Below are 72,089 nucleotides of genomic sequence, written 5' to 3' on the forward strand. Positions count from 1 at the left end.
TATGTACAAATATCATTGTTTCAATAAAATTCTGGCAATGCAGTGTTTCACAAGAAGCTCTTTGAACAGTTGAATTATAAAGTGTTACACAATGGGCATTGTTTCCCATTCAAATGGTATAACAGCAAAATCAATCCCAGGAGGAAAAGTGCATCGCAAACACCAGCTTTTAAAGTGGGATTAATATTTGAATGTCCACTTGACATCTGATCTCTTGTGAACTAAGTGAAAATGCTAGTTCTTTAGTACAGATTCTTTTTTCCTTGGCTGTCTCTTTCCTTTTTATGTCATGATAGACTGTTGCCAAATAATGATGATTACACATGTAGTCATAATCATTACATACACCATAGTGCTTAAAATCTGAAAAAAATCATGACAACATTCTCAGAAATTGTTCAAATAAGATAAACAGATAAATCCAAAACATTGGAAGACACCCCAAATCATTTTAGTGGAGCTTTCCTTCCTGAAAGCTTTCCAAGATCATATCATCTGTGTGTGTGTGTGTGACTTTTGCAAAGCCACCATCTAACTTTGGCCCCTCTACCCTAAATATGGAGATGTCAATATTCTGTACTGTCAGAAACATTTCTCTCACAGTAAAATTATTGTAATACACTAGCTTCACAGTCTGAGTCTTCAAAACTGTCATACACAGGTGTTTATATGACTCAGCTCATGCTGCTTACCCAGTAGACAAATATACCATCTGAATGAGACTATTATACCAGAGATCACAATCTAAGCAAGGCACTATAGTTTCAGATATTCTTTTGGCTTCCTGTATGATAGAGCAGTTGGCACTACCTGGAGTTTTGGCAACTGATACAGTTTTCAATTTATTTCATCCTGAACTTATGTGGTAATGGACAGTCATCCCATAAGCTTAGGAAGAAGGAAAGGAGTTTGTTTGCTTAGTCTGAATCTCTTGGGTATGCTCACTGCTGTTCTAATGTAAATGTTTATGAGAGATGCAATAAAATATTAAACTAAATGAATAATTGATGTTTACTTTATAGTAATTCAGATCCTTGCTTGTTTGAATAAAATCCATTATTTACAATATTCTACTTAACTAGGAGTGATTTCTCTTTGTTCATGGCACTTACTAATTACTTGTTCCATCTGACACGTTTTCCAGGGACATATTGAGATGGTTATTGCAAGTCAGTGTTTAAGGGTTTACTATTCATTTTCCAGATACTCTATAACGCCAAAAGATATTTGCAAATTTATTTCTTCCTTGGTATGTTATGTTTACCTCTCAAATATTTTTTACATGAACAATCATTATCAACATATAGATATATTAATTAAAGAAGAATGATGGGAGAAATCCACAAAACACTTTAAAATAACATACAGCTTGAACTCAGTACATTGGTTTTGTACTTATAATACGCATTATGCATGAATATTGAAATGATAATTTAAAAAACAAATCTACAAATCTTTAAATTTTTATACACAATGTGCATGATACAGGATATATATATATATATATATATATATATATATATATATCTTTAAATTATATATATTTATATAATATATATATAATATATATATAATATATTATATATATATATAATTATTTATATATATAAATCTTTAAATTTTTATACACAATGTGCATGATACAGGATGTATATATATATATATATATATATATATATTCATTTGTTGAATGGCTTCAGTCATCCAAATAGAATGTGAAAATTATATCTTATGATTAATGTTCAAACCTTGAAAGTGAGTAGTTAAACTGACAGTCTACAAGCAGCACATAGGTTGAAAATTATCCATCACAAATATCCAGAGTGAATTCACAAATTCCAAATACAGGTAGTACAAACGATTCACTTCTGTTCTAATAAATTATGCAATCAGTTCAATTAGTACAGTCCAATCTCACACAACAATTCACGTTATATAACAACTCCTAACTTATCACTAAGCACAATGTGCGCTGATGTTTTGTACACACTTAGGCAATTAAGCAAAGAAGGAATTCCATTTCCCTGCTCAGCACAGGCGCGCCCCATGGATCAACTCCCATAGGCTATCTCTTAAAACCAGGGTGTGAGAAACACAAGGAAAAAATAAAAAGAGTGAGAGAAAAAAAACAATGAATGTACTCACATTCATATCCGATAGATATTCCACCATTAAATTATGTTTTGAATCTACCATACAAAATAGAGCATGATGTTATATACCGTCATAATAAACATGACACAAATCAGGCAAATTTTTTGCAAATAAAGTGCCAAATGTCTTTTCCTTAATATGTAGTAAATGTGAAGTAGATTAAAGGCAAGCTGCATATATTTATTCTCTTCAAGAACTTACAAGAAGAGTTCCCAGCTATCATGAGGGCAACCTGCTTGCTAATTCTTAATGTGAATAATTGGATTTACATTGGCAAAATATCAGCCAACTTCTCTGGCTGATGCTTTGCAGTTAAGCAAGTGGAACTTGTATGATTTTGTAATGTTATGCCAGTAAAATCAGTCTGGAAGTCTAAAGTGCCAGATTGCAATTTATAAAGTGACTTCACCTCTCTATGACCTCTGAAATTTTGCATGAAGTTACTGGAGTGTTGGTATGCATGAGAAACACTGGACTGAGTTTAAGGAAAAAGTCACTGACTATTTCCGAAATAACCTACAAGAAGACCTCAGAACTGAATCCAGTTTCCCTTGATGTTGGTCTGAATACAAAAATAGTTAGAAATATATTGCCACTGAGGAAATTTTTGGTTTCACTATTTACTATTTCACTATTGTTTTCAGCTTTCAAACTACTGCATTTGAGATTTGGTCCAGGCCAAACTTGGATGCATGTGTTTTGGTTTTTTTAACCATGTTCAGTGTCTTTTTATATACTGGATTTTAATATATATGTTAAATAAAACTGTATTTATTTTCTGTCTAATGTTTTGCCAAAGAAAAGAGTTACTGATAACAACTACATCCTTTCTGCCTCTAGAGGACCTAACACATAATGCCCTTATCTAACGCACTTCAGGATAGAATATCAGCACTCTATGATATGAGAGCAAATAATGCTTTAGTTAGTTAAAGCGTGATCACATTACTAGGTTTATAAAATCATCACCATGAAAATGAGGCCTATCTTATTTAGAGAGATACTGTATATATTGTACAGTGACAAAAAACTGAACAGTGAAAACTTTTCTGTGTAAAAATGTAATCAGATAAGCAAAATGATACTGGTGTTAAGAAACTCATTATTTCCAGCCCATCATTCCGGTCTTATATATTTTCCATACAGAGAAAAACATTAAGATAGGATTAATGGGACTTAAAACATCTATGACCTAGAAGTATGAAGTTTTAGTTTAAGCTTGTCATCTAGAATCTTTTCCTATCCATTGAGGGAAACTAGAAATTTTGAAACATTAACCACCTCAAAGGTAAGTATCCATGTCAGCTAGACAAATTGCCCTCCGGAAATATCTATTTCTCTCCACTGATTCCAAGATAGTCTCTGTCTACACTGCAAAAATCTGTCTGGAATGAATAATATTCACTGGATTACACTTTTAATTAAAAAGAAAACAAACGTTTTCAAGGAAAAAAGGTGTATCTACATATTATTATCCCCTGCCTAGTGGGTTAAGCTAAATATTAGATCAATATGGCAAAACTAAAACATGTAAAGAAATAATGCAAGTAAACTGATATAAGAGCAGTCAAAGGATGGGGTTGTTCCATTTTATTTTGCACTGTGGTGATCTCACATCACTGCCAGATTTGGCTGTCAAAATATAAGAACATAAAACTATTAGCAAGAGTCTAAAGGAAGACTACAAAGGTGGTGAAGGGTCTGGAGAGCAAGACATGTGAGGAGCATCTGAGGTCCCTTGGTTAGTCCAGCCCAGAGAAGAGGAGCTGTGGGGACACATCATGGCATCCTACAGATCCTCACAGGGAGAGTGGAGGGGCAGTGCTGATCTCTGCTGAAGACAACAGGACGCAAGGGAATTACATGGAGCTATGTCAGAGGAAGTTTAAGATGGGTGTCAGAAAAAGGTTACTCATCTGTGGTAGGCATCAGACAGGCTCTCCAGGGCACCAGTCATGGCTCTAAGCTGCCAAAGTTCAAGGAGCATTTAGACAAAGCTCTCAGACATAGGGTTTGGATTTTGGGTGGATCCTGTGTGGATCCCAAGGTTGGACTAAATGATCCTTGTGGGTCCCTTCTAACTTAGGATACTCTGTGATTCTGTGAAAGAGGTACGGTGTTGTGAATATTTCAGCACCAGCACAAAATAATGTTGCTTCTTCAGAGAGAACATTTAAACCAGATAGCATCACATATATCAGTGTTTTAAGTTCAGTAAACTAAAAGTGCGGTATATCAGACTGAAAACAACCATATCAAAGTCTTTCACACAAAATTCAGACAAACGGAAACTCCATTAATTGTTCATATTTCAGAATTTCCTATTCTGGAATGATGCCAAGATCAAATGTGTCAGATGTCCCAAGAAGATTTTTCTCATGATATTTACATCCTCCGTGGAGCCAGGAAGTAACAAAGATTTGAATAAGCTTGACACTAAGTCAAGTTAATTTCTTTATACGTTTTCCTAGAGCCAAAGGATTCTAATTCTGTAAATGTCCTAATTCATGATGTGAAATTAGAGTAATTAGTTCAAGTAAACTACTCCAGCCAGTAGCTTTCACGTACCTATACAGGACCAGAAATAATGAAAGAGATTATTCATCCCTCTTTTCCAAGCTGCACATCTACTTCCAGGCAACAGTGTGAAAGGAGACCATGAGCCTGGAAACACATGCCAGCACTACTTTCTAGAGATATATAAGGCTTCTTGCCTTTCAAATGTAAAAAACCCCAGCTACACTATACAGTGTACCTTTCCAGTCAAACTACCTGAAGCTTTCAGATCCATTAGGCTAAGACTGGATTGATTTTGGTTGCTTCTTTAAATCTCTGATTTTGTAAGTGTACAAGCAATATCTTTTTATTGCTGCATTTTGCAGTCTACTATCCTTTGGGGTGGCTTGACAGAGTGCTTAAGACTGTAGTTAAAAGGGGCAGCAGCACCATAGATTGCATGGCTGGGCTATCTTCACAAGCCGGCTTTCCTCTAACTGTAAACAAAAGCTTACTGAGGATTTATTAGTGGATGTTCAGACTAAACGAAGTCACGCAAGGGTTGTGTCAAGTTACACTACCTGTGAACAGTGGTTTGCAAGACAATTTGAAGGGAACTGATGAATTTCTGAATCACTGCAAATATGGAAAATCATGCAATGATGGAGCTTAAGAGGATCCTGGATAAAACTCAACAAATTGTACACCCTGCACAGATATAATGTGCTTAGTGATATCTGATTTTTTCACATATACCACTTTAAAATGGATAGTTGTAAACAAAACTAAAACTAAAAGGATTAACATTCCTTAGATATTTTACCTACATCAGCTACTCCAAAGGAGACATTTAGCCCAAACATTCATCATGTCTTCAGCCTTCCTCTGTGACACAACACTGAGGGAAACAGAGAAGTACTTTAAAAAAAATTTGACTCTAACTTGAAAAACCGCCTTTCCATACTACTTTCTCAAACAAGTATGATTTGCTAATGAAATGTGAAAATAGTGCTCCCACTCATGGCTTGCTCTTAGTGAATGCAATGATGAAGGAACTTCATTTCTGCATTTCTCTTTAAAGATTTCTTCTGAATTAAGGTGTGCACCGCAGATCACCTTTCACAGGCAAAAGTATTTGTTTATCTGGTTTCTCAAGGAGGAAGTTCCAAAAATTAAATCCATGATAGGGAATAAGTAGAGGGCTTGCCCTGAAAATACCAAGAAATCTATCTCATGCCTCCCCAGCACTAGATCTGACCTAAATAGAATGACTTCAGATTATTTTCTGGGAATTGCCCTAAACTGTGACCCATGGCACATTATTTACATAACCTATATCTGCTCTATGGGATCCAGGAGCATTTCCCAGTTTGGGTAGCTGTCATTCCAACACATGCTCACATATCCCAGTTCCCATGTAGAAATACCATGCTGAAAAAAGCATGCCAAAATATGTGTTATTGACTTTAACTGGGAAAAGAGGATGAAAGATACTGGTAGATTGGGAAATAGGGACTGTTGAATCAAATATTATTTGTTTATGGATCAAATTATGACAAGACCAGCACAAAAAATTTCATGTATTAGTACTGTGTTTCTTTGAGCTTCAGATACCCATAAATCTAAGAAAATAGTTAAAAATTTGGTTCACTTCTGCAGCTGCTAACAGAGAGTCCACTCAGAAAGCCTTGTTAATTTTAGAAAGAACATAATCAGAGAGAGTTTAAAATTAAAAATAAATAAATAAATAAATAAATAAATAAATGAATCCTTAAATTCTTTTTTTCCTCATTTTCTTTTCCTTGGATAATGAGCATGCTGTCCAAACACCTACTATACAAAACTGCCAATGCTGTGATCCAGACATAATAGCCATGGACAGTTAATCAGAAACCACCCTAAAATAAATCCTGTGCAGTATTCTTTAGCCTTAAGAATCAGTCTTTCCACAAGTTTCCACCTCTAAAATGTCTGTGTCAAACTTTACTAGGAACTTCTCTCATGCAAGGTACTAAAGTGTCTAAAGTAAATAAAACATAAGAAGCAGTAACATCTCTCATTTCTTTGAAAACTGTTGCAGTCTTTCCTACTACTGCCCTCCAAAAACTGCCATGGATGTTTTTTGTGCTATGAGTAACCCCAGGAACCAGACTAGGTACCCCTCTGGAGACAAAAATTGGCATGACAATAGGGAACAGGAAAAAGGATGAAGAAAAACTGGGGTAAGGTGGGGTAAGGAGAAGGAGGGTGCCTCTGAATAGAGATGAGGAGTGATTTGACAGCCTTTCCACCAGCAATGAGCATGCCTAACAGCCCTAGGAAGAAATGTTTAGCCATATATTTCACTCTCTTCAGTGCAGCATCTCAGAGAGAAAGCAGGAGTCTCTGGCTAAAATTCAGTGCTGGTGAGATGCCTTCAGTCTCAGTCATTACCCTGGCCTCACTGTGCACACCTGGACTTTACTCCATGATCCCTTCCAAGTGGGACACCAAATCCATCACAAGCCAGGTGAAAATGTGTTGTCTCCAGCCATTTGCTCTGAATTTCACTACATTAATTTGTCTGTACTTGGCTACTCTGCTAAGTTAACGCTTTTGGACTGTGATGCACCACTGACTTGTCACCTAAATAAGCTATGATTGTCACTCAAATAGGAGACCACTGCATCCCTGCTCTAGGACAATCTGCTGAGACTAACATGTTTTTGTTGGTAAGAGAGAGCATCTAAGTATCAGCTGTAAATTGATTTTGAAATAATAAAGCATTTACTTATATTCACATCTTTCAAATGAAAGACAACCTCACCCTTTCCATATAAGACATGGACAGGTTCATTTTATTATTATTATTTTTTTAATTCACTTCATTTAAGACTAACATAACAGCTAAACTTTATGCTGTTAACTTCCCAGAAATCATTTTTATGTGGCCAAAGAAAGGCATGGACACTAGAGATTTTAAGAAAACACAGTGGTGTTTATTTGATTTTCTTGTTACATAAATGGATTTTATGTACTGGAAAAGTATCTAATCTTGATAGATGTGCATGTAGTAGTACAGCTGATGGTTACTGAAGCCAGGCAATGTGAACTTTCTCTTTCCAAGCCTCTTACTGAAGAATTGTGCTGATGCTTCAATAAATAAAATGGCAAAAGGAAAAAGGATAGAAATACAAAGATGATTAAGATAAAATTAAAAATAACTCAACAGCAAGTTCTACTGAAATGCACTCCAGAACCTGCAGTAGGATCACAGCATAACACAAATGAAGAAAAATACACTGATCTCCAGAAACAAACATGACAATCATTAATTTCTGCATTTACATTATTTAGGAATTTTAAATTATGCTTGTTTGGAATGCCTGAATCAGCTCATGAGATCATCATACGGCAGTCTCCAAAAACTTGTGAAGCTTATTAAAGTAGCTGACAGATTACTCTGCTCATCATACAATAGGCCACTGTGAAATATCTTCTACTTTGTCACCCTACACATTAAATTTAATCACTTTGTGTATGTAACATTTGGATGTCTATGCAGACTATATCACCTCTTTCCCAACATTTTTATACCTGCTTTTTTTCCACAAACATCTAATCTGTTTTAACTCTTAAGTATGCAGAACGCTACAACACCAAGGCAAGACTACCAGTTGTGAAACCAAATTCCAAGAGCAACTCACCCTACAATGAAGAAAAAATGAGACAAAAAACTTTTATACTGGTTGCTCTATGTTCAAGGCAGAAATAGAAGACCATATAATCAGTGCATTACATGTTTTTCTTTGCACTTTATCTGATATCAAGTACACCATTAAAAGCAATAAGACAGAGCAATCTAGTCGTATCTCTGATCCTTTTTGTTATTATCAGGACTGGAAAGGATAGCAATTTCCATAGAATAAGAAGAGCAAATGTTGCGTGTGGATGTGGTAAGAGTAGAGTAGTCTGGAACTCAATCTGGGCATGAATGGCAGATCTCTAACAAAAGCATATACCTAAATGAAAGTTACATCGGTGCTGTTCTTGATCATAAAGCCTTTCATTCAAGAGAAATTTAAAAGAATCTATACTCTGACAATTTAAAATCTCTTTGCTTTTCAAGAGTTGTTTTTAAAAATGCATTTAAGAAAAAGTTAAAAAACATGTAGCAATTCTTTTGAGAAAAAATCAAAAGATATCAATTATTTGTTGCATTGATGGTACAAAAAAAAAAAAAAAAAAAAAACCTCTTAGTAGTAACAGAATTAATGAATCATAGAATCATAGGATCACCAAGATTGGAAAAGATCTCTAAGTTCATGTAGTCCAAATGCCCACCTATAACCAATACCATGTCTCTCAGTATAACATCAAAACGTTTTTTGAACATGGCCAGGGACAATGACTCCACCACCTCCCTAGTCATCCTGTTCCAATGCCTGACCAGTCTCTCAGAAAAGAGTTATTTCCTGACATTCTACTTGAATCTGCACTGGTGCCACATAGTAGGTCTCCAATAGTTTCCACCTGTTATACTGCTCCCCATCCAAGACTTCCAGATCAGAGAGTAGAATACTGGTCTTACAGTTAAAGATAGATGTAAAGAAGGCACTGAGAATTTCAGCCTTTTCCTTATGGAAAAGGTGTGGTCACATTCCCTGCTGCATCCAGTAAAAGACAGAGAATCTTCTTAGCCCTCCTCTTACTGCTAATATATTTGTTAAAAAGATTTTTGATCTCTTTCACTGAATGGCCAAGTTGAGTTCAAGCTGGGTAAAATCACCAGGTGACCAGACCATAAATGTCTGGTATCCCAAATACCCATTCTATATTAATGTTACTGTAAGAAGTGATAATACCATTTATGTTTAATGACAAACTAGGATTCTAAATTTTAGGTGTATGCTTCACTTAAAGAGTCTCATTAGTTCCATTAAAGTCACTGAAGATATTCTTTTAAATCTACTCTCTTAAACATCAGCCCACAAGAGAACTGAGGTAACTTGCTTGGACAGTGGCAGCTGCCACTCCAACCTAGTGTTGGCTCACTTTCAGTAATGGTGCTATGCCTGTAATGTTGCTTAAGACATTCAAGTTATCTCCTATTCCTTTAGAAAAATGCAGCAGGAACTTAACTCCTATTTCAGTGTTACTAGAGATGTTCATTAACTTTCAGAAATTAGAAACTGAAATAGACTCTTAGGTCACCCTATCCTGGAGAACGTTTTTTCAACAGCCTAGGCCTCTAAAAGAGCATTGCAAATGCCAGTAACAAGTATAACTGCAAGCACTTTCCTTGAACATTTGACCATCACCTCTTAAATTTTTTATAGGCAACAAGGACTGATACAGCACAGTAGCTAAACTAAATTTCATACAAACAGTGCACTTAATAGTACTGAAAACTGATGACGTGCATGGACACAAAAGTAAATGACAGATTTGTTGCTTCTTCTGTGTTGATTTTGAAAAACATAAAAAGCAAGGCTGGGAGCAGAAAAAATAGGTAAGAAGCTTAGATTCAGATCAACCAACTGAAATGTGGAGAAAGTACATAGTAAAACCAATAGAAGAACAGCAATAACTATGCCAATAACACAACTTGTGTTGGACGGGTTTAACAAAGATAGGCCACCTGACTGGAACATGATTCTTTTGGCACAACTGAGTTCATCCTAAAAAAAGTGTCTATGTTCTGTTTCATACAGTTGCAGGATGGATTTCAAAGGTTATTGTAGATTTGGAAACAGACAATGCAGTTAACCAGCTAACAAGCAAGAGCTGTGAGCAGGACAGCAGGAAGGCACAAGTTCCTGAATTCTCTGTGGAGATGTATTCAACTCACAGTCACCATCCTCCTCTATTCCTGCGTCTAAGAGTCACAGGAGTCTGGCAGCTGCAAGACCCTGCTTCTGGTCTCCACATTCACTGAGGAAAACCACAATACTTCCACCATGTGAGGGAGCCACATATAGCCTTGGGACCATGAAGTAGGCATGGGAAATAAACACACTTCTGAGAAAGATGTGGACAACTGCTACATGAAAAACTATCATCCATACCACAGCCCTGTTCAAGAACAAGAAATATCTAGGGCAGAAAATAGTATTCAGATCAGGTATTAAGTTTTATGAGAACTACCACTAACTCCCACTACTCTTACTGCTATGGATGACTAGGAACAGGGTTCAGTAAGAAGTACTCCCCTGGTACAGAAACAAAATATGTAGCCTTTGTGACCACAGAGTTGGGTATCACTTTTACACATCACATATTCTTCCTTCTACATGTCAGTGTATCTATGTCAGTCAAGTAATTATATTTATTTTTAATGTAGAATAATGCAGAGGAATTTATCATAGAATCATAGAATCATTAAATTTGGAAAAAAACATTAAGATCATCTAGTCCAACCCCTGACTCATCACCACCTTGCCCACAGTGCAATAACACAAATTTGGAAGGTAAATCCCACTCTCATACAACCTCAAAAGATAACTGTATCAGAGACATACTCAAACAACTTGTCAACTAGGGCTTCCTCAAGTACTCTTAAAACTATAAGTATGAGATCTCAAACAGAACCAAAAATTTAAAAGTTTCAATTTTTCATAAACAGCAGGGTGCTTTGATCAGATCTTCTTTGTGATTGTGATAATTATATTGGAAAATATGTCAGTACAAATATTTGAAAAACAAAGGACATCAAAGCAACTAAGAAGTCCTGTTTGTTTATTTGCTTTAGAAGTGTCCTTGAAAATACTCCTGTTGGTAACAGCCTCTCTCTCAAGTGGCTAACTAAATGTCTGAAATAGTTAGAACTATGGCAAAAGCTATGGCATAAATATTAAAGACATAAAATTCAAAGCAAATAGCCTTACAGGAAACAAACAAAAACCCTACTGTTTTCTTACACACAACTTGATTAACCACTGGCTCAAATCATGATACATGTGACTAGTTATTTTCTCATAAATTGCCAAAAGACCCTAATAAAAGCATTAAAGGAAACAGTTACACAAACAGAAAGTTAGCATGAAACATTTAGTCTGCTCATCAGGAAGCAATTTTAAAATATTAATGATCTAAATCTTTCAAATATTTCATAAGATTGCATGCTGTATCCATAGCACTCTGAAAAAGATAATTTTCATAATAAAATCATCAAATTTGTCAAGTTGAGGCAATCTCAGATATGTGTAAAGACTGGGCGAAGAACTCATTGAGATCAGACCTGTGAAGAAGAACGTGGGGTTACTGGTGAATGAAAAGCTTGAAATGAGCCAGGAGTGTGCACTTGCAGCCCAGGAGGACGACTGTATTCTGGGCATCATCAAAAGAGTAGTGAGCATCAGGGCAAGGGTGGTGATTGACCCCTCTACTCTGCTTCATTGAAGCCTCATCTGGAGTCCAGGCCTCCAGGACGGAAGGGATACGGAGCTGTTGGAGCAGGTCTGGAGGAGAACTGTGATGATAATCAGAGCACTGGAGCACCACTCCTACAATGAAAGGTGAGAAAGTTGGGCTAGGTTGACTTGGAAAAGAGAAGGGTCTGGGGAGAACTCACTGCAACTTTCCAGTACTTGAGGGAAGCTTATAAATAGGAGGGAGAACTGAAATTTTGTCATCTGATAGTGACAAGTAGGGATGTTTTAAAACTAAAAGAGGGGAAATTTAGGGTAGAAATTCTTTACTCAGGGTGATGTAGTGCTGGCACAGCTGCCTGGATAAGCTGTGGGTGTCCCATCCCTGGAGATATTCAGGGCCGGGTTGGATGGGGCCCTGGCAGCCTGAGCTGGCTGTTGGCAGTCCTGCATATGATTTTTAAGGTCCCTTCTAACCTATGCTTTTCTATAATTCTCTGATTCTAGAGGACAAAAACTTATTCTGTCTAATAAGTATATGAATCAGTAGAGAGGAAGAGAAAAAGACCAAGCTGATAAGTGGTTTGTTTGAAACAGCTTTTTCCCATAAGAGGACTTCTGAACATGAGCTTTACAAGGGGGTAACAATTGCTGAGTTCCTTCAGTGCACAAACATTGAAGAAATGAGACCAATTATACAATTCCTCTAATATTTTGCAACTTATAAAAGGTCAAAATATAATTAAAACAAGAGTGATACCTTATCTTCTTTGACGTTTAAATACAGGATTTGCCATTTAAATATCATATATTTGTTGTGCAGCAATATAAACTAGTGATTTTAGAAGCCTCTTCTTACCCTAAATGATCTGTTTCCATCACTGACTCCCTGCATTGCCATTATACTGCTGAGAATATAGTGTTAACTTTGGCTTAAGGTCTGTGACACTTTGGGAAATGTAGTTTGGCAAAAGAGTGATGTTTTGCTTGAAGGGATTATTTGTTTCGGGTTTTTGGATTTTCTTTTTATTTTTTTCCTGTGTGTCTGGTCAAATTAAGTTAAGTTGTTTTGCTGGAGGAAAGGGAATTATTTATTACTATTCTTTGCCCTTAAATTTAGTTAGCTGTGCAGAGTATACATATCAAATACGGTAAATAGAAAAGAATGACTTTAATTCTTTTGGGCGTTTGATTACGAGGAATTTCCGCCTTTAGAGACTCCTCAGTGAACCACCCATGGGTGGTTCCCTCTAGTATATGTTAGGTATGAGAGAAAATATCAGAAAAAGCGTAGATTTAGCATGACAATTTAAGTCAGGAATTTTGTGTTTGGTTTTGGGTTGTTTTTTTTTTTGGGGGGGGGGGGGGGGAGGGGGTTGGTTTGTGGGTTTTTTTTAGCAAATAAACTTGTTTGTACATGGAAATCTTCACTCCCAGTTTAGCTTTTTTTTTTTTTTTTTTTTTTTCATTTAAGAACAACAGTGCTGGGTGTAACCTTTCCTTCCATCCATTTATATCCGAAGATAAACTCTTGCTCAACATGATACAGTAAACTAAAAGCTAGAAAGAGATCCCCCAAATCAAATACAAATCAGACAAATTGAAACAATACAGAACATGTAAGGGACCCTTACAGAAAGGGGTTGCCTGGATAGGACTGAGTTAGGCACTGGCATTTCCTCTCTAGCCATAGTCCCAGGCCATTCTCCTCTATGATCTGAGAAAGAGATGTGCTCCAGAAAATTAAGCAGATGCTGCCTACCATCTTGTCCCAACTTCATGACACATCTCAAGCATCAGATTTACCTGTTACCCACAGCAAAAGTAAGCTTCTTCTTCTTGAAGAAGGTGTCACAATTTTCTTTTGGAGAAGAATAATAGTTTGACCACTGGCAAACAACTACAAAGGCCCCTGCTAGCTTGTGAATGCTGTCGTAAGTCAACATTCCTTTAAAAAGTCGCACATGAGCTTATAGAACTGAAATCTAGTGTGTTTGCATAGCTATGGAGACCTTCAGTTACTTTCTGAGGCGTATCAGTTATTATGATTAAACTCATAAGCTTAAATGTTCCCTTTAAAAAAACGGCCTTAGCATAAGTATGTTTTGGTCCAAGTATAGGCTTGATTTTAGCTCCAAGTCTTCCAGCGCTTTCTGAATGATGACATTGGTTCAGATATATCAGATAAGAGCAAAATTAACAAAAAAAGAACAACACTTGGGGTGCCAAATATTCAGCTGTCAGGCAACAGGACTGTTAGTTAATAATTAATCATCCATTTGCTAGCCATACTCAAACAAAACTTATTTTGGTTGAAATCGGGAATATGAAGATTAGGCACTCAGCTGTAAAATAGAATAGCAACAACAAGAAAAATGGTGAGTTCTCATATCTCTGTTACTAAATTCTATTTAAGGAGTAGCTGCAAATCCTTCATGAGCAGTCTAAGACATCACAACTTAGCAAAGAAGAAATGTCATAGAATATGTGCATATGTGAAGTATAAATGCTTGAATAGATGACTGCTCAGAACATAATGAGTGTCAGAAATCCCACCACAAATTTGGATTTCAGGAAAATAGTCGAAGTAGAACTATTTTACCTTTTCTGTAGGAAAAAAAAAAAAAAAGCTGTTTTATCAGGAAGTCAAAAAATAATAAAAATAAAAATAAAAATAAAAATAAAAATAAAAATAAAAATAAAAATAAAAATAAAAATAAAAATAAAAATAAAAATAAAAATAATAAAATAAATTCACAAAAACAATTGTAACAAAAGTCTTTCAAAGAAAAGTTTTCAAACCCTGTAAGAACAACAGTCTTAGTGCATGCCAAAATATTTTGGAAAACATTTTTTCAGCACATGAAACTGGAAAAACAAAACAAAAAAGAAATGAAAATGTAATTTTTAAGAGTATTTTAAATTTTGCAGCAAGTAAAACAGATCTATTTTTTGAGAACTGCTTCCTCTTATCTGATTTTACTTAGAACATCAATAAGGGCTGTCTGCTCTGTCGATCTCTCCTCATTGAAGAGAATGTACTTTCATGTCTGTATTTTTGATTTTTGAATATTTTCTCTCTACTCCTACTCACAAATAAAGGGTTTCCTCAAGTGACAGCTAAATGAAACCCATATTCATTCTTACTGAGGATTTTAACTGTGAGCAGAATATGTGGAGATTTTTGGTGTCAGCTGGGGAAAGGAACTGTTGCTCATTGTATTTCTTTGCTTCAGCACAGCTCTTACTTCTGTTGCGCAACTGTAAGTGAAATCCAATTACTCAATGGAGTGCTGAATGGTTACATTTTATTTATGTGAAACATTATTTTCAGTGCTTTGTATCTTATTTTTATTTGATGGCAGAGCCCTGCCTTGTTTTTCAGACATCATAGTAGGGCATGAACTTCTCCACACAAAAGATGTTTGGGTAGAGGTTGAGATCAAACTTGAAAAATACATATTGTTTTAAGCAAATGCACTATTATAAGAAACGTATATTACATTTACATCACATGTATTTCAGAACAGACTTTGCCAGTACATTCAGGCTTATTCTACCTCTGCCCAGTCTGAAATCTGATATGAACCTGAAGAGAGATCATATTAAAAAATTAATAAGATATTATATTAAAAAATAAGAAGAAGAGTATCTAAGTCTTATAAACGGGCAACGAAAAATAGAGTTCCTCAAAGAGGCACAAGAGGGCAAGAGCTTTCAAATTCTAGTCACATTAGATGGGAGAAGAGAAAGTGTCCTGGTTCAGCTCTGTCTGTTCTGTATCATGCATCATCATAAGAAACTATCAATCATGAGGGCCAGAGTCATATTAGCAAATTAGAACTTTTTTCACCCAGGTATTGTTTATATCTAAATTTCTCTATAATGACAAGATAAGCATGTAACATACCTAGAAGTGAGTGATATATGGTACATGGAAATGAAACTTACATTTCTTTATTTTAGTAACCTCATTATTCTAAGGCTCATAGAAGAAGACACTCAGAGGAATAATATTTTAGTAATATTTGCCTTCCAAGGACAGACTATTCAGTAAGGAATACAATGACAAGAATTACTATGAGAAGTATAGCAATTTGAAATACTAATATGACTAACCATTTTTAATAGTGTATTCTAATTGCAGTAGTGTCCTTCTTTGTCTCAGGCTCTACTAAGAGATAATTGACCTCTATGTCCGTTGAGCTCTCTCACTTTTGGTTTGGGTAGCATAATTCATATCACAGCCAATTTCTTGATGATAGCCTACCAAAAACTCAACTATTAGAACAACTCTGCTGTTTCCTTCCTTCCTTCCTTCCTTCCTTCCTTCCTTCCTTCCTTCCTTCCTTCCTTCCTTCCTTCCTTCCTTCCTTCCTTCCTTCCTTCCTTCCTTCCTTCCTTCCTTCCTTCCTTCCTTCCTTCCTTCCTTCCTTCCTTCCTTCCTTCCTTCCTTCCTTCCTTCCTTCCTTCCTTCCTTCCTTCCTTCCTTCCTTCCTATATATATTATATATATATATATAAAATATTTTGGCTATTCTATTTCTCAGATGGCCTCTTTGTTGTCTTCCATCTACTCTTTGCCATATGAATCCAAAGAGCAGAAAATAACCAACTCAAAACAACTCCACTGTTCCACTGTTTTACTGCTTCAACGCATAAAGCTAAACAATGATTTACCATGATATAGAAAATAACTCTCTCTTAAATACTGGTTTTAGTTAGTCTTGCTTAAAAAGCGTTTCAAACTACATGCTGAACTGTGTATGATAAGCAATTTTGATAAGCAAGTCTGTGCTGCTTATTGCTATAGAATTATCTATTGTTGTGTCAGGTATCTTTTTATCATGATTTAACCAAACAATTACTTTTGCTTCATTAATTGGTTCTTTCAGATCTGTCATATTGCCTATCATGTTGGCACACAGGCAGTTTACATAAATTCAAGCTGTATATGAAAAAAAATACAACTCCTTTGAGAATAGGAATCCCAGTAACTAAATCTCTGCCTCTATTATTAAAAATGGCCTAGAGGTCAACTGAAAACCAGGATGATTAATAAACATAGTAGAAACTTAAAGATTGCAAGAGTCTAGTTTCCTACTGAAAACCTTAACTTTTGGACTACAGAAACCATACACTAAGGAACAGCAAGTCTCATCTTTGGTCAGGATAACCTAAGTGATTATCTGACTGATTAATATGTCACAGCCTTACCATGATAAGTCATAATCAAAACCTTAAGTTGCTTTCATAAATGAAGATGTTGTACATGACCATTACAAAAAATGCTTACAACATATTAACTGGAATACTGATGATAATATCTTCTCTAAGTCAACTAGTTGCTCCTGAGCTTACCACTGAGCTTGTAACTGAGGAGCTACAGAAATGGCATCACCAGGTAACTCTGGTTGTTGGATTTCCTGGACACTGAAATATTTGTGACTCATGACTTCAACACAGAAGAATCAATGTGACACATCAGAGACCTCCCAGCAACCAGTTTGAAACTCCAGAAGACAAAACCTGTTCTATTTCTAGAAAATAGTATCTTTCTGTGATGCAGATCTTTCTGTAACTTTACACATCCTTGAAACTAGTAATTTAATGAATAATTTAGTGATGATAAGTTTATGGAGCAATTTAAGTAGAGCAGAATTTCAGCTCTTTCCAAGAATGTATTGATAATATCCTGTGAGTGAATATGTTTGCTAAGTCTTTAATTTTTTTAATATCTGTGACAAGATAGTTAATAAAGGTTTGATTTTACAAGGTTGTGTAAAATATATTTCATATACTGTATTTATATTATACTAATCCATGCTTCAGGGCTCTCCATGATTATTTTTGAGGGCTAGGAAGATTTTTTTTTTTCACTGATCCATAATAAGAGGTTTTTTTTCATGTTACTGTGAGTAATAGAGACAGCTAGAAGATAGAGATGTGTATTCAGTATTTTTAGTGGTATTAGAGTCTGATTAGCCAGACTCAATATTAAACCAGTGATATTAACTGGGGTCAGGAATGGATTTTCCTTTGGATAAGACTGACCACTGAGGTGGTATTTTTAATGGTTTTATATACATTACTTTCATTATTTTCTTCCTAGCATCTTGCAGAAAATTTTCTTGAAAAATCCCTTTCTGATGGATATTGCTGAGTACCTTGATCTCTCCTCCCTCTCCTTATTGCACATTAAATTTATATGTGATATTTTTTAATGAAAAGACTCAGGTCTGTTGCAAGGTGCAGCAAAGTTTTGGTAGCTGGCTGCATGCATCATGGTAAAAGTATTCTACAAAACAGTCTAGATAGAAAAAGAAAAGAAATCTGCTGTGTAGTAGCCCAGAGCTGCAGTTCTAGACACTGGTGCATGTTGCCCTTTCACTTCCTGTTTTCTTGTGGTACAAACCACAAGAATTGGTATGCAATTGAACTTTGGTATCTAGTACCAGGCTTCCAGATCCAATCTTTCTTTTAGTTCTGTAGAGAGAAAATAAGGGAAAGAGGAGGACAAGGGTAAAGGGAACAAAAATCTAATTGTATGCAGGAGTGATCAAAACTGAGACCAAATGCAGCCTGTTGTACAGAAAGCAAACTGGCTATAGAGGTAGGGAAGGTTTTGTTTGTTTCCATTTCTATTTTGCTTTTGGAAAAAAAAAAAAAAAAAAAAACCATGATCATGGCTGATTCTAGGTTACATGCTGTGTTGCAGTCCTAAGTCTAATGCCTCATCTGTTTTTTCCTTTCTTCACCTAAAGCTAATAGTAGTGTAAGTGTGGGAAATTGTAGATATGTTTCTGATTTAAACAGTGAGTACAGTGTGAATCTATTAGATTAATAGTTATGATGAAACTTGCATGTATTTTTCATGGCAGTCATTTCAATCACTTCATTGTAAGCAATTCAGCTTTCCTTTTCCTCAGTGAAGTATATTTCCAGAGAATTCAGTCTTTCCTAGTGCATTGTCAAGTGCTGATAAATTTTTATGAGCTTCAGCTAGCGGGTGACAGCCACCATGGATATCAGAAATTATAGGAGAGCACTTAATGTGTGCTGCTCCTCCTTTAGAGTACATCTGCTTCAAGTGTCAAATCATGACTGGTATAAACTTAACTGTTTTTCCTTCTACTGTTGGAGTAATAACTAAAACTCTCCTTGAAATACTCAAACAAGGTTTTATTAGAATAGCTGACACTGCATCAAAGTTCATGCTAATATCATTAATTCCAACAAAAGCTAGAATGGTCTGGGATGCTAGAATGCTGTTGTCTTTGTTTATCCTTTCCTGACTCAGGGAACAAGGAATAGCTAAGAGGAGGTTTTAGATGACCTAAACTGTTCCTAATTCAATCTCTTGTGCTCATTTGAGACACATTAGAAAGATCAAGCTTACCATGACCAGATGATGCCTAAATTAACTTTACCTCATTTTAGGCAACTAAGATTCTTAGGACAGAATCCACTATACTCAGCCATGAAAGAAAAATGGGATTTCCACACCAGTGATAATAATAACTATTCTAATATGCATTGACAGAAGGAGAAAAATATTTACATATGTTTTAGTTGATAAGTAACAAAAACTTGGGATGCAAGAAAAGCAGAATCTGACTATATAAATAGTTTAAATTCTTCTGTTACATTCTTAGCCACAAGTTGTTAAGAGCCCAGAATGAACTTAGCTATGCTATAAAGTTTTCAAACCTGATACAGGTGTTTTTTCAACATTGTAGAAAGAAAGCAGAAAAAATGATAACATGGCTTGCCCAGGTATCACAGGATGAGAAACAAATGTCCTAACTTCCAGTCTAGTGAGCCATCTAATAGAGCATGTCATTTTCAAAGAAGTCCCAGGAATACACTGTAATAACATTTGGAGAAGTAATTTCAAGTTATTGGCATGAGTATGTTTTAAATACTCAGCAGCAATGAGCTCACAAAACAAAAGTAAGGAGTTGTTTCAATAAAGCCTAAACAAGAGCTATTGAGCAGGAAAGAAGGAAGAGATTTTTGTGCAACATGGCAAGAAGAGTTAGAACAGGGGTGATAAAACGGAAAGATGGTGAACTGGAGCATGCAGCCAAGAACTGTAGGGGAAGAGGTGGTAATTAGGTAGTAGTAGCATAAGAAACTTCTGCATATAAATATATTGCTCATTTCTATGCTGTAATTCATAGGACAGTTTAAATGGCTACTGACATACTTAAGTATTTTAACAAAGTTAATTCCACATCAAGTAAAGATTGTATCATATTCTCTGATATAATCTTTGCAGATCTGAAAGCTGTTCACCTATTTTTTGACATGTTTAAAGTACAATGAACTTTTAAATAAAATAAAACACTACTGTATGTAACACAGATGTACCACATTTTAGTTTTCATTCCTTTGATTTATAACACTTACACTACTGTATGATCTGCAGTCCCTGGCAGAATTGAGGCATTCTACCAAAGATGAGACATGACAGGTACCCTATTACAAATAGCTCACAGTATGGTGAGCGAGAAAAGGAAGGTATAGTAGATGAGCAAATAGACTGAGTTGAGTGAGTGAGGGAGGTAACAAAAAATAGAAAGTTAAATTTTCATAAGTATGCAAGTTATCTAGGAATCTACCTCAGAAGTAGATTTCAAATGTAGACTGTACATCATTGTTTTCCAGCACACCTGAGTTTCGTGAACACTACTCTCTCTTCAAAGTGAGACATTAGTATTTATACAGGTCTTCATTTTTTTCTGTGGTCTGTGGGGTGCACCCAAGAGGGAAGACATGAGAAAGAACAAATTCAGCTTAGTGTCCATGGATTGCAGTTTATCAAAAGCTGTTGCCTGCTCAGAGAATGTGTCACCTCATACCTTCAATGTCTCAAATACATTTACTGATGTCATAAGTTTAGTTCATGACACATAGAATCAGACATCTGTGAACATGACAGAAGAAAAATAAAGGCAGTGATCATAGAAACAATTCTAGTCAAATAATACTGTCAGTTATATTAAGTACTGACATTTCTTTCCTTGATTCATTTGTACCAGTAACAAACGCTCCCTAAGTCTACCTTAATTATTTCTCTTGAGGACATCAAAAAGCAAGGAAATGTTTGATCAGACTTATGTACAGTCAGATAGAAGTGCTGGTTCTAGAAGTATGATTTGCTTCTGATAGAAAACATAAAAGATTGATGTGTTTTGTTTTTGTTTTTGTTTGGTTTTTTTTGTTGTTTTTTTTTTTTGCATTGATCCCACTGCCCTTTATTCAGTGATTCATTATTTTAGGTGATGAGCTCTTCCCAAAATTCTCAAGCTCAAATAACTAGAACTAGGTACCCAGGTTCTAGGTTATTAAATTCTTCGTACATTGTGTAAGGATTCTATGATATTCTTGACAACAAGTGAGATAAATTAAGGAGTACTGTACATGTGAAGCAACTTCAAAATTAATTTTATTAGGTCATTTAGATGTTAAAACATAGCTCCTTCAGTTTGAAAATAATGCCAACAATTTTCATCCACCAAAGCAAAAACTGGAAAAAATACAGAAGGGAGGAGAAGTGAACACTTACTTAAATGTTTGGATAAGCTGTAGAGAGATATAGCTGAGGAAAAGGAAAAAAAAAAAAAAAAAGGAGGTAAACGGTAAGTGATTCACCATTTTCAAGGAAGCTCGTATTTTTTATATTTTATTTCCTCCCCAATGTAAAATCTACAAAAGGACTTTTCAAGGAGGTTGTACAGGAGAGTGGGGTTTCATTAACAGCTTAGAATTACCCTACAGGCATTCCTTGCTGTTAATAAAAACACCACGGCAACTTCTAAAAATAAAAAACACAAAAGCATAACTAATATAAAATGATCATTTTCCCCCTCTCCACACACAAAATGCAAGTTTAAGAAAACAACTCAGACTGTTCATTATATGTAAGCTTTTTTTATATCTACCCTGTGTTCTTCTCACTTCAATAGCCTCAGAATTTGTAACTGAATGGCACTGCTTTATGCAGCCCATTGCCTAGCTGGAGATGTCAGAAGCAATTACTTTCAAAGATCTAAGATTTTATCATACAAATCCTCCTTTTAGCTTTCTCAATGGACAGTACAAGTGAGGTCATTTGTTAAGCATTTCATCATATCTTATCAATTGGCCATACCTTATATTTCACCACAGATTATATCTCACTGTGCACATGAACAAGTGAGAAAGAACTAGAGCTAAATGAAGTTGCCTCTGCTTGATAGTAAAGTAGCTTTTTTGAAATCTGACTGCTTGCCTGAGGCAGGGAAGGCAAGGAGACAGGAGGTGCAACATGATATTAAATGGTATTTAAGACCTACACATAACTTCTTCAATCAGATAGACTTCGGACCTATATCTGAGGTAGTTTGCCATCCTTTTTATGCTGGTTTGAATCGTAGAACGTTCTTAGGTTAGAGGGAACATTAAAGATCATCTAGTTCCAAACATCATGACATGAGCAGGTCTACCATCCACTAAATCAAGCTGCTACAGGCTCTTTCCAACCTGGCCTTGAACACCTCTAGAGATGGTGTATCCACAGTCTCTCTGGGCAAACTGTTTCAGCAGTTTACCACCATCTAATCAAAAATTTTCTTCCTAATACCTTTCCTTAGTCTCCCCTCTTTTAGGTTAATGCCATTCCCCCTTGTCCTATCACTATCGAAAGATGTAAGAATTCTGTCTCCCTCCTGCTTGTAAGCTCCCCTCGAGCACTGGAAGACTGCAATGAATTCCCCCTGGAGCCTTCTTTTTTCCAAATCAAATCTCAACCTTTCTTCATAGCAGAGGTACTCCAGTGCTCTGATCATCTTCGTAGCTCTCCTCTGGACCACATGACAGTTCACATCATGTGTAGATGTTTTCACATGTTTAGGTAATGAGTTTAGAAGAACAACTAACAAAGGAGAGCTGTTCTATTGGTCTTGTGTATGCTTGCAATAGAAGGTGTTGTTAAAGTTATAGTTTTTCTCCTGAAATATAGCAAAGAGGTTAAAAGGGTCCCAGCATTTTTTTTCCAGCACAGCTCAATGACTGTTCAGGACAAATATATTAATAAATCTTATATCTGGGAACAATGAAAAACCTCTAATCTTCTTCATTTTTTATTTGCATTACAAATCAGGTCTGAAAATTAACCAAGAAGTGAAGATTTTTGTCCCCTCCTACAGAGTCTGTGCTTATTCCACTAACAGAGTATATGCTAATATCTTATTTATAATTTCCTCCCTCAGTTTCAAAAAGTGGTTAAATTCATCAGTGTATAGCATGACTCACAGCAATCTAAGGTAAGTGCCAGTGTGTGCTTGCAAGAACTTAAATAAAAACAGAAAATTAACAAAGATGCCTCCTGAAGGGGCAATTCATTAACTTCAGGAGGACTTTTGAAGATCTTGATGGCACTGTATCACACCTTTACAAGAAGAATACACTGGATATAGATAGGCATTTTGTAAGAATAAGGAGGTACGTAAAGTTTAGAGATCCAACAGTTAGTCTATCTAAAACTTTTCCTCTAACCACAATTGGCAGTACAATTCAAACTTCCATGACAGCTCGTCTTCTTATTGTAATTCTTCATATTATCTTCCTCTACCAAAAAGCTATATGCAATTCAGAAAAAAGCAGACCAGCTGCTTGCTGTCACAGACGGTAGAGAATACAGTTACTTTCTTCTCCTGTTCTCTCTTCTGAAAAGTCAAATCCAACAGTTCAGAAACTTTTGCAGAATGATCTGGCTCATCCTACTTGATTCTTAATATTCACAGCACTGCCCTTATTACCCTGGAGCAAAGAAACTATCAGTGTCAAGAGTGAAATGCATTTCTTGTAGACAGAGAACTAGTACATGAAGATGAGATTCATGCCCCGAAGACATTGATAAAACCTCATTTGATTCACTGCAAACAGCAAAACTTACTTTTTAAGCAAAACTTTCTTTTTACTTACCTTTCTACCTGCATACACAAGGTCTATGTCCCACTGATTTTGTAAGCATCAGCAAAAAAGACAAAGAGAAAACATATTTTTAGACATGCTTGGTAGGCCTGGAAGTTATTTGGATGCTCCCTAAGAGCCTCAGAGCAAGAAGGTGGAAATTTAGTAACACCAAATACTCTCAGTGTACTAACTGTCCTCAAGAGATTTTTCTTACAGCTTTGGTTGTATCATGTTTTCAGTTACATGGTTTGTCTGTTTTGGGAGAGTAAGGGAGTTGCTTTTTTTGAAGTGTTAGATGACCATGCAGTGTACAATGAAAGCAGTAGAGTTTGTTAATTTAAAATGAGTCCTAAAGACTTTAATATTCCTTGCACTATAGCAACACAGAAAGTCATTCCTATTTAATTAGTTAGGCCAAAGTATTTGCAAAACAATTAAGAATGTAATTTAATTTTGGTGTTTGGTAAACATCCAGGGATTCATTCACTCTGAACTTACGACCTACATGTTGAGTTTACTTTGCAAAGTATCATTAAACCAGTCAGTTAGAACTTACAATTAAAATGCATGACATGGAAAGTCTAATAAGTATATATTACACATTAAAAATATGCATTAGAAATTTATTTTTAAAAACAACTTGACAGCTTATAAATGAACTGCTTGGTCAAATAGAAATGGTATCAGCAAAGAATTTATTTTGAAATGTCTCCAGGAATCTTGAGGGATTTAGATTTTTAAGATATTTCCCATGTTGCCTCCTCATTCCTGTGTAAAGACTAATTCAGTGCATAGGTTCCAGGAGTGCACTACTCCAGTACAATCAGCTCCCACTGGTAATGCCCATCAGGAAGACACAGGCAGGAGTAGAATTAATGTATTCTTCAGGCAGTCTGTTTTTGTGAAGAAAGAATAAGAAAATTCATACAGTAATTCGCAATTGATGGTTCAGCCCAGACACAGGCACAATAGTAGTTCTCTAGTCATGTCAGAATTGTTATCTGTCATGAATACATTACTACATGTGCAAAAGTTATGTAAAAGAATATATTCATTCATGAGTTAGGAAATACCAGAAATAATGCTGCTTGTGCAACACTTATTCTCCTCTCATGTGTCTTTACTTACATGTTCACATTCTTTCCTCCCCATGTGATTTCAGTCTCTAAATGGGTGATTATTCAAACTTCAGTTTCATCTTTGTTATTGGTTAAGTGAACACATTTAATACATATCAAAATCTGCACTGATTAAAAAATTATCCATCCCTACCAACTCCTTATCAGGTTATTCAAATCATCATGTCTGAATGCTTCTCAAGCACAAATCTTTACAATGCCCATGAAAGCCACGAGTCCATCTTACAGTCAAGGAAAAGAGAAAGTAAAGTGAAAACTGTCAAAACTGTCCAGTAGTTTTCCACACCCAACACAAAACACCAATGCTGCTGTTTCAGCTTGAAACAGAATTGGTGTTTCACCATATATTTCACAGTACTTTATATAATCAGACTGTAGCTCCAATCAATTCTAGGTGCAACTGTGTATGCTGAGCAAGAGGTGCTCCTGCTATCAGTGGGCCAAATAACTAAAAGAAAGGGAGTGCTCCAAAGCATTCTGCACCATCAGTGGTGAGGACAGATACATTATAGACAGGAAGTCTCAGATCACTGTAAGGGCATAGCATGCAGAGCTCAAGTAGGACATAAATCATGAGAGATGCTGAGTGTGTTTAGTTCAGCTGGAGTCCTCAGAGACTTTAGCTGCCACAATCAACAGCAGCCGCTGAGGATCCACAGGTACACATTACAGAGACTGATAACTTAAATGGATGTGAGAAAGCTAGGAGCAGATTGTCAAGGTTAAACTGGTCTTAATTCTAACATTCATGTAGTGGTTGAATAAGACCTCAGCATTAGGGTAGCTACAGACGATCTGGAGCTGCTAAGAAAACAGCTGCAATAGTTTTTTCAAAGTTGCTAAAACTGTATTATTTTCCCAGTTTATAAACAGATAAAACACTTTAACTGAGGTTCTCATAATAACCCTTTCTGAAGCACACACTGAAAGCAGCTCTCTGGATGATTAATTTTAATTAAAAGCTACATAAAACCATGACTTTATAAAGGCAAGTCCTGAAAAGGTGTACCTGTAAGCCTCCAACACAGACGGGCAGACAGAGATCAAGTCTCTAATGATATTTAAGCACCCATCTCCAATGGGAGTCATGCCTCTAAACTTGAGGGTCACATCCCCTGTGGTCGTGCAAACCATGATGCTTTGCTGCATCTAGTTTCTTCTTGCTGATGTCAGCATGTGCCCATCTTGCCCACACTTGGATCTCCACAGTTCAAGCCCTGATTTTTCCCTAGGTAGAAACTGCCAAACATCTAACATGTATCAAATTCAAGCTTGTTTTCTGTGATGTAGCCATGCATCAACAAGGGACAGGGCTGAAACCACCATACCCGTTTTACATATGACCTGAGACAGAATCCATGTCTCCAGAGGCAAAGGGCTAGTAAATTAACCTACTGTGTCACCTAACCCTTCACTATTGATTAGTAATTATTCTTTTCAAATGAAACAAGGACATGGGACATAAGGTCATCTACAGTATATCCCATGAAAAGCCAGTGTTTCCCTGCATCCTTCCATCAATCACTGTTGAGCACTGACTTGAAAGAAGTTCTCATTGAAATACAATTAAAAAAGTAATTTCACTCGGCCTTCATAAACAAGGAAGGACTCATGGATGTGAGCTAGTTCTGAGGCAGGCATAGCAAGCACAGCTAGTCAATATCTCTTCAGTCTGGTGAGGCAGTTGGACAATTTGATAAAGGAATTGATCAATGAATAAATGAAACAGACAGGGACCAGTGGATATCAACGATACTAATTTTCAGCTTGAAATTCTTCCATACCGGCTCCCTGTGTCTACAATTACCTTCCCTCTCTCTTTGATATCTCACCGTTTCTGTACCCATTTTATCTTTTTCTACATCTGATTAGTCATTAATTCACATACTGCTCAATTCATTCAGTTCCTAAAAAAAAAAAAAAAAATACACTGCCTTCTTCTGAACTATAAATGAAACTGTAAAAGAACCATTGAGAAAATAATTGCATCTGTGTTCTTTAAGGACAATGACACTACAATATTAGAATGTTTCAGTGAACGTCTTTCCTGTTCCCTGTGATCACCAGAGATATATTTACAGGAAGACTGACCAATGTTGTGCAATGAGCAAACAGGTAGAACCATGCTCTCAGGTCTGAATTTACAGAAATTCATACGGAATCTAATTTTAAACTATGTTCCACATCTTGAAAATAGGATATTCAACTGACTATTTTTAATCCTAGATTCCAGGTCACTGCTTCACTTTCAGATACTAGAAATTCATTCTCATTCCACCTTTCATTAAACCAAGCTTTTGTGCAGTAGCATAAAGGAATCCCAGGTATAAATTCTGACCAGACAGAAATATCTAAGCATTTAGAACAGTCTTTTTGCAACACAGGTCATTGGTGGTTTCTGTGATATATTAGTATTATCATTTTATTTCAACAAAACAATAATGGGAATCAGTTGTAAATCATCACGTACTTTTCCTAACATATTGAAGGGTACTGCTACAATGCACACTAAAATCTATGATTGATTTTCAGTTTCTTCTTTGACTTCAGAGTACATGATAATTTTACACCCAAATTACATTAATATGGAACATGGGAAAAGCAATACACTGTGTTCTCTATCCATTAATGCCATTAGTCTACAGTAGCAAATGCTGCATAGTGAGTCAAATATGTGTTTGGATTATATCCTGCCAACCAGTATAAGGCAGTGAAACACTTTCACTATTAAATTTTATTTTTATGATTTTAATATCTTAAATATATGTTAAATCTATGTTATCTGAATTCATGTTTGACATGTAAAAAACATTTTGCATAATGCCACAACATCAATGTATTTTAGAGTAACAGTTTTAGTACCACTCAGTTTGGTGGGATTTCCGGTGCTTTTTTGTGTGTGTGTGTGTGTTTGTTTCTTTTTACTTTTTTGTGCAGCAGAAATCTCAAAACAGGTATTGAACTTATAAACTATGTATGTTACACCAAATTCTCTGATCCTCCTTGGTCTGCTGCTAGCAGAAGAATATAAAATCTTTCCTTTCTTTTACTTCTTTTACTTCATCATTCTGGATAAGCCTGTTATCCCGATTTGTATTTGTATTCTGTACTGCCTAGTGAACCTGGCTGAGATGTGTGGTTCCTGTGGTACACATCAACACATATAAAAAGTAATGATACTGACATTTCCAACCAGTCACTGAGGGTGATTCAAAAGTATGAAAAAGATTGCCTTTATTTTCTCTGCTTATTTCCACAGCTGGCTGTTAATGTATCAAGTACTTCACAATCTGACTAAGATAACATAAAATTAAACTATCCTTCCCTCACAATCCTCCTGTTTTCAATATTTAATAGCTTGTCTGCTTTCTTTCAATAATGTTTTTTGAGCAACATAAACTTTTCTTATGAGAAGTATTTAGGCCAAGAGTTCTGATGCCTCAAAGATAGACATTCAAATGCTTTCCCGGCTTGGTGTGTGACCTCCTTCCTCTGGCGTTTGTTCAACATATGTTGGAAAGATACTTTCAGTTTCTCTGCTCATTGAACTTGGAGCAATCCTGAAAGTCTCTTCAGTCCATAACCTTTGTGGAATTTTGTCATTATCATGACAGCCCCCTCAAAGGTACAGTGTTCATTCATGCTTAACCAGTTAAAGTGTAAAGGTTTCTGTTTTCCTTGATGGTTGCATTTTGAGCCTCATATTTCCTTTTTTTATTATTGTATTTTTTTATTTTTTAAATTACTGTCATATCAGGGATGGATGTAAGAGACTGAGAATTAATTTCTTCAAATAATCTTCCTATCACTTTAGATATTCCTCCTAACATTATTACATTACTTGAAAACTTATATTAGAAGTTTACATTTCATCATAAAGATCAGTAAACTTTGATAATAAACACGTGACACAGTGTGAAAGAGATTAATAGTGAGGTATGTGTTAATAGGCAGGAAATCTCTTGGCTGTGGATGAAACAGGATTGTTCTTTGTTGCACTAAAAAAATGACCAAAAAACTCAAATTCAATTGTGTCTCCTTACGATTACTAATGAACAAATATAATGATCACCAATAATGAACAACTGATATAATCTGAGAGTTTAAGCAGAAAATGGACATGAAGAGCAAACTGAAACTGGACAGATCCTCCAAAGCGAGAGCTCAATATTAGCACAGCTTTGTGAAGTCCTTTTTATATGTTCACAAGCTTCTTGCTTTCTTTGAGCAAACAGATGTTCTAGAATTGTAAATTGTAGCATTTCATGAATGCTAACATCCTCTGGAAAAATAAATATTTTGTTAGAGTTGGATAACAAAGAAGTTTACTTTTTAAAAAAGGAATTTTGAAGACAGCAAATTTACTAAATCTAATAGTTCCCTGTGGTGCCACATTTCTAAATGTTTTTAAGTTAAAGCCAGCGTTATTAACATAAAAATGCTAGTGGCTGAGTATACAAAATGACATTTCCTTAGAATTCTTTTTCTAAATATATGTTTCTGTACCGAAACTGTAATGGCTCCAACCCTATGGATTGACAGCATACAAGAGACCACAGTTATGACAGAACAGCATTTTCAGGGTAGGGAAAAGTAGATATTTTGAATGTACAAGTTGAGTGCACAGGCTGTCGTTCCTATCTTCATGTGTTTCAATGGCAGGTTTTTTCCCCTCTGGCAGTTTTTTTTCAGTGTATCAGCCGCCAAAATAGGACATTGTTCTGGAAGGTTTATCACAAAAGTATTAAAATGCAGCCACAAAGATTTCAAGTAGCATTCAGAATGTGATATTAAACCACAAAAGCAACAGAATTTAAGAATAAGCCAATTCTGACTGACACGTGTACCCTTACATATGCAAGATACTGCTTGCTGCACATGCAGGAAGTTATTAAAACCATTTAACAGTATATTTTGCATGATGACAGACAGCTCAAGGAGCACAGTCAATTAAAAAAGGGGGGGGATAGATAAATTCAAAACTGATGGAAGCTAATTCAGTTAAGAATTGTAATTAGAAGTTCAAGTGATTACATATACCTTTGTGGTTCATTTGTCGGACTGTCACTCTTGAAGTAACAAGATGAATGGATCCCTTGAAGAACTACAATTCTCCTACTTGGCTCTCTACACTGAGTCCTCTTAACTCAAATGCAGGAAGAGAGGTAATTTTCTGGATAGGAATGGTAGTTGCTATTTGCCCTGCAAAAGTCATTGGGAGCTGCAGGAGGTATTTTGTCAAAGTACTGTGTCTGTAGCAGTTTGACTTGGGAAAAATCTGTTTGTGGATATAGCATTTGGTCTTGGTGACAAGCCATATTTGGTATTGCCACAGGTTACCATGAGAGATGCACGTGATTCTTATAGAACATAATGGGTAGAGACAACCTTGGAATTTGGAGTAAAATATTTGGAAATCTCTTCAACAGCAAAATGAGAATCTCTTCAAGAATCTCCAAAAGAGAAAGGGAAGGGAAAGGTGGAAGGAGAGAGTGAGGGAAGCAAAGAGAAAGAAATATGTTCTTGGTACTCTCCTTGTTTTGTACTAGAAATAGCTCATTAGAACTGATTTAAAATTATGTTGTAAGGAAAGTGGATCTGGGGTGAATTTCTGTGGGATCAACAAATCCAAAAATGGAACTCTGCAGCTTACTATTTCCAACAGTTAGATGGGATGTAGCATCATAAACATGTTATGCTGTGAGGCACAGAGTTGTTTATCCAGTAGGCAAACAGGGGCCAAGGCTACTCTCATAGTTCTTTGACTAGAAACCATCCAGCCACATTAACATAGCATCAGATGTCAGCTAATGCACTGGTCTCTCATTTAATGTCTCAGGCACACTAGAGCACAAGAAAACTCTGTTATAATCTGCCCATGTAGACTCACCAACCAAGTCAATAAATAGAATTATTTTCCATATTTTGATAACATAACATTCTGTAGTGTTGAGAAAAGATTATATCCTCTCATCATCCCTGTCTTTCCTGCCTCTATTTTCTTGATATTTTTTTTTTATTGAAGTGGCATTTTTTTCCGCTAATCTTTTATTTTGTATTTACAGTACCTAACACAGCAGACCAAGGATGCTCATTTAGGCACACCACAAAGAGAAATACAATTCTGGTACAGATTATGAGAATATATTCTCAGTCATTTCCTGGCAGGTTTCACCCAGTGTATGGAACACCTTTACACAAAAATAATACTTAGCCTGATATAAGTATCATCTCCTCTTTTTGTTGGAGCAAGAGACAGAGTAGTTACAGAACTTCCCTCAAGGTCATTTGTGGAGTCTCTGCCAAAGTAAGAATACAGCATACAATTGCCAGTTTCTACTTTAGCTGTATAATGATAATTTCCCTGAGACACAATATATCTTTATGCATATGTCCTTAGTAATAAAAAGTAGGAAAAAGAAATACTTCAGATGTCTATGATGCAGTCTATATGCAGAACTCTCTCTAAACAATATGCCTTTCAAATTTTTCCATGAGGCATCAACATCTCTTTAAGGATTTTATCATCATTACTGACATATAATCATTCCTTGCAGGTGGAAAATATTGTGCTGAGAGATAATTGGGATAGTTATTGGATATGACTCCTCAATGGTTTTAAGGCAGTGTTAAGGCATGATTGCATTCTGCTCAAAGAAAAGAATGAGTAGTCTTTGAATTTATGTCAGATTGAGTGATTTATAGGTACTTTAAGTACTACATTAAATGATAAGGGCTAACATTATCTGATAGGATACAAGGCAAAGTTAAAATACGGACATTTCTCCCCCTTTAGAAAGGGAAAGACTTTTTGGCTGAAGCACACTTGCTATTGCTTTTTCTGGGTGGGATAATTTGACTTCAACTTATATGGAGAAAAATGTCATATCAGGTACCTTTTGAAAAGGAACAAATATTTTGAAAACCCCTACTTACAAATAAGGTGAGTGAATGAGATGGATGACCTGGTAATGGAGGACACTGAGATAGTAGAATTACTGGATATTTTCTTTGCTTCAGTCTTCACTACTAAGACTGCCCCTGGGGAATCCTATGCCCTGAATACTGGAGAGAGAAACTGGGGAAAAGAAAACTTTTATCTTGGTCAAAATGGATCTGGTCAGAGATTGTGTAGGTAAATTAGACAGACACACATCCCCTACCCTGGTGAGGCTACTTCTGGAATGCTGAGTCGTGCAAGACAGGGAACTTCTAGAGGACCATGAAAATTGTTAGGAGCCTGGAGCATCCCCTTATGAGGAAAGGCTGAGAGACCTGGGACTGTTCAGCCTGGAGAAGAAAAGACTAATGGGAAAACTCATCAATGCTTATCAATATCTAAAGGACAAGAGTTGGGTGGATAGAGCAAGGATCTTTTCAGTGCTGCCCAGTGGCAGAACAAGGGGCAGTGGGCACAAACTGAAACAAGTTAAGTTCCACATAAACATGAGGAAAGAATTATTTACTTTGAGGGTGACACAGATCTGGAACAAGCTGCCCAGAAAGGCTGCAGATTCTCTTCCAGAGATATTCAAAACCCACCTGGATGCTTTCCTTTGGAATTTACTCTGTGGAACCTACTTTAGCAGTGCCATTGGACTAAATGATCTCTAGAAATCATTTTATGTTCTGTGGTTCTCTGATTCTGTCTGATTCTGTGACTCTGTGATTCTGTGGTCTTATTAATGAACAAATTCTGGTGGCTGCACATAAGGATTTGTGAGAAATGAAGCAGTGACACTATATCCCATTAAAGCAACAACAGAACAATATCTGAAGTCCTCACCAGGCAATAACATTACATCTAGCTTCTTTTCTTTCTTTGCTTTTTTTTCTCCTGGTAGGCTTCCATGTCATAAGGTACACATTTTGGGGTCATTAATTTCTGACGTCCACTTTCACTGAATAATATCCTAAAAATGGACTACAACTTACCTGTTCTATTGACAAAGTATCAAGTGTAGAAGTTTTAATGCAAAAATAGATACAACTGACGTTTGGACTCATAGAATTTCTTCTTCTACCAAAGAAATAAAAGTTTTGTTGTACTAAAATTAAATAATGATCCCTTACATCAGAAAAGGCAGTAGGCTTGATCCAAACTCCTTTGAAGTTAATGCAGAGATGTGCATTGACTTTGGTGGGCTTTGGATCATACCAGTTTTGAATTGGGCAGATCTTATGATTCACTACAGAACTGTCCTTGTCCTGGTTTTTTGTGGGTTTTTTTGGTATCAAACACCTGCTGTTCATGATATGCACATATTTTTTACCTATTTATTCTTTGTAAGTTGTGGTACTATTAAAATATAAAAACAGTAATAAGTATAAAAACATCCACACCCAAATGTTCACATGCAGATTAACTATGTGACTACCTATTTTGACTTTGGGGGTGTACAAATAAGTGCATGCATATGTAATTTACAAAAATTAAATTAAAATATTAGTAATATTTTAAAAAAGTGCAGGGACTGAATGCCTTTTCAGAAGGCATGAAGAAGGAAAAGGTAGCTGCACCACTCCAAGTGAAGAAGCTTGCCTGATGACAAAATTCCAGTTTCCTCAGACTAAACCAAGGCTAGCTGCAAAGAGGTCTTGAAATAAGCTAGGTCATGCTGTACATACTGCATTTGGCAGGTTTCCGTCAAAGCAAACCACAGGCTTTTGGAATATATAACAATTACAGAGGGGGGGGGAGGGGGGGGGTTTAACTTTTTTTTAAATTTTGATTAGTATTTTAATTGCTGAATCACCATTATCTCCAAAAATAAGATTTAATAGTAGCAGTTACTGTCTATTCTACAGTGATTTGCCACCTGTCTTACTGAAAATAAAGCAGGGCCCACCTTTGTATTCTGGGTTCTTAGTTCACTTCAACCATTAACTATGAGGTGAGGGGCAGCAAGCAAGAAATAAATCCAGGAGAAGCATTTTGTTGTAGAGGAAAATCTGTCAGCTGCACCAGAGGAGTGTGTTCTGCTGTAAATAACTGAAGGGTGCCACAGTCAAAGCTTGTGGTCATACATAAGGCTGCTTTCCTTAGTGGCCTCCAAAACCAAATGACATGTTGCTTTTAAGATACCATAGCTGCACAGATATTATTTCTACAAACATTCAACCTTAGGGCTATTTTCAATTTTTCATTATCAGACAGTGCCTGAGGTGATTTGTAAAAGCAAATTCTGATGGAAATGTTTTCATCAGTTTTATGAGATATAGAAGAATGAAGGATCTACTTTCACTGTTTTTGTTGGGGTTTGTTTGTTTGTTTGTTTGTTTTAAAGTGGTAACACACCTCTTGCTAACATGTCTGGTTCTGACGTGAAATTTATCATTGGTCTCATGTGCTTAGTTCCAGGGAAAAAAAGAAAAAATGAAAAAAAAAAAAAAAAAAAAAAAAAAAAGAAAAAAGAAAAAAGATTGAATGATAAAGAACAAGAGAGAAATAATTCTCGTGTGTGTTTTGTAGACAAGTAGCCTGAGGAAGAGTGTCTGTGATATCATCTCATGGTGGGAAAGAATACCTCTTAGTCTCTGGAAATTTGATAGAATATTACATTGGTTCTCAGCAAATCTGGATTTTGTCCCTGTTTCTGCCACTGGTCTTATGAGTGACAGTGAGAAAAGCATTTTTCTCCACTTTGTCTCTGCTTCCACAGCTTTGAAATCAGGAAAATATGTACTGTTTTCTTCTTCATTTATTTGTTTTTAACATATCTCAGTTAAAGATTTAGAACATAGCACTATTCATATGAATAGCCTGGGATAATGTGGCGCTGAAATAAAAATGATAACTCCACCACATTAAAAAAAAAATCTCCAATGTTCTCTCTGGCACAATATTATTATGTATAACAGGACAGAGAAATAACACAGCATTAAAGCAATTTTTCACAAAACTGCCAATAATTAGGGTACCTCATATTTATGAAGCTCAATTTAGATGTCTCATTTTTCATGTTTTCTTCAGTGAATATACCTAACACCAACTTGAGAAACACAGATGCTTGGAAACCCTGATAAATTATGTCCATGGCACAGCTCAACTTTTCCAAAAGATTCATTGTTTAATTTTAGTAAAATAATAATTGTTATTATAGTTATATGCTTTAATTGTCATTTTAGTAGATTAAACGCTATTACATTTCAGACTACATCAGTGTGTTTGTGAATGTACGTGTGCATGTACATACTTTAATAAACTTTTGCCTTGGGAAAGTATCTAGAAGAAATAAATTTTAAAAGAACAAAATATCATCTCTCAACCACTTTAACTGTCATTATCTCATTAAGTTTGGGGATTAATTTTTTTCCAAGTGCATGGCAAGAGAGAAGTCAAAAATTTTGACTTCTTGAGCCCAAGGCATCAAGAGAATTGCCTTTTTCAAGAAACATGGCTGTACAACAGTTGCAAAGTTCATGGAATCTCTCTAGTTTGTATTGCTTTACAAGATCTGACAAAAGAGTATTGCTTCCAGAAGTGTAACTTCTTAATGTGTTTCCCAGAATACTTAAAATATTGTATGCTGGCAGTAGGAGTCTAAGGGTCACCTGTATCCTGCTGGAATAGCTTTATATATACATGGATAGAAGTCGGTAGTCACGTATATAGATGTATTTGTTCATTTATTTTTTCATGGACTTTTAAAACAAAGACAAAACTGTTGAAATATTAAGAATGCTTTAGAGAACAAGAGGAGTACACTTTAAATTTTTTAAGTGAACAAAGCTTTCTGCTTTGTTTATTAGAAACCAGCACAAAGCACAACACCTTCCTTTCCTTGTCTCTTCACTGTAGACCTCACAGGTAACCTTTCAAGGAGGTCTGAAATTCTAAAAAAGACTAACCTGACCCAGGAACTTCTTTTCAAGAAAATTCACTCATGCTTTTTCATATGCTATTTACATGGAAATAAAGTTCAACTATTTTAAACTGCTATTACCCAGTTCTGACCATACAAAACAAACTGGTTGTAGACTATGCGTAATTATTTTATTTTTTTTTTTTGTAATCTCTGAGCTATAAAGAACCTATCACGGCTGCCACCCAGTCATTTCAATAATGTTAAAACAAAACAAAACAAAAGAGCCCTCAAATATTGACTCAGTAATCAATCTCCCTCCCTCAAGGAAAACTCGCCTGCCATAAAATTCCAATCAGTTGCACACACACAATTATGAAAATATGGGCCTCAAAATTTCCTTCAAAGCCTGATTACACTAATTATAGATCAATATGTAATTTCTCCTTCCTTTCTATTTTTAAATCATGTTTTTGACAAATGCTGAAATGATAATGAGTGGTTTAGATTGTTTTCTTCCTTTTTGCATGGAAGAGTTTGTGGAGGGTTTCATGTTTTTAATAGCTATATATTCTTTATTGCTGTTTTAAAACACTAACAGAAGTGATGAAAAGGCATGAAAAATCATCACTGATTGCATAGGAATTCATTTAAAATATGATCTTTCCTTTGCTCAGTTATCATCTGTGGTGGTGTTTCCTTACAGAAATGGTAAAGGGCTAAAAGTTCTTAATAAGAAACACATGCTTTTCTTTACTCCGTCACCACACTTGGATGTATTCCCTTGTGGAAAGCTACATCAGGTTAACCACTGCAAGGCAGAGTTATGGTAGATCAGATCTGTTTTTAAAAATGCATTCCCAGAAGACTCAGTTTAATACACTGTTACCAAGAATACTTCTGTGAGTGTCTTTTCTCTCTTATAGTCTTGCTCTTCATATAAGAAATGAATTTCTTCTGGTGAAGGGTAGGAACAGAAAATACTATTTTAAGAGAACAGAGAATCAAAGACACAAATTACTCCAGAAATTGAAGAGATGGAGTGCACATATGCTGCATTCGTGTTTTGTTGTTTTTTTTTTCCTATCTCTGGACAAGTAAAGTAGTTCTTCCCACTCAGCAGAGGAGAAAATGAATGTTTTTCCTTGAAGTATGTAAGCAACAGAGTTTTGCTGATGCAAACCTTGTTACTGCTGACCCGCAATAACAACAAGAGGCTATTATCCATGTTTCTGGACAGTTCTGGAATAAAATGCGTCTGCTAATTACAAATGCAAAATGCATTTTTAAGTTGATGGGTTTTTTAAGATAATATATAAAAAAAAAAAAATCTCTACACTTACAATGGAAATCAGTGGGTACCTGGGCAGAAAAAAAGTATAAGCAAGCTCTTCCCATTCACACACTGTCTGTTGGTCTCTACCAGGAACAACTGATTCCTTCACTTACTCAGGAGTGGTGACATAGCCTTGTGCATTAACTGAGGGGAGGGAAAGAATATTAATTCAGAGACAGAAAGACAGGCCTAAAATAAGCATTTGACCTTGCTCTGATGGGAAAAAAAAAAAAAAAAAAAAAAAGGAAAAAAAAAAGGAACTAAATGAAATATATATTAAATATATACATATGTTTTTGTGAAATAGCATTGTCTGATGAGCTGACTTTCTGGTAAAGTTGCTTTCCAGAAACATGAACATAGTACCTGACAGTACACTCCCCCACTGAACACCATGTGAGTGGATACAAAAGCACATCAGGAAGAGGCTTTTGTTCATGAAGGTGGTATGTACAAGGTGGGTTATTGGCTTAAGAAGAGGTTCGTTTTCTTTGTAATTTCTTTCTCAGACTGTGGGAGGTTAAAGTGGTGAAGCAGTTTTCCTTCACTTCATATTACTGCTTCTTCCTACAAGCAATAAAATGAAGGAATTACTTGTAAGGGCAGAAAAGTCATTATTTTTGCACTCATCCTGACCCCAGGATCTAAAAATACAAAATGCAGGAATTTGTAGAGCAGGTGACATTTTAAAAAAGGGCTGAGGGAAGTCTAATAGTGTAAAGGCTAAATGTACTTAAGAGGTGGAGGGACAGAAATAAAGAGAAATCTGACCTAGACCTAACAAGATTGGCCATAAGAAGTCATTTCAATGACTTCTTATCCATGCAGTTTACCTCTGGGTTTAGACAGAAACATTTCTCTTTAGCATAATGGATCACAGAGTCAAGTTGGCTATCTTCTGCTTCAGAATGGGGTTAATTTTAGTCGGTTCTACATGTTGAACACACAGGGAATATACATTACTCATCAACCCTTGCCAATGCAATAGGAACCGTTCCTGAAAACCAAAAGCTATCTCCTATATGAAAAGATTCAAGTGCCTCACATTAATGGAGCTGAACTTCCAACTAGGTCTCTGAAACTACACAATAAGGTATATAAAACTTCTAAACCACTGATATTCCAGTATTTTAGTCTTATTTTCGGCCTTTTTTTTTTTCTTATTCTTTTTTTCCTATCAATTCCATTATTCATCTGGTCAAAATCAAGTGCTTAATTCTGCTTTCGAAGGGTCACAGCATTATTTCTAGTGTACTAGCTAACATTTATACTCCAGGATCTTGGCTCTGAGCATGCTACAGACTGGACAATCAGACTTTGGAGCAGATGTGACTGAGGAACTAACCAAATGGTAAGAAGAAGTTATTTTTCTTTTTCCAACGTATCTTCCACTGAAGAGAGATAGGGTTAAATACCAAATCACATGAGTAAGATGACAAAGACCCTACTACAAATACACAAAAGATGCCTACGTATTTTCAGAATAATTAAGAAATTTATCTGTATTTCTTAGTCTACTCTTTTATAATCAACAAATACCTGCTAATACAGTCCTGCCCTTCCATTCAAATTTACTGATCCCAGATGAGGTCATTCTGCCTAGAAGCCTGTAAGCAAAATAATAAAAAGGCAGTCTTAATAAAGGAATTTTAGAAACTTCAGGTCTCAAAGGACCTAGGAAATTTTTTTACATTATTTTTTCAGAGCTGATGTGACCCGTGGCTAAAAACCCCATTCCACTGCAGACAACAGGAAAAAACTCACTGATTTCACCATGGTCAGTCTTGTACTCAATGAGCCCCTAGTACACTTTGCTGATGCAAAACAGAGCTGAACCTAAAAAGTGGAAATGTTAATCAAGGAGGCATCATTCCTTAATAGTCACCTTTCAATCTGCAACAGTAACAGCCTGTGGAGCAGCTAGGAAAAAAGAAAAAAGAAAAGAAAAAAATAAAAATACGGAACTCACAATTTCCTCAGAGTTTGATTGAATTTGGTCCTACAATTCACATAATAAGTTCTTCTGTTTTCCTAAAGCACTCACAAGATTTAGCCAGGAGCTCTACTGAAAAGCTCTAGTAACACAAAGTTTCAGCATTAACTGCTTTATTTACCCTACACCAATGATTCTTCCCTTTCACACATGCCCACCTACCCAGCAGATCCAGCAATCTGGGCTGACAAATTATGTTACTAATGGAACTTCAGATTCATGATTGCCTAACAGTGTCTCTCTTGTCTTTTTTACTTCAGAGAACATCTGCATCACAGAATCACAGAATTTCCAAAGTTGGAAAGGACCCAAAAGTATCATCAAGTCTAACCCCTGGCTCCGCACTGAACAACCCAAAATCCAGCCCTACTGAGACCACACTTCAGACAAAGAAAAGCCATCACTTGCTCTTAGAGCCAAGATCCCATCAAAGGCAGCACCAGGTTTTGGTCACCAAGCTTCTTGATGCCAGCTGCAGTAGCAGAGGCTGTGACTGTTCTGATAATTTTTTCAAAGCCAAACTCAAAAGCTCTGAGGCAGAGATTGTCCCATTAAAAACTGGCTCCATTCCATTAAATTTATGCTATTGCACCATTTGTAACTGTAAATCTACCCTCTTGTGAATATGAATTACGAAACAGATTTTAGTTACAGTATCCCATGTTGCTTCTCAAGTAATAAACCATGTAATATTTTGAATCCCTTTAGACACATGTATAGTAATATCTTGTAATATTTTTATAGTTTTCCTACAATCACTAATTTCATTAACTTAATGGTCAATATCTTTATGGTTATTGAAAATCTTAGTCTAAAAATGGTTGTTAAGTATAGAACAACAACAGAACTATTGAAGAAAATTGTGGTGTTTGATTAAAATGCAATTGGCAGAAATATAGAGGTTTTTGTTCACTCACTAGTCAAAGCTTTAAACCAGGGCACAGAATCAAACTTCAGAATTTGGACATATGAAATGCAAACCCTAATCTGAGCAACCCCTAGTATTATGATGGGATGAAACAAAAACCATAGCTTCAAACATTCCTAAAATTTGGGTGTTTCTATATCTGGTTTTGAATCTTGTGGCTTGTGCGTACTCAAATAAACTTCTATTTAAAACCCTATCTCAATAAACTTATGTTTTGTGGCTTGGACCTATTTAAGTAAGCCTTTTAAAATTAAGTTCTATTTATAGGCCCAACATTTATTTACAGTATCTTTTTTTTTTAGGATTTTAGGATTAGTTATGTCTTTAAGCAGAGAGGAATATTTGTTCAGAGGTTTATCTTCATTCTTCATCTTTCTTCTTCATCTACGATCATAATCTACTGGATGAAACAGAAATGGTTGTATCATATGTTTATTATTATAAATAAATTACTTATTGGCTCTGATTCATTACAAGAATATACAGGAAAAAATGAACATGAGAGGGAAAGATTTTAGTCACTCTTCCCTCAATTAATTTCTTTTTTTCATTTCTATTAAATAAATGTATTATTTAAAATTTTGTTTCATCCCTTTTTCTCAAACTTCTGAAGTGTTCTTCCTTATGTATCTTTCCTCTATTTAGGCCCAAAACCTGATGTTGAACTCAGCCTATCCTTATACAACAGAAGTATCTGCAAAAGTATTGACTTTGCTAGAGTCACCTTGCAGGATGCGGGCTTTTATAATTTTCTTCTTATCTGCTCATTAGTGTTTGAACTACACTACTTTCTTACAAGGCTCCAAGTTCTGTCTCAAGAGATATGAGCAAAGAAATAGATGACAGTTGTCATTTTTAGGTTTTCCAAAAGTTAGTAATCAAAGTGAGAAGTCATGAATCCACAGCAATGCTGCACTATCATTTTCTGTAGACCTAAGATACAACTTGTCATACATTACCTTTAGGCTTCTTTACTTCTCATGCCATGCTTTTGTTTTAACAATGAAAAAGGTCCGTCTTTTTTTCCATTTCAGCTGGGGAGATATGACAAAAGGCAGAGTTTTCATGAACTAATTACAGCCTTTTAGAAATTACCTTTTGTGCTAGTAAAATATGGCTATTTTTCCCCTTATGATGAGAAAGTAAGCAGTTTGAATAAAAAGTACTATTTAAAGAAAGAGTACAGTTACATAACCTTTCCACAAAATTCAGACAATTTCTTTAGCTCCACTTTGCAAAAAGAAGCATGCAACTTCCTGAGAATTATACATACAATAATCTATGAAAAGATTCTATACAGAATAAAAAAGAGATTTTTTCCTTTTGATAAGAGTATTGCATTATGTCTCAGTGCACATTCACCACTGAACAAAGCCATCAGGTTTTGCTCTAACAATATAAGGCAGAACCTGCCAGCATATGCTCCTGTCTCCCTACTTTGAAAATCAATGAGAAATGTGTGTACAGACTTAATGACAGACTTCAGCCCCTTAAGGTGTAGTCTCACAGACATCATAGGCTGATTTTAAGCCACACTGTCACCAAAACAGGCCCCACCAGTCTTCCCCTGGGACTTTGCCCTTCATTCCCACAGTCTCTTTTTGCTTCACCTGTGGCCCTATGGACAAACAAATCAAGGACATGGCTCAGACAAAAGCTCATGATGTTTTTGCAAGTCTCCTTTCCAGTTGAATTATTTCTCTGGTGCAGTGCTCTGAGCATCCCATGAAGAAGCAGAGATAAGATTGCAGGAGCAGGACAAGGAGCAAGGAGAATGAAAACTAATAAGAAATGCTAGCAGGATGGTGAAGAGCTGCTTAAGTCATCCAAAGAAAGTAGGCATAATCATGCCTCGAAGATTCTGTGACCCATCCTCCTTGTTTACAAGACATGGTTACACATTGTAACACAGTATATCAGGAGGTTTGGTAACAGAGGAAAGTATTATCCTTGTCCAAGCAAGACGGAGAAGCTCCAGACATTTCATAGATCTTACTTATATCCAGGGCTGTAGTCTAGAAGGCAGTTGTATATACTGGAAAACCCTGATCATTATTTCATTATTATTTTGTTGATATGAAGGAACATGTGCAAAGGGTTCCCAGATCAATAAGTATTTTACCAGCACTACAACTAGAAAATCAGAAGAGAGGTAGTTCTTGAAACATCATATTTATTAACATTTCAAGAAGATATCCTGGTGCCTATGTACCAGAGAGGCTGTTATACAGCTTGCAAGATTTATACAAGAAAATGCATCACAATCACTTTCGGTGCAATGTTTTTTTTCACTTGAGTCCTGTACTGAAAGCACTGAGATGAACTAGTACTCATGCAGAATAAGAACAGGGTTGAGGCTTTTCCTGTAACTAAGGGATGTACGCAAATGTGTCATCTATTCTCCAGCGTTCAATCAGTATGTGGGAGAACCTCACAAGTAGTTCACAATCACATAGGAGTAAACCAGGCCTTCAGGCTCTTTCAGTGAACTCAATTAGCATGGGATACAGAATCAAAATTAAGACAATATGATAAGAGCTAATTTGGAAATTACGTTGCACTTGCTGTCACCTCGGTGTCTGAGTCAGTATTTCTTACTCAAACTATACACAATGTAGCAAGTCCCAGCTGTTTGGTTGGAGATATCTGATTTATATCTGTATTAGAAATATTGTCTCTTTCTCTCTTCCCTTTAACAAAGTCCCTACTTGGTTGACAGAGTTGCAATATCTCATTTCAAAGGACAACAGTATAAGATCTTGTGTAAGAAAAAAAAAATAAGAAGTGATTCATATGCATCCTCTTATTTTGCAGAAAAGCTAGAACCATGAAAAGAGCTCTGACAAAACCTGGCATGATACATGTAGTGCCTTCCTGCCAGCCAGGGGGGAAAAAGGAATAGAAGAAAAAAAAACCCACAAGTTACAAACAGGCTTCATGGTTTATTCACTATACCACTGAGCCTTTTGGCCATCACCGTAAATCTCTTCAAACTCTTGCTCTTGTTTTGATGGAAAACATTCAGTTCTATAATAATAGTACTTAGATAACCTGTACTTGACCTGTCTTTGGATAGTGATGATTTTCCATACAAGATGCTTTGCTGTGATAACACAGTGATTCAGACATGCTATCTTAAGGCAGCTGGTATACAGATTCCAGAGCTGCTTGGCTCTGGAAATTTTTTCTTCCACTGCTATTTGAATGTAAGCTGCACATTGAAGGCATTTCGTACCAGTCATATTTTCAAAGTACTCTCACTGTTAATGCATTTCCATTAGAATTCCTCTGTTTTTTATTTCAAGAACACAGCACTGCACTCCTGGGAACTGAGCTTTTCAGGTGTTAAAGAGGATTTGTTATCTGGAAAGTGATTATAATAGGATTTAATGTAATTGAAAGTCAAGGTACAGTAGCCATACATTGTATCAGAGACAGCATTAAATCTGTACTGCAGGTGAAGAAGTTTTGCTAACTAAAACCTGGAGCCACAATGCACAGGCTATGGTGGAAGAACTGTTGTTGTGCACCTTTTGTTGTGTCGATGCTCTCTTTACTGCCCTGCTCCCCATAGAGGCAGGACAAGTAGCAGAACTAACTCCCAGAGGTTTGCTGCAGCTTGAAAAAACTCTCAGAAATAACAGAGACAGCTCCCATGGAGATCAGCCCATATGCATGAGTTTCTTCCCACTTTCCACAGCTTCCTTGCTTGCAGGTTATTGCTGCCTCTGGAAAGGGTGCTTTCCAGATGACGTGTATGGAGGGCCTGATGCTTAAACATCTTGAAATGTTCTTTTTTTCTGCTGCAAGTGGCCAAAGTGAAACTAATTTGACTCTTCCTCAATTTGACTGAGTTCCTGTGTATCATCTACCATATTGGCAAGCAAAGACATTATCCACATTGCTTGGAAAAATCCTGTTCCCATAAACTGTTTTCTTTGCCTCACTGAAATGAATTGGATGGATGCTTCCAGTATCTCACATTCTTAAACAAACACTTATTATCATGTAATTGTTAGCCTCCAAAATTTCCACCTTCTTTTTCCTTATCATAGCTTTCACTCTTTTCTGTTGGCTTGAATCCAGCTCTCTCTCCATTTTCAGGGGATCATGTTTACCTCAAACAGTATCTTGAACTTCTCCATTTAATCATAATTTGTTTTCTCTTTATGCCTGCTTTCTTTTTAGCTGTTTCTGTGAGTGTTACGATGTCCTTAGATAACTTCTGTCTTGACTGTACGTGGGTAGTAGAAGTCACTGTTATTATCTTCTATTACACTTTGTTCCCTCTTTGATATTCTGCAGTGTTATGCATTCAGCAACTTCTCCAGATCAGAGGTCAGAAAATCAACCCCACTAGTATTTGGGCACTTTCACGTCCGCAGCTGACTTGGTCAAAGTGTCTCTCATTTAAAAGATAAAAACGACCCCTTCAATAAAAGCATTCTTTTAAGGAAAGTAAAAATACATTTTTCCAACCTTTCCCATGGCAAAGAGGATTGTTCTGGTAAGAAATAATTTTAAATTGGATCTAACCAAACTATTACTTCAGTTTTCAGGTTTTTAAAGGAAACTCTAACAAAAAGTCTGACGTTTTTCTTTCTTATTTTGTGAAGATTCAATGTCCATTTGCAGGTCGTAGATAACGGTGGTGACTGCATCGCTACATTTGTCTTTAAAAAAAACAGATAACTCTGAATTCTGAGTCCTCATTGATCTAGAACTTCACATTGAACAAAGGTGTTCAGGATAATGAAGCTCTGTTGCAGATGATAGTGAGTGTAAATTTCTCATCTTCCCAAACTACTGAGAATATATGCCAAGTCTAGAGTCAGCCACAAACCAGATAACCTGGGGTTTACTGTATGTTTGCAACATGCATCAGCCTCACAATCCTCATCATATCCCACTTCACTGCTTGCTACTATCCCTGAAACATAGGTGCTTCTGTGATGCTGCATAGCAGCAACTACCTCAGCACAAGCAGAACCAAGGCACCTCCAGTTTTAAGCAGTACCTTCCTGTATGGTTTGTTCTCTGTGACTCTTTTCAGCCATGGATAGGAAGAGACAGATGTGCTGAGAGCAGACTTCTGGGCTCTTGTCTTCGAAAGGAACAAATGATCTACTATTAACCTAGGAGGCGGGGTTTGTCAGTTCAGAGGAGAGAGGTGTTATTTTCAATACCTCTTTGCTGTTTGTCCTGCAACCCACTTTAAAGTTCTCACTCACCAAGTGTGAAACTAGAGGTCCCAGTTTCACCACGTTCATCCTTCTTGTTGCACTCTGATCACAGCCTGAGCAGCATCTGCAACTGTGAACCACATGAAAATCCATTTCCCAAAGGTCCACTGGCTGTGTACTCCGGGCATTCCTCAGATGTAGAAGAGAAAGCTGTTTACACTATTATCTTCTTTAACTATTTCTGCCATTTCACCTCTCATTTGAATCAGGATTTGTTTTCTTTCTTCCAAAGAAGAAAAAAATACCAACAAAACAATTGTGGAAGTTCATTACAAAGAAAAGTGAAATGTCACTAATAATTACTTAAACACACCAACCCGAGGAACCAGTTTAGGAACACACTTACAAACACACACACATAGAAAAACAATTAGTGTTTCAAGCTTAAAATTCAGAACCTTTGATGAAAATATGCAGTGGTGAGAGGATTAGTTTCTGACGATGTTTTCGAAGGGCAGAAAGGGAGATAATAACTTTGGTGAGGGCTCTTTGTTTAAATGACTATTGTTTGTAGTTAGCTGCTACTTAATCTGCACTACAGAGAGGAACCACTACATAGCTAAACTCTCTTCTAATGAGATCATTATTTTCTTACCACTCTTCAGAATGAATGTCATTTTACATAGCAAAACTACAGAGGCAGCATTTTAGAACACTGCTACCTTTTATCTAACCAACATAAGAGGCACTTGAGGAAAGGACAAGGAGGGTCAAGAAGAAAATGTATGCAGCATAGTTTCTGCCTGGCAGGCAGGGAAAGGACAAAGGAAGAGTCCATGATAACAAGACTGACCATCACTATTAGTGGAGAGGGGTCCCAGCTGCAAAGTTTGGGATAGTTAGAGTGGGTTTGGCCCAATTCATTAAAGAATTTGTCAGGATTTAACTCCAACCTGCAGCATTTAGTTACATTTTTAATTACTGCTAAATATTATTTAAAACTTCAACATTTGCCAGTTACTACCCAGCCTGGAAAGATAACCAGCAAGATTAGCAGGGTCAGAAATGTCACTTCTTTTCCATACTTCCCCTTTAAAAGATAAAGCCTCTTCCTTCCAACCAAAGTGGGGATGCACACAGCCGTTTCACAATTCATTCTCACTGCAGATGAATGTGGGTGGGTTTTGCTGCAGCGGTTTCAAGACTCCCTGCCTGCCCTGCCCCTGTGGCAGGTGTTGCCTCCCCCCAGAACACTGGCAACAAAGGTAAACATATGCCCCTGCCTCAGACGCTGCACTTCACAGCCCAGTGTATGAGCTTCGATGGCTGATAGAGGTAGCTTTGCACTCAGACACTGGGCTGTAAACAGCAGCAGCTGATCCCTGGGCACTCCTGGCTCTGCCGATCCATTCCAGGCATGGAAACCCCTGAGCTGAGGGAGGGTGCAAAGTGCTGGAGGCAGGAACATTTCACATCTCTCTACGTATCTAAGCTGGTGCCCGCAACTAGTATCAAGCAATCGCAGCATTCATATTCATAGGGCTGAAACTACCTGTGCCCCTCAGCCTTGTTAATAAATGAAGGAGGTTCCTGAGCAGGAATGTGAAGAGCAGGAAGAAAGGAGCTGCCTGCAGCCAACTAATCAGAGAAAATGGACCTAGGGAGAGGGCAGAAATTGTGCCTGTCAGCCTTGATCACTTGAGTCCTGTAACTGACCCAAGGAATCAGGAGAGAGATTTAAAAATCATGTGATTTTCATGAACCATTCATGTGGGATTCCTTTTATTTGCTCTCTGATTTTTATAGATTTCCAGGATCATGTTTATAAATTTTTAGCTGGAATATAAGACCCCAGAGGCTCCCATTAAAAGGTAAGAGGAAGAGAGAAGGATCACATCACCCATGTGATCCCAGGAAGGGAAGCAAAGGACAATAACAACAACAACAACAACAACAACAACAACAAAACAAAACAACAACAACAAAAAAAAACGTAGCTGATGTGTGACTAAGTCAGGAGAGTAGACAATAGTTTAACCACTTTCTCTCCCTCTCCATGCAGGGTGGAAATTCCTACATTTGTCCCTTCTGCTGTGTTTTGTGACCTGGTGTTTCTCTAGACCTAGAGTTAAGTCATCCCTGCTGCCCTTTGTTTTATGGGGAAGCATGTTTGAGAAACTCAAGAATCAGTGCCCTACTCATCAAATGGAGGAGTGTTTGGCATTCATAACAAGAATGGACTATAAAATAAATGCCTCTGGCTGCTCTTTGCATTCTGCCGTGCCACGGTCTGGCCCTATCAGGTCTGCACATATGGGAAAATGGGGCCTCTCCTGAAGTTCTCAGTGTTATGGTCAGAGCATTCAGGCATGTGCAGGCATGCTGGTCCTGGTGCGTGCTTTATGTTTTTGTTTGTTGTTTGTTTTAACAGCTGCTAATAATTATATTATCCTGCTGCAGAGGTAGTTCTGGGAAACAGCGATCTCTGAAAGCACCAAACAGATAGGGAGAAGATGCCGCCTCCCTCCCCCCTTCCTTCTCCCTGTTAGTTTTCTGGTACAAACAGCATTCCTGCCTCATTCCCCTCTGAAGTTAAAAGACTTAAATTCTTTACAAGGAAGGTCATCCATTTGAAGCCAAAACCCTGTTTGCTTTTGTCTTACCACTCGCTTTCATATGAAAAAAAAACAACTGAGAGAGCACCAGCCCACTTCACCAACTCAGAAATTAAGCATAACAAGCTCAGGGGGGAAAAAAAAATAAAGGGCTGTGTTTCAGTTATTAATGCATGCGTGTTCAACACAGAGAGCTTTCCAGCAGCTCTTCCAAGAATGCTCGGCGGGTTGTTCTCGACCTGACCTGATGGAGAGCCAGCCAGGGAGAGAGAGGGCAACAGGCGCGGGCTGTAGTCACACAGCGTCCAGATCCTTGGTGTGCTCACTGCAAGGAACACTGTCAAGTGCTTTTAGTAGTGTTAAATATAATTTATTGATTCTCCATTGTTTGTAATAATAACCTCCCTGAAGCCTGAGAATAATGTTTTCTTTTCCCCTGCAGATTTTGTCCTGTCAAACATTTATTTACTTTTTTTTTCTCATGGTGTTCCTAATAGACCTTGAAATTAACACTGCATTTATGTTTAGGATTTGTAATGCCATTCTTTGTGCTTCTGCACTGCACTCATCCATCAGCAAAACAAAATAAGGGCAGGGAGATGCATCTGAGCCCCTTCCCAATCTGGGAAAAAAAAAAATGGGTCGAATTCTGCCCTCAGATGTGCTTGTGGAGCTCTCATTGTGAGTGGGAGGCTGGCTGCCTGTGTGCCAAGGAGGCAGAAATTGTGAGCTGTAAAGTTGGAGGGGGCATAAAATGTTGGGGAGAGTTTGAATGGATCCTATATAAACATTGGCTGGTGGGAAATTTTTTATTACTTTCAGAGGTCAGGTTCTTCTAAAGTAAAATAAGGGATCTATAATGACTTATGAAATTAGAATCAGCTTTAAAATGAATTAAAGTGGAGTCTAAACCAAATGACTACCCCTTTGAACAGCTGTATAAGAAAAATTACTAACCTCTAGCAAAATCTGAAGACTGGGCTTGTCAGCCTCACTCAGATTAAACAAAATGGCAGTTATTCCACTTCCCATTAGCAATTAACAGTAAAAGAATTTATAATTTACTTTGAACATTTTCTTTTCACTTTAACAACAAACTTCAATAAAAGAGTTAGGCTGCTGTTAAAAGCACAATGCGTTGCAAAGCCCCGTAAAATGCAGTGTGTTTCAGGGTCAAATTTGCAAGTAGGAATCAGGAAATATTTAAGGGTCCCTTGTTACCTGCTAGTATCTTTCCCATGGAAATTGAGAAGCAAGCTGGAATGTAAACAGGGTGAAGCATGAGAGTAAGAAATGCACCAGGAGCACTTTTGGGATGGGCAAAGGAGGGCTTTGCAGAAGGTCTCAGCTTAGATGAGGGGGTAGGCCTCCGCCTTGGTGGGGGGGAGGCCTCCTCCCCTACATGGGGGTTTCCAGTGCTGGCAGGAGTTGCTCATGCATAGAGGGCTGACACTGCAAAACAGCCTGCAAGGGGGAAGGGAGAGGGGCCAGGAGAGAGGTAGCGGGTGAAGGAGCGGCATGCACAGCTCCTCACCTCTCGGTCTCAATTCAATTTACGTGCTGTGATTGTTAGGAAGGCTCTTGGTGCAGCACAGGCCAATGAAAATCAACACTTGCAAAGCCTGTGCAGATCTTGAAATTGCCAGAACTTCATCCGTATGTGGGGTTCCCATACAGGAAATAAAAACTGGGTGATTTATGGCATTTTATTGCACTTCTTGGCCATTGCTAACGTTTCCTTCATTGAGAAATGACAGAAGCTGCAATTTGGATTTTTATTGTGCAGTTTGCCAGCCTCCTCCCCACCCCCTTCCCTCTCTCTTTCTCCTTTCCTGGGTGAACTTGCTTTGGGTTTAGGAGATGAAAGTTTATGGAGGCAGATGAGTGTCAAGGGGACCGAATCCAAACACAGAGCCAAACAGCCTGTTGCCAGATTTTATCTACCCTCACTGAAAATACAGTATCCAGAAAAAGAAAAGTGATTATAAAGTAGAGTGACTTAGCCTCTAACTTACACAGAAATTCTTGGATGAGTTTCTGGTTTTCTTTTTTAAACAAACAAAACAATGTTTCCTGGTTGGCAGTTCCCAAAGTCTTCCCTTTTTTTTTTCCCATTTTCTGGCACATAGCTGAAAGGTCATGCTCATGTATTTCCAAAACATGCTCACTGAGTGCAGCTTTTCAAAAAATAAGAGCCCCTTTCTTTAAGGCCCAGTCCTACTCTCATTTAAGGCAGATAAAAAAAAATTCAACTGTTTGCAGGGACATGGGAATAGAGCGTAATCACAGAGTCAGGATTGCTGTACAATGAAATACAGTCTGGGGAGCACCAGCTATTCCTAAAGCTGCTGACACCATTATACAAGCCTGTTTACCACTGCCTGTGTCTGCCAGACTTTAATGGTTCGGCTGACAATGTTCATGCTACTTTTCAGCCTCAAGTGAAGATTTCTGATTATGAGGCGAAGGGTGAATCAGTTGTTTCCCTTGTTAAAATAATCCAGTGATGATTCCATTGAAAGCCTTCATGCCCATGAACTTGGGGGAAGGAACTTCAAATATGGTATGCTTTATTTCTGGGCTAAAACTGCATCCCAGCAAAACACTGCCAGATGGAAATATTTTCAGATAGCTCTTTGCATGTGCTCAGTAGACTGCAGTTTTAAAACCTGTTAACTTCAATTATGCACACAGACACAACAGCTCAAGTAAAGAAAGGTGTGCATATGCATGTATGCATGTGTGTGTGCATGTGTGCTGCTGCAGTTGTTTTTGTTTTTTTTTTACTTAGGCAAGCAAACAGGAGAATGGGTAAATGGGCAAAGCACTTGACTGGAACTCAAGAAACTTACGTTCTGTTCTTGGCTTGGTGTCAGATTTCCTCCATGACCTTGCATAAGTCACTTATTCTGTCGTGTGCCACAGTCATTTGCCCCATAAGAACTTTCCTTCCTTCCAGTAGTGCTATCCAGTTAAATGCATTAAGGAAAATTTGGCTGCAGGGAGAGAAGAAAGAGGGGAGTGGCAGGTGTTATGATTAGGGCTTTCTTCATTCCATGAAGTCTTGCTTCTTTCCGGGTAACTTTAACTGAGGAACAACTATTATCACTGTTCAATATTGTATTATAGTAATGCTCAGGTACACCAGTCATAAATTAGGAGCCTGTTGTGCTAGGTGCTGCATAAGCAAAGGACAAAAACATGATATATTTGGCCTCATAACTATTAGTGGCAAGATTTCATCATTGCATAGTTTTGTGCCCAGCACTTGTTTTTCTAGGGTTTTATATTCAAGGGAACACAGTGTGAACTACAGCACAAGCACTGCAAGTTTTAAGTACTCCTCTGATACAAAGCCTACAGCTCTCTCTTTCAGTTGCTTTCAGCAAGGGGTAAACTCGTGTTGGCTTCTAGATCAGGCTTTTTATCTGAAAGTTAAAGCAAACACCAGCCTGCTGCCTTTAAACTCCAGTACTGATCCCAGTAGTTTGCACAGGGCTGAAAGGCTTTGAAAAGAAAGGCAAGTTTTTGTTCCCTTCGACACACAAACATCCCAGCAAGTTACCTTCGTGTTTATTCCACTGTAAACCTCCCAAACTGCATTTAAGGTGCTCACCTTCCACAGCATGACCTTTCAAGCAAATATATCCCTTCAAACCTTGGAATTCAGTAAGATAGAATTAAAATCATTGACCTTTCATTCTCCTTTCTTTCTAGCCCACCTCCTTCTCATATGCTTTCCTTTTAATAACCAAGAAGAACATCTGCAGTTTTTTGCTGTAAGCACTGTAAAAAGCATTAAGGTTTTTAAGGTAACCTTGGCAAAATCCGAATTAGAAAACACACTGCAGTGATTCACTTTTAACCTCCAAGTTATTTCACAGCATAGCTGACAGCTTGCATTCTTCAGAACTTTGTGTTGTTTGTTTTTTTCAACCTCTTTCCCCCTCCCTCCCCCATCCCCAGTAGGCAGAAGGACAAGGAAATACAAACCCAAAAAAAGCATAGGAATTTTTTTCTCCATTGGGGGCCTAATATGTAAAACACACATTAAGTACTAGTTCCTTTTCTGGTCACTGAACTAAAAAGGGATGCATTTCTTACAAGTTTAGAATAACTCCATCAAATCAACTACAATACAACCCCTTGTTTTCATAAATAGTTGTATAGCTTGTTGCTCAATGATTTAGAAGATCTTGGGCTCCCTTCTCTCTCACCAGGGCCACTCAGCCAAGAAAAAGCCTTTTTCTGTTTAAGTCATCACGTTGCTGTCATTGTTTCCTAGGCCTGCCAGTGCCATTGCCTTGGATAATGCCACAGATTTAGGCAAAACTGGTGTTGTGTGTCCTGACTGTGGCAGAGAGAGGATAGAGGGGCAAAGCCTCGCTGAGAAAGCAAAAGCAAGAGAAAGAGATGCTACAAAGGGAAGGGGTGGGGTTCTGTTTTTCTCAGAAACGTGCTGTGCTGTAGGACTGTGCCTTTTATTTTTGGCACAAATTGCTGTAGCAAATTATATAGCTTATCAGATGTGGTTTGTTAGGCTCAGTAAAGAAACCACTGCAAGGACTTGTTTTCCTTGTTGTCTGCACCCGATTATGAGATTGGCACAAATCAGATTCCTGATGCTGCACAGGAACAGGGTTGAAATTCCACTGGCCTTATTTTGCCCATAACTGAATTAAGCATGATTGGGTTACAAACCATTTCAGCTCGATTGGGTGGATTCTCCATATTACACAAAAGCATTCACCTTGATGTACAGGAGTTCACTGGTGAAAGGGAAGACAAGCACTGATTTCCTCCATGGCATAAGCTCGTGCATCTCTTCTTCCAGCAGCTTAATGGGAGCACCATGTTCCTTCTCTAGAGCTGAATTTGGACCCTTCACAGAGCATGCTTTATGGAAGCCACAAACTGCACCGACAGATCTGGCAGGCCCTTACATTATTCTCAACAGTACAGCCCCGCCTTCAATGATACATACATGTAGCATAGGAAATGCAGAAGGGATTTCAGAATACATTCATAAACAGGGCTTTACTACAGCACATAGAGAACAGATACACATTTTATTCAGTTCTCCCTGTGACTAGAAAAATGACCTTTAGTACAGGTGTGGGCAACGAGGAGATTAACCACCAGCTAAACTGACTTGCACCCAGAGCTACCTGTGGTGCCTCTCCCACGCTGGTAAGGGCACTGACGCCATCAGGACAGAGTAACCTGATCACCCAATGCTGCTCCTGCTCGGTGAGCAGATCCATTCTGCAGAGGTAGAAAGGAATGAGGAGAGGAAGAAGATAGGCCAGAGACAAAGTCCTCAGCCACCTTTTTCTTTTCATGGAAGGAGAGAAAATATTTCATTTTCTACCTGTAGAGAAAAATGGATTCATGTCACATCCTTCCTTGATTATCCCTGGCATTATGCAATTCAATAGATTTGCTGTCTTGATTAGACAGCCGGAATAGAATTTTAATTGTGAGTCTCTGGAAGACAAAATGCAGAGATTTGTCTGAAAAATTTGGGAGGCTGCAACACTGTTGGGAGGCTGAGATTTTTACAGCCAGTTTTCATTCTTTGTTGGACCTTTTGCCTTGACTTGTGCTCTGCTGCTTAAGGTTGAATTTTGCTGGCTTTAAAGATGAGCTGGAAAGTTTACCCAGAAAAATAAATGTGTGCAAGATCTCTCAACACCAGTGGAACAGCCTTCAGCGTACCATATACATATGTTGACAAAAAGAATGTTTTAATTTTAGCTTTATTTTTACTGTTTATCAAACATAAATGATCCATGTAGTTGCTTGCACAAGTCACAATTAAAGGAACGTCCCCTTCAAAAAGACCTGAGAAATGCAGCTAAAAACAAAGCTATTTTACTGGGAGGCAAACAGATTTTTTTATTTTTTTTTTTTTGTTAGATGCATACTTATAGATATACTGGTAGTAAGGCATGTTAGCTGGCCCTGGCCAGGGTTTGCAAGTCAAAATGAAGAAGACACCAGAGTCCGAGTCAGCAGCCAGTGCTAATATAAAAAATTTTGGGCTTTGTTCACGTAGAAATCAGAAATTAACTCAGTCTGAGTCAAGATGAAAACAAATATGGCTTTTCTGATACCTTTATTCTAGGTCAACAATGAAATGTGACAGTTTGATTTACTGGCTAGGTAGGTGGCCAGTAAAGCCATAGGTCTTGCAATAAATAAGGGAATCAGTCTGAGCAATAGATGATAGTCTCCGCTACTGTCATCCAACGTGTTTGGGGGACACTATTTACCAACAGTTTTATGTATTAACAGTATTTACTTGTCTCTCCAGCTATTTGATCATAAAAGCTCTGTAAAGAAAAAATGTTCCATAGGTACATGTATATATTGCCCAGAATTTGAATACACAAATTCCAACCCAACTAACCAATACTCTAGGATGTGTAGGGTCCCTAGTATAATGCACTATGAGCATAGTATTGCCCACTCAGCAATGTGCTTTCTCTGTGAAAAGCTTTAAAAGGATGTTGGGCTCGTTTCAGTGGGAAAAATACTTGCTACCATTAACAGTTTCATAAGGACCAGAAAATATTTCCTGAAAAAATCTAACCTTTTCTATAGTTGGAATAAATATGAAAACTACCTGAAATACACCATTGCTACTAGTTAAGCAAATAAAATCATGGGGTTGGAGTTTTCAGTATTTTGTTGTTGCTTATAACCTGAGCCTAAAGATTCTAGCATCAGCCCAGTTGGTCTAAACATCTAAGATATTTAAACATTTTGAGCTGAAAAAATATGCCAGAAATCTCACAAGACTGTTCAATACAAGATTTCAAGAACTTTCAGCTTCTTGCTGGAAACAGAAAAAGTGCAAAAGGAGCCAGCATGCTAATAGTATGGAGTCATTAACTCTGACCTGAACTGAATCAGCAAATGAGAAGAGATAAATTTGAAAAACAAAGCATTTTCAAAATAAAAATAAAGAGAAATGTATTAGAAGTAGGTTTATGGTTAGAAATCAGGCAACATCCTTCCCATTGCCACTGTCCTTCCCCCAGCTCCACTGAAACAACTATACTGGAATATAATGATGCCTCATGCACAAAAATTTAAAAATGGAGAAATTAGAGATATAAATGTCAACCACTTTCAAAGCATCCAGGAACAGCTCACATAAGACCAGTCACTTGAGAACAGAAGAAATAAAGGACAGGAATCATAGGGCACGTATTAGAAAGATGTAAAACACTGTGGGCTGATCTCCTCTTCCTAACTCTGTGGCTGTGTTGGAGGTAAGCACTGCCCAAAACAACGCATTTGCACACAACATCTTGTTATCCAGTTTTGTTATGATCCTGGAAGTGCAGCTAAAAGACCAGCTGCCACTCCAGCACAGACCCATAGCATGGACACCATTGTTTCAGCTATCCATCCCATCCTTCTCAGTAACCTCTGACAGCATTTCCATCAACAGTGCCATGTCTGCAAAGAGAAAAGGTTGCACAGTTTTTGTGCAAACACTTGGTATCATCTCTGCTTCTTTGCAGGAGGTGCAGCCACAGACAAAAACATTGCTACTTCTCTACCATTTTCACTTTGCCGTTATATGGACTTTTGTGGGAACTGAAATACCAGCTCCAACACCTACTGAATGGCATTTTGCACAGAAACAGGCATGCTTTTTTAAAAAGATGTCAGTTTATCCATAGCATTCTAATATTATGCTCATAATTCATGTGGAATTTTCTTTACTTCTGGAAGGAATGCTGCAGTAAGATAGAAAGCAAACTTGTGGAAAATGAAGAGGTGGGTATAGAAACATCTATGAACATGCATAGCCTGTCAACATCACCAAAACATCTGTAAAACTCATTTGAAGTCAAGTATAACAGGCAATTAGGGACTGACCAAGGAAATATTTAAGACATGCCCTTATACAGCAAGATACTTAAGAATCTGATTATCAGTAGTCTTTCCTTTAACCTAAGCATTTATTTATAAACTATGCTAAGCCTGGCACTGAGCAGAAAAGCTCATCTGAATTTAAGGCACTTTAGTGAGAAGATCAAGATGATATTTCAACTGATTAGGCAGAGTTAAGGACTTCTCAGCATTACTGAGGACATGTTGCTAAACCCAAATTCAGCACAAACTGCGCTTGCTGTCTGTGGAAAGTGATGCTTCTTTCCTTGGGATCTCAGCTGGGGTTTCTGTGCCTGACATTAAGTACCTGCATATGGAGATGCTGCTATTTGATTTGTTAAACCCTAATCAGTTACTATTATTACAGGGGTTAAGCAAGCAAGTTTGGAATTTGAACATGCACAAACTCCTGAGCAGACAGCAACGGGCCATCTACAGTAGCAAAGAAGACATACAGTCCAGCTGTTCCATGGCATCTCCTTCCTCCACACACAGTTGGTACTGCTGTGCTGAATGATAATACCTTTATCTGACTGAACAGAAATAGATGTTAATTTTAAAATGTATTGAGTGTAAAAGGGAAAGAAAAGGAGAAAATCACAGCTGCAACCTTCTGCTTGTGAACTTTCCAAATTTTTATTCTGAACACACATCTAACATCATTCATGGAAATACCAGCTCAGCACTGTTGAACAGCAGTGTGTTTCTTTATATTTATTTTGCCCCCTCATATTTTCTTCCATTAAAGTTTAGCAATGTACACAAACAAACTGCAGCGAGAAAAAAAAAAAGACAAAAATGAGACTCATAAAAAGGCAGGCAATAGAAATGACCTTTGCCACTCCTTTGATAGTATTTGGAACATTTCTCTGCTAGTAGCTAAGATTTTCTTTTACTCTTTCAGGCAACCATAGATGATAACATGAATAAAATTGCATGGTGTCTCAGGAATTTAGCAGAAACATTTCAGGGACCATAATTACTCTTTCTGAAGCATAGCTTAATTTAGAGTTGGAATTCTTTCAATGATTTATGTGGCAGTGTATTTTATACCATGTAAGGTATACCTTTAAATCTCCCTCCTTGCATACACACATATTTGAAATGTTTTCTTTTGTGCATGTACTCACACAAGCATAAATACACATATGTTGATTTACATACATACCTAAGAACATGCAGTAGGATGCATGTTAATGTGTAAATAATTGCATTCATGAAGGCAGATATTTGTGTTCGTAGGAATGCAAAATTTTTTAATGATTGCATCATTAATTAGATCTTGTTTTGAAATCATACAGAGACACAATGATTTGTAAGTAAAAAATGACAGTTTAAAGGGAAACAAAAGAAATGCTTGTGACTGGCTTTCAGTGCTTTCCATGAGTAAAGGTTATAGACAACATTAGAGTCTTTTCAGGGTCACCACAAAACACTGATTGGCAGAAATAAACAGATGCTGATTGCTTTGTTTTGTTCTTTTTTCCCCACTTTAAATGTTTCCCCAGTCAGAAGATACTTTTTGTTTTATGACATATTAAGGAATCAAAAACATAGCATCTACTTGAACTGTCTTCAGCTGATACAACAAGGGAGCAACCCTTTATATTAGTTATGGTGGGGGCTGCAACAAGTAGATTTATGCAGCTAATGGGCCCTTTCCTTCTATCTAGTGAAGCATTTTCCATACACTAAGTGTGGTGCCAACAGCACTGTAAGTTCAGTGTTATTCTTCACCGACATAACCGTGTGAACATGCTAATGCCAGTGACACAGTCACACTCTGCTAAGGGTTGCTTCATAACCTAGAAAAAAGATGCCAGGAATTTTGTTCCTTTTTCTTCCACTTGCTTTTCCCTTTTCCAGTTCCACAAATTTAACTATGATTTCACAAATTTTCCCACTCTGACCAAGAAGGAAACCAGCCCTGTTTAAAATTTTCCACACATAGATGAGAGTGGTCCACTGAACACTACCATTCAGACCAGGGCAACCAGCCAGGACGGAATACTTTGGACATCTAAGTCCTTAGATGGCCATTGCCCCAGAGCTTAAAGTTAAGTCAGAAGAATCAAGCTTAGGCAAGGCTAGTTGTAGTCTCCCACAGTGGACAACAGCAACACCAGGTAGCCTCTGGTAAAGCCTTGGAACCCTAACCTCTCCTATCCCACCTGAGCTACTTCACAAGTGGGTAATGTTCTACCTAGTGTTCCTCCTCCCTATGAATATTTAATCAGTAACTGGAGTAGCTGGAGTGGAGGAATCCCATTCAAACATCTGCCCAGTTGCCTAGTGCTTACCACATTCAGGCACATTTCTTGCTTCATTTGCAGCAAGCGAGAAAATAAATCTGTCTCTGCTGCATCTTGGTGAGCTATGGAGACATTTTCTTTAACCAAAGAACCAGTTCTGTTAGCCTTTTTTCACATTCACTGTTCCTTCAAAAAATATTCCCATTTTTGTTGGGTACCTGTAGAAAAAGTAACTGTTTAGCATGAGAATGATGGGCCAAGGCCCCCTACAACCTAGGCATAAAGGATCGGGGCTTTTTCATTTCTTTTTTCTCCTCCATGTGTCCTTCTGTGAGTCCCTCCCTGGAAATGGAAATGGTGTATTGTAATGCAGATTTCCTGCAGAATCTCACAGATCACTCTCTGCAGGGATTTCACTCTTCAGCTGAAACACTTTTCAGCCAAGGTATTGTTCATTTATTCAACAGCTTTATTTTTAAACATGGAATAATATAGCTGTGCATTACTAATTCATTTTAAAAGTATTATAGTGTTTATTTTTCGATTGAGACTTGAGGGCTCAACATCATTTAGCTGAGTTTTGTTGTGATTTTTTTTATTTATTATTTCACTATTTATAAATTTAAAATACACTATGAAAGGTCCAAAATAAAGTAAGAGACCTCAAAACCCCACCAGTCTTGTTTTACTTCTTCAGACCCAGCACACAGTCTGGTTTTTTTCTTGCTTGCTTCTATTTTATTTAGTGTAACCACTGGCTGATTGACTCTTGCCACTGTTTTTGCTTTCCTCCTCTTTGTGGAGGCAGGTCAGAGAAAACAGCAAAGATTTCATTTAACTTCTCACCAGAGACCACACTTGAACCTTAAAGTCCTCAAGAGCCCAGAACAAGCTGGAGAAACACTGTCCATCCCAAATCAGACCCAAGGCATAAGTCCAGAATCGCAAATAAAGGAAAACTTCCATCCTTTCCTGAATTCACCTCCTACTATCCTTTTAGGTCTTTGTCATGGGTCCCCTCACACCAAAATGAGAGTGGATGATCATCTTTAGTAGCACATAGCTTCACCCTCCCAGCAGCTTGAAAATAAGAGTCAGATGAGTCAAAAGTAGTGACAGGACACTGAGAAACCTCTCTCCCTCTTGCAGGTGAAGGGAAAACCTGAACCCCAGTGCTACTGGTACAGCTCAGAGAGATGGAATAATCTGTGCATAGCAGAGCTTTTGTTCTGCAGTTGCTTCAGAGATTAACCCAGTTTTTGCACAGAAACAGAAAGACTGTTACCCACAAAAGACAAGATCACCATGGAGGAGGCAGAAGGAAAGGGCAGTATGTGGTGAGCTTCCTTCACTGCTACAAAACAACTTTTGTCCTAAGCCCACCCTCAGCATCTCCCATATGTACTGTATGCACTACCCATGGTGAAGTTCGAACAGTGGGAAAACACCTTGGTCCTGTGCCTGCTCTTATTACATCATCTCAAAAGAGCCAGGAGGTATCAGTGCTGATCTCATAGTTTAAGCTAGCTGTTAGTTGGCAATGCTGCGCAGAATGGCTCAGGCAGTCTGAAGGAAATAAGCACTGAATTACAACGTTTAGAGATCAGATACTAATTCTTTAAATGCTTTACTGTCATTTAGCGTATTTCAAAAAAGAAACAGGTAAGTTTGTCCTTGCAATGGAAACTGCAGCACACAAACTTCCCAGTCTGGCTTATGAAAAGATTGTGAGGCAATGCAGTAATACTCAGGAAGACTTTTGCAGCTTGCTGTAACAGAGCAAAGTTTAAGTCCTATAGACGTTATAGACTCAAGCAGTTTCTTAGCTAGGGAAGGTTTCATCCCACTGAAAGAAAAGCATGGAATTGGGAATTTGGTGGAACCTGGGCCTCCAAACAGATCAAGTTGTATTGTTACTGTAGAGTTAATGGCTGCAGGTATGGTTTTGTTTTTATTTCTAAAGTAAAATATATCAGAAAATGCAAGGGAATATTTAGACTTCTGTTAAGAAATCTATAAGAGAATAATTAATAGCTATGGAATAATAGGAGTTGTAACCCCTTACATTACCTTTGTAGGTTAATCTCTGCCTTGATATGTGCATGGCCAGTTTCCACTGATGCACATAAATTATTGGATAAAAAAATAATTGATGTAGAATAGTAAAAAATGATCAGCCTACAGAGAAAAGGGACAGCAGTAGACAGATAAATTTTAAGTACTAATGACTCTGCCTTATGAAAGTCGCTTTATCCAGTGTATAATGCATGAGTGGTAAAATAGGTCAAGCCCTGGAAGCATGCACATCTTTGAAATCGTTATGAATACAATGGTTATACTGCATCACCAATTGCATAAGAGCTCCAAAGCAAAGCCGTATGTGGAATGCAAAGCATAATGAAAATCCTTGCTCTTGTGTCACAGATTGCAGAGCTACTGCAGATTTTGGATTCTTTCCCAATTTTAATAAAGCTATGTCCTTGTGGCCACTCCACTCTTGTTTCTGTGTGAGGTATGAGTTTGCTCACTTGTGATTTTATAATGTTTATAAGATTTCAGCTATTTGTGGTACAGACTTTATTCAAAGTCTAGTCATCCCATTTGTACTCTGCTGTTTTTTGGGGGGTTGTTTTGGTTTGGTTTTTGGTGGGATTTCATCCCATAATATCCTATCCCTCACACACACACACACACACATACAAATACATAAATAAATAAAAAGGAAGCATGTTCACTATCTACCTACCACTAAATCTAAAGTTATGTCAATGCCAGGTAATGAAAAGGCTTTGTTATTTAACAGGCAAATAATAGAGAGTCTTTGTGCAAGGATAATTACAGTGGTTTGGATATTGCTGGATTAACTTTTGGGATGAACAATCGTCTCAGTAAATCGCTAATAAATACATTAGCACCGAGACACTCTCCATTTTCTACTCTAGCTGTCTCAATCACAGCATTCACAAGCTCATCTGAGGCAGTTCTTGTCTCACTGGACTCAATGCAACTGGCCTACCCCGCTGAGTAACTTTAACAAAACAGCTTCAAGGCCCTGCATTTTACCTCAGTCAGTCTGCCTGTTGGTAAAGCAGCAACAGTGTTGCGTAGCCGGCAGGTTACTGGGAAGAGTAACTGGTAAATATTTGCACAGCACTTCAGAGAAGTGGAACCTGAGTCATCTTGGTGCTACTGCAGTTTCACATCGGTATTAACCATTTTAAAAGCCAACTGGCATGTCCCATTGCTGCACTCCTTACACTACTTCTTATTTGTTTTTCTTTACTGGGTTACAGGCTCACCATCCACAGAGGTAGGCAAAGGGTGGAAGGCACAGGTACTGGTTGTACAGGGCTGAGCAACAGGGGTATGATCTACATTTCCCCAGGCCAATTATTAGTGTGAAAGCACTCAAAGACTATTTTTTACGGGAAGAAGAAATGCTGAAATTGTATTAGGAGCCTCCAATACTGACCACATAATTGTGTCACATCTCATGTTCTCATGCTTTATGTTTGTGGAAGTCAACAAAGTCCAAACTGTCGCCATATATTATGTGTCATGGTTCCTTATTTCACAGGATGAAAAGTAAGCATGGTACAGGAAATAATATTATGTCCAATACTACTGCTCTGGCCCTTAGGTCTGAGTGAAGACTTTTTGATGAAAATCAGGAGGCACAAGGTCCGAATAGTTATCTTATACCTGCAAGTATTTTTATTTAAACTAAATTATGCTACCTGACAGCTCTTCTTAGTCAGAAGGTTACAAAAGAGCCTTCTTTGGAGGAAATGTAAGACATGAAAGTTTACAGAGGGAAATGCAGAATGTGTATGTGCTGCTATTATTATGGAATAAAAGCACTGTGAAATTGCTGTGAAAATTGGAAATCCATAATTTTATTGCCAAACCTGTTTTTGCCTTACAATAAATCATGAACATTGGAAGAGGAAAAAAATAAAATGAAAGACCCATTAGGTCATTTTTTCTTTTTTCTTGTTAATTAAGAATGCCTTCCTACAAGGATTCTGACTGTTTTGTTCAGTTTAAAAATAACTAAAGCACCAAGGGTTTGACTCATTCCTTTGGGAGACTGTTCAGTGGATGAGCAGACATCACTGCTAGGAAATTTTTCCTCATTATCAGCATGGAGTTTGCCTTGTTCTGTTTCCTCCTGTTACTTCTAGTTTTGCTTGGTTTCTCCATCTTGCATATTCTGTATTATATAAAATTCCATCATTTCATCTCACACAAGTATTTTTTCCCAGGGCAGACAGTTTGATAATCTGTGCTTCTGTGAAGAAAGTGGATATAAACTCAGAGTAGTGATTAGCTGTAATAGGACCTATGTACTGAGCACACAAACAAAGAGAAGTTCTATTTAAATTCTGAATGTGAAATCTGGAAATCTTGTTATTTTCTTCTAGCACTATTTATTTTCTGCAAGTATATGGCTGCTCACTTCTCAAATCCACTTAAGCACTTAAAAAACAACTTGCAAATACCAGATTCTTCCACTTCAAGAAAACTAACTTGACAGGCCAGTGTTGCAGATCACATGCAGTACTTCACATTTAAAGAGAAGGAATGTCTTTTATTTGTTCCTGGACCAATACCAGATACATATTTTCTCAAGTAGTTAGGTAAGGGCAAACGTGTCCTCTGTGCAGAAGGTCACAACAAAATACATACCGCCTAAGTCTCAGTTAAATTCTATTTGTACCTCCATCTGAAACTTTCTCTACCTGAGAGATTCTGAGATTTTTTTCCTCCATTTAGCCATACCTTGCATGTTTCACTGTCTCTTCAAGAAGTTATTTGTTAGAAAAGTCAATTAAATATTATCGATGACACTGTGAGATAAACCTACTGTGTCACAAGAGAAAGCAATGAACAGCACTTATGTAATACTGTTAACCATTATCAAGGATATTGCGCTTCCTTCTTATCACTCATTCTCAGTCTAACAACTTTAAAGTTCAAGCCCCTGTGAAAAGAGAGGAGAAGCAGAAGTGGGGGGAAAGAAAAAGAAATAAAAAGAAGAAGAAAAAGCTGCAGCTTTTCTGAAAAACCCTTCTTTTGCTCAGAAAACAGAAAATGGGGGTTGGGTGGGAAGCCATGAGGTAAAATACAACACTCTTCCAACCATTGTTAAATAGGGAAAAAGTGAAACCAAGCTGCCAGCAAACAAACAAACAAATGCTTTTCAGAAGTTTTAATATTAACCTTAAATTCAGCTAATGAAATTATAAAGATGTTTCCTGCTCTTTGCCTGAGATATTTGTTCTTTTATTTGAAACATACGCTCCCTAAAAGGGCATTGGTCTCAGCATACCTCCTTCTTTCAACTTTTTTTCAGAAGGAAAAAAGAAAAGAAGAAAAAAAAAGAGAACAAAAAGGTACAGTAGAGAAAAACCAAAACTTATGCAAAAGATCCAATGTATCTCTTTACTATGCCACTGGGGCTTTTTGTTTGTTTGTTTGCCTGTTTGCTTTTTTCTGTGTTGTTAATTTTCAGGGAGGAATTACTATGTCAAAAATATATTTCTAGATCATTGCTTCCTGTTTCTGGCCAACCCCTCCCTTCTTTTATGTTTTGCAGTTCAGATAAGAGAAATACTTTCTGATTTGCAAATTACAAGCTCCTAGTGTCCCTTGGTCTTGTGAAAAAAAAAATATGTATGGTTGACTTTCTTTATATGTCATACACATTCTGGGATGAGAGATTATTCTAATGTGAAGCCCTTGGATCTGATTCACTGCACAGCAGTAAAAAGAATAAGTGGATTACAAGTGGTTAAAAAATCAAACTTTAATGCTTAAAACTACACTAATGCATACGTGCAGAGCACTTCACAGGCAAGTCCAATGTACATGCATTCTGTAGAACAGTATAGCCTACCTACAAACTTCCTAGGCTTGTTATGTGTAAGCCAGATACTTGAAATCAGCTAGTGTGAAAAATGTTCTTGTGGTTTTACCTCTGCAGGATCTGGGGTTAGGGTATTGTGGGGTTTTTGTTGTTGTTGTTGTGCTGTCTCCCTTTTTGAGGTGTTGGTTTGTTTGTTTCTTTTTCCCTTCCTTTAAGTTATTAAAAATGCAAAAGAAAGAAACCCGCTGGTTCCAGTCCCTCAATAGACAGGGTTACTGTGCTCCATACACATTCTTGTTTGTGTTTGTGACTCATGTCCATTAGAGCGTGAAGCAATCTGTTTTATCATCAACTCCTGAAAGCAGTGTGAACAGCCTGGGATCTGTCTTAAAATACATTTTAGTATTACATTCACACATGTTGCATCAGCTTATATGAAGTAAAAAAAAAATAAAAAAAAAAAAAATGTGGAAAGTTCAAAGAACTTGGAGCAGTAAAATTTAGAGCTAGTTCTTAGTTCTTCTTGATGTGCCCTTTACAGTTTTGGGCTACCAAGCAGGAAAGCTCTCTGTCACTTATTAACTTATTGCTGAATGTCCTGAACAACTCTGTGAGCCAAAAGTGCCTGGAAGGGTTGCTGCCAACACAAGGGACTTCATTCCTTGGAATGTTTTGCAGCCTTTTTTCCAAGCAAGGGATCTAGGAAATAAAAACCCAGATGCCATAGCCCTGACCAACATGAACCTTTACCCTTTTCTTATTCTTCTGTGGATGAGAACAGGGGACACTGGAACATGTGTTTGAAGGAATGTCTCCCCTGCTACTTGCATGTCCCCAGATTTCCTCAGGAGCTGTTAGGAATCCTCGCATCGGAAGATGTATGGTCACTGTGACTGCTGGCACACTGAAAGGTTGATCAGGGCTCACTGGGACCATGATTCTCATCAGCCTGCAACACTGAAGTTAGGTGACTTTGTAGCTCTCAGTGAGACTATTTTGAAACCGCATGAAACAAATCATTCTGCAAAATAATTTCCACAGTCAAAAGTTGGAGATATTAGTCCATAAATCACGTCTGTATTGCATTCACTCCCCTATTCCATTTGTCTCCTTGAAGACATTCAAGCAAACCCAGACTTCCTTAATCCAAACAGTAAAGCTAATGACAGCCATTGCCTTCTAAATTAATTTGAGAAGCCTGTTTTGTTGCAGTGGTACTAGGACAGAAGTAAAGCTGTTGTGATGATCAGATTCTTCAGTTCTGAAGGTACAGGCAGTAAGAATAGTCATCTGCATTTCTGATATTTGCTGTTTCTGCTAAGTGCTAATATTCTTTTGAGAAGTTCCTAAGATAGGTTTGGCAATCTTCATGTTACTCCAGAAAGGATTTTGTGTTCTCAGTTACACCCTAAAATACAGGGCTTTGTAGGAGCAATGGAAATTGACCTTTGCAGCGATGGTGCTGATGTAAGGCAGGAGTATATATAAAATTAGAATGTGTTGACCAAAGCTAAGCTAGTACTAATACAGCTCCAGAACTTCAACAGTAGATTAATTTTAATACAGTAATAACAGAAAATTAAATTCATAAAACACTGCAGTGTATTCTTACCAAGATCCTATGAAAATCTTGTGAAATACCAAAGTGATCAGTCTTATTTCATTTTTGGATAAAGTAGCAGGTCAGGTGGCTTGCATGTACTGTAAGAAAGCATTGTCTTATTAAATGCATCTGAACAGCCCTTTCTCAAGTCACTGCTAGTGGTGGGGTGGCTCCAGGAAAAGTACCTGTAGTTCCCAGTGCAAACTGGCAGTGGCAAGTTCACAGCAGGTTCCCGGACATTGTTTTGTCTAAAGCTACTCAGCCATCCTATGCAGCAAAGCAGTTACATTAGACCTCCTATTTTTGCTGTCACCAGAGGTGCTGCACTGCTGGTGGAAATGGGGAGAGATGGGGAAATTTTTCAGGAAAAAAAAAAAAGAAAGAAAAAAAAAGAAAAACAAAGGAAACCCAAAGGAAATCAAGGATGTGAAGATAATGGTTCAAGCCAAACAGCTCCAGAGCTGTTGAAAGAAGATGAATTCAAATTAATCAATTGTCTTTTAAAAGAGTTAAGGTAGCACACTGACTATTAGCTGTGATTTTAGAGTACATCTCAAATGTGTCATTCAGGCTCATGAAGACAGAAAAGATACAAATGAATCACCTTGTTTCAAATTAATCACCCTGGGATTAGGGGTAAAAATTTCAAAAGCACCTTAAAATGACATAAAAATCTAATTCCCATTTTCTGAATTGACTTAGGCAGTTACATCCCGAGCCCAGTCAAAAGTCAATGGGATGATAGCTCCTAAATCACTTTAATGCATCCAAAAACGTAACACAACACTGAGCCCCTCTGTAGTTCTATTTGCCCTTCAGTGGAGCATTCCAGGGTTCTGCTTTTTCATCACTGATTTCAGTCCACATTCACCATATGTTGTGCTTTAATTTTCATTAAATGTTTTGAAAGATGGAGGTTTCAAGCAGTGAGCTACTCACTCATTCATCTTTCCTCACAGAAACCTACTATAACTAAAACAGCAATTTCAGACTATTATTTTTAACTAATGAGAAGGGAAAATGTTTTTCCTGATACTGACAGCAAAATCTGTCTGTCCATTTTTTATATTTTACATGATGATATAACAGGTCCCACTGGCACATCTCAGAATAAGTTTATGTTTTGGTCTCCTTCCATTTACATACCTTTCTCATAAGTTACTGAACAAAAGACATCCCAAATATCTTCCTAGTCCTAAGACGGTAGAGCAACAGTTGAGCTATCGGCATGCTACCACTCTTCTGTCAACCAGACTGTGGTATTGTCAACTGTCCACATCAGGGAAATCCTTACACTACTCCATCCCCTTCCACCCTGCATCCATACTGCCCACTGTTGTCTCGTCCAACATGCAACACCATGCTGGTAGAGCTTCTATCATGTCAGATGCCACTGTGATACAAGCTACAAGAAATAAACTAGGCAATATGCCTGGTTAGATTACGCCTATTCACAAGAGCACATGAATATAAGATCTGGCTCTCTGATACAAAAAAGATTAACTTTCTAGTGCTAGTGAATGACCACTTAGATAAAGGTATTAAGATGGGGCAGGGAAGCAGTGAACAAAAGCAAAAATCATATTCAGACCTGAAGGAAAATGATATTCACTGTAAGTCAGCTGTCACCCTGGCTTTCAGTTCTTTTTACAATTTTTTTCCTTTGTATTTCTTACCTTTTAGTTCTTTTGTCCAAGACTGAATATTTTTTTACCCTTTTTGTCATCTTACTCTGGCAAACACAGAGGACTTAGGGAAAAGGATCAGGGAAGGGAAATTCCTATCCTGACATTTATTTCTTCAGTGACCTTGACAAAAGTCACTTAATTTATTGTTTCCCTGGCTGTAAGAACTCAAATGGCGATGAAAATTCAGTCGTTTTCCAACATTCATGGCTGCTCCGTGATTCAGCCCTATCTAGTGAGCCAGCTTGGAAATCCTAAACAAAGTCAGCACAGATGCGAGCCATAATTGTTACTGGTAAAGCTCACCCGCTTTCTGGACACACTTTCAGCACTGGTCAATACCTGTTCAGCAGTCAGCCATGGTGGGCGAATAGCAATCGCCAGAGTAAATGCTGCGCCCTTTCTCCCGAGCCTGTTGCATCTCAATAAACTGCAGCATCTCTGACAAATGGAGAATTCAAAGGGTGGTCCCAAAACAAGGCTCTGAAGGGCTTTGCATTCAGAATAAGACACTATGGGAGTATCATGATGACAGCTGCACTTACATCACTGAAAATAATTATTCTGATCCGTGAACACAAGCTAAGCCGTAAGAATGGTCTTGTAAGCAAGGTCTGTTTTAATAGAAACATAAGTATTATGCATTACAGTCTATTATAAATTGGTTGTAATTTTCTCCTGACACTCTGTGAATTAAACTAGTTAGGATACCAAAAAAAATAACAAATGCCACAAAGCAGAAAGCAAGCTCAGTGTCTGAAGGTTAATGATTGCTCATGAAAGCTACAGAAATAAATTATCTGCCTAGGGACACTGTCACATGATCGGCACAAAAGCTGCAACAGCCGAAAATGTTTATGTAGAGAAAAAAAACACTGTCAGCATCACAGGGCCCTTCCCCCACTGCTGAAGCGGAGTCCTGAGCCAAACAGCTGCTCCTGACTGCTTACATTAAACTAATTTGTGCTGCAACATTGCAGCTGCTTAATTTTTAGACTGAACTTTATCACCAATAAGTGTTACAATAACAAGTGATGCAGCCCTATCTCTGAAGAAATATCGAGTTCTTCAACAACAAAGGCAGTTCAACACACTGAAATTTGAGAAAGAAGTAAAAAAAAAGACAATGGCCAAAATAATATTTTAAATCACGATTCCCTGCCCTTGAATTTACTGGGAAAGGCTAAAAATGCTGCCTTGCTCCTAAATTAATCCAAGGTCATACTGTGATCCCAGGTGCTCAAGCCTTGTCCCAATTAACCAGTGGTGGAGAGCTACATCCAAGGCTGGTGATAGCAAAGTGGTGGCCAGGTGAGAAGCTGGGGTTCTAGGGGTTGCCTACCCCCCTGGCAGGCCTCCTCCAGCATTCTGGGACAGCACTGCAGGGCTGGGTCACTCACAACCTTGCTTCAGCCCACACTCTTCCTTCTCTGGGGGCCTACAGGAACACCAACCCTGGGGTTGGTACCTCAGCACCTGCATATCACTCCCACCACAGATTCACTGGTGTCTCCTTAAAACATTACACTCAACATTTAAAAAGAAGGTTTTTTTTAAAAAAAAAAAAAAAAGAAAAAAAAGAAAAAAAAAAGCCTCTCTCATTCATATCCTAACAGCTTGAAAGCCCTGACCTCCTCTTCACCCCTTCTTCTGCCTCCCCCCATGAAAAAATTTGTTCAAACACAGTCACATAGGAGGAAGTGTTTACAAAGAGGCAGCAGAGTGGTGTTCCTTGGGTAACAGAAGTGCTGCAATTACTGAATGTCACATGTTGTTCCTCCCGTTTTCCTCCAAATTATTTTTCTTCTGTTACATGCAGGGCTTCGTCTTTTGCAGAAGCAGACACTGACCTGAACTGGTTGTAATTTCTGCCAAATATGCAGGCACTGTTTTGCTACATTTTGGAATTCAGCAAAGTCCATGTGTCAGGCATTTGCTTGCACTCAGGAAACGCCAGTGCTCAGCCTGAGATCTCCCCGCCCCCATCCCACCCCCAGTGTTTGGAATGCACAGAAACTTTGCAGTTTTTAATTAGTTTTAATATGATTAATGTTTTGAACTTCATATCTTGTTACATCCAGTATGCTCGTTAAATTAAGAAAAAAGACCATTTAAATGTACTGGTCTTAGTTATTAAGGAAACAAATTGAGACCAAAAAAAAAAAACCAAAAACCCACCACCACCAAAACACAACACCCAGAGAGCAGTTAAGTAGAAAGCTGTGGTTGCTTGCAGTGGGGATCACAGATAGACTTTTTGCCTGTGTCTGCATGTGTGCCTGGGGAGGAGCAGCAAAGGAATTTGGTAGAGCAAAGCAAGGGGTGCTCCAGCAGCACACCCCATTTCCAGTCTTTCAAACACCAGCCAGAAGAAGGAGATGCTCAATAAAATGATGGCTTCTTTCTTTTAAATGTAAAAGCATGCAATAAATGCAGAATTCCTGAGGGAAGGGGTCTGGTGGTAGTGTGTAGCTTTTTAGTTTTTATCAAAATAATGCCAGTCAGACTTCTGTCCACTAGCAAAAGTTCATGGTATCTGGTATCTTTCATTCTTTCATTCCACGTCAAATGTTTGAGAATAGGGGTGATCAGATAAACAGGTCCCAGGGGACTCTCACTGCTATTAATGGAACAAAACTGCAAATGGAAAAATATTTTAAGAAGAAAAAAGTAGGGTAAAGGAAAGAATAGCAAAGCTCTTACACCCTTACCAGATCTTCCTCTCAAGTTTGGCCTTTAGACCTTTAAAACTTCATGGATTTCTTAAAAGAAAACCTCTGAAAGTGTAATGTAGATGATAAGACTCAGCTACAAAATTGGAACTCTCATCTGTACAACACGGGATCAGTATGAGGGGACAATTGCAAATAATGTGAAAGATAAAGAAGGAAAAACTACAGGAGGGAGTGGTTTGGACCAGGAGTTGTAGGACAGCCAAGGTCATTAAAAAGGGAGACTACCTTGTGTTTAGAGACTCTGTATCTGAAGCCACAAATTAAGAGGAAAACAAAGGAGGAATCAAGGGGGAAAAAAAGCACACCCAGAGGAATTATGGATAGCGACATATGAATTTGGATTCTTCAGTGGAAAGGAGCTTAAATATTCCATGAGACCAAAAGATGGGGGAAATATGGGGATGCAAAGGTAGCCTGCAGAAAAATACAATTTTCTTTTTCTGAAATATAATCTCAGAATTTATTTTTATATTGGGAAGAAAAAAGAAAAAAGAAAAAAGAAAAAAGAAGAACACTCACATCACTCACATCTATGCTGAGACCTCAGTCAGTGAATTACTCCAAGGAAAGGCTGGTGTTCTCCTGTCCTCCAAATTCTCTCCTAAAACCTGAAATGGTTCCCAAGCCAAACACATGTCCATAAAAAAATCTGGTTTCACTGAATCAACATCTTCCAGAACTGTTCAAAAAAAGTCCAGACCAGCATAATATTCATGAGAACAATGAATACTCAGTCAAATCTAAGCACATATACACATTTATACAGATCACTTATGATTATACAGAGTGACCTTTAACTCATTTCTTTACCCTTTTTCATCCAGATGCATTCACACACTGACGAACTATTTTCTTTGTAAGTCAATCAGCCAGGAAAACTGTTTCCTCTATTTGCAGACATTCCTATGTTCACCATCCAATAAACTTGTCATTGTGGAGTGACAGGGCAAAATGACACATTCAGTAAAAGTCATGTGAGAAATTAACTGTGTAAAAACTAACTTTATCATGCATCTTTGACCTCTGCATATTAGTCCTGCTCCCTGGGACTTAGTTTAATATTTCAGGGTCATAAGAAGTTTCAGAAATCTTTGTTTTTCTTCCTTCCCAAATTGCTTCTAAGGATGAAGACAGACAAAATCTATCCCAGAGAGAATTCACATTAATAAAAATCGTAACTTAAAGCAGAAATTTTCCAGCCATGTAAAGTAGAAAAAGTAATTGAAAGGAGAAACTCCTACTTTCTCAACAGGTCCTTGTGCTTGCATCTAGCTCTTAAAAATTCTTAAAATATCACATTTCAAATTCCCAATATTTAAAAATTATTTTCAAGGATATTTATGGCTCCCTCAGAGGCCTTGGATAGATATACAGGTGGAAACTAACACAGCATTTACAAGGAGAAGTACTTTTTTTTTTTAAGCTAACTGCTTTGAAACTATTTTTTCTGTTGTCACAGTACATTTATCACAAGCAGTCTATAAAGTGCTGTTAAATAACAGTACTGTTGATATAAGCATGAGATGCCCTGCTGTGTTTAAATCATTAATAATGCCCCTGTACCAAATTTAAACAAAATATAGACCGTATCATAACATAATGTATCCTCTCTTTATGCATATGATAAACATACAACTCTACCACTAGACAACTAATACCAAGAAATTACTTTCCATTCAAATCCTACAGAAATGAACCGGTTTTTCCCCTTTAGCAAGAAAACACACTGTTTTATTTCTAATCATGACCATATAAGTTGAAGCAATTAACAAAATATGCAGTGATTTCTAATTCAGAGCTTTAAGGGTCGTAGTTCAATCACTTAAATATATTATCTTTTAGAAAGACAAGATGAGAACTACCGCATGTGAAGAACTGATGTTGTAAAGTTCTTGTTTTTCAAAAAGTTGAATGAATTTCAGCCATCAACTTTGAGCTCAAGCTACTTCAAAGTGGTCAGCAATAAAGAAGTAGTAAGGTTTAAGGATAAAGGAGTAGTAGGTCTTGACTTTTCTTCTTTCTCTCCTGAAAGAAAAAGTATTAAGGAATAAAATTATCCACATAGACCTGCCTGC

At 37.4% G+C, this 72,089-nt stretch overlaps 1 long non-coding RNA gene across 1 annotated transcript; it reads left to right on the plus strand.

Annotated features, from left to right (window-relative positions):
• Positions 1-14,301: 14,301 nt before the first annotated feature.
• On the plus strand, positions 14,302-40,380 carry LOC146761400 (uncharacterized). The gene is made up of 4 exons (XR_014944028.1): positions 14,302-14,377; positions 37,579-37,697; positions 38,517-38,591; positions 39,494-40,380. It is a non-coding gene; the product is annotated as an uncharacterized LOC146761400 (long non-coding RNA).
• The last annotated feature ends 31,709 nt before the right edge of the window (positions 40,381-72,089 follow it).

This window comes from Coturnix japonica, chromosome 3 (genome assembly GCF_054131305.1).
Source record: "Coturnix japonica strain WE chromosome 3, WE-NBRP24, whole genome shotgun sequence".
Lineage (NCBI taxonomy): Eukaryota > Metazoa > Chordata > Aves > Galliformes > Phasianidae > Coturnix > Coturnix japonica.